This window comes from Cibotium barometz, chromosome 65 (assembly GCF_041138505.1).
Source record: "Cibotium barometz isolate CiBa-2024 chromosome 65, ASM4113850v1, whole genome shotgun sequence".
In the NCBI taxonomy this organism is placed as follows: Eukaryota; Viridiplantae; Streptophyta; class Polypodiopsida; order Cyatheales; family Cibotiaceae; genus Cibotium; species Cibotium barometz.
In genome coordinates, this window is record NC_141110.1 from 17,005,460 (window position 1) to 17,077,548 (window position 72,089).

The window sequence follows — 72,089 nt, forward strand, 5'->3', positions numbered from 1 at the left end:
TATATTTTTGTACTTTGCCCCATTCAAGTTGTTGTAGAAAGTGGAAATTGATTAGTTTAGAATGCTTTAAACCAATTGGGATAATTTTTAAGTAACTTGAGAATGAAAAAATTTGAAAAATGGTCAGCCATACAAAGGAGGCTACGGTAAAATTTTCTTAAATTTTGTGACAAGTTTTATCTTTTATCAGATAGATGGATGGATGTGATAAGAATAGAAGTGATGAGAATGAAAGGTAAATAGGTGTGATGATATGTGATGCGAATCAGATAAATGTGAATGAATAGATGAGATGTGATGTCATGTGAATCAGGATGTAAATGAATGATATAGGATGTGAATGAATGTGATAACATGTGAATTGGGATGTGAATGAACGATAAAGGACGTGAATGAATGTGTTACCATGTGAATCAAGATGTGAATGTGTTAGCATGTGAATCAGGATGTGAATGAATGAGATGTGATGTGAAATGGATGTGATAAGATGCAATGTAAACTGGATAAATGTTAATGTATGTAAAGTGATGATATGTGTGGGTAGATGCAAGTAGATGTGATCTGATGAGGATAAATGAGGAAATAAGTGATGAGATAGAAAAAGATATGATTAGATAGAAAAAGATATGATTAATAGGGGGTATGAATTGAATATTCACCCAAGTGTGGAAGCCACGTGCAAAAGGCCTAGGACAGTAACCTCTTGCAGCTCATCCAAGAGTGAGGGGGACACAAGTGAAGATCGATCAAGTGAGTCTGAATCGGATATAAACAAAAATCAGAAACTAGGTAAGAAGAAGATGAGACATAAGCGACAATGCTATCGAGCTAATGTACGAGCTAGGATAAACAAAGAGAGATCCACTATACAGAATGGCTTAGTTATGTAGGAGCATATGACGCTCATCGTGGATAATTGGGGAGAAGACCTCCAAAGTGTCATGTGGTGTAGTCCACAACCTCATGACATCGCCCAATTAGAAATCGAAGAGAAGCCGAAACTAAGTCGTACTGCAAGAAGGCATCAAAACCGAGAGTTAGCTCAGCAATAAAAGGAAGCAGAATTTAAAGAAAAAAGCACGGCACAACAAGAACGGGTAGACTTACACCCCGCACCCAAGCATTTCAAATCTTTTACCATGGGGGAACGTAAAGTCGTCTACACAAAAGCCCAAAGAATGCCTACCAATGGGAGTAGCGGTGTCACGATGGCCCGGCGGTAGTTAAGGAGATAGAACTAGCAGATCCAAGTGAGGACTCTAAACCAGTTTTTATTGCTCAAGACCTCACCAAGACGAAAGAAGCTACACTGAAGATGCTTCTTAAAGAATTCAAGGACATATTTGATTGGACATACCATGATATGAAGGGTGTTCCACCCAATGTGGTGCAACACACAATTCCAATGCTTAGCACTGCTAAACCAGTCCAACAACGTCCCTACCCAATGAATCCTAAGTATGCAAAGATTGTACAAGAGGAAATTGAAAAGCTTATAAAATGTGGATTCATATACCCTATTGAGCACTCAAAATGGGTTTCTCCGATAGTCATTATACCAAAGAAGAATGGGAAACTCAGAGTGTGCGTTGATCTCAAAAAGGTTAACGCAGCCACCAAAAGAGATAATTACCCCTTGCCGTATTCGGAACATGTGCTTGAAAGAGTTGCAGGCAAGGAGGCTTATAGCTTTTTAGACGGGTACTCTGGTTATAATCAGATCACAATTGTAGTAGAGGACAAAGCTAGAACAGCTTTTATAACAGAGTTTGGAGTGTTTGCCTTTCGCGTCATTGCCTTTGGCTTAACAAATGCACCTGCAACATTCCAACGATTGATAAACACAGCCTTTAAGGAATATCTAAGGGACCTTTGTGAAGCCTTCTTGGATGATCTTTGTGTTCATTCCTCTTGGGACGAGCGCTTGATGTGTTTACAAAAAGTATTTGAAAGGTGTAGATTATATCGCATCTCATTGAATCCTTTCAAATGCCAATTCTGGGTTAAACACAGAGTTATTCTAGGGCATATAGTGTCCAAAAATGGGATTTCCTCTAACAAAAGTAAAATCAAGGTCATTCTAGAATTGCCCCCACCCACCAACTATAAGGGAGTCCAGCGTTTTATGGGCCATGTTGGTTATTATCGAAGGTTTATTTTATTCTTCACCGCTGAGATAGCTCGACCATTGTATAAGCTTCTCATTGAGTTTATTTGGACCGAAGATTGTGACCGTGCATATGAGTTATTAAAGAAGGCCCTGGCAAGTGCTCCAATCTTGCAAATGCCTAACTGGGATTTTATCTTCCATGTGCATATTGATGCATCAAACTTTGCTATTGGGTGTGTACTAACTCAACCTGGAGATCATAAACTAGACTACCCCATTAGCTTTGCCAGTCTTGCTAGTTGAACGATGCTAAAATGAATTACACCACTACGGAGCGAGAAGGGTTGGCAATGATATATGCAGTAAAGAAATTTCGTTATTACCTTCTTGCCACCAAGTTTGTTTTCTATGTGGATCATCAAGTGTTGTTGTATATCTGGTGAATAAACCATGCTCCACATGAAGAATCACATGATGGTTGTTGATTCTTCTTGAGTTTGATTTCACTGTTGTTGTGAGACCTGGCTATATCTGGTGAATAAACCATGCTCCACATGAAGAATCACATGATGGTTGTTGATTCTTCTTGAGTTTGATTTCACTGTTGTTGTGAGACCTGGCAAAAAACTTGTCATGGCTGATCATTTGTCTCGCATACCTAATGGTGGTGAAGCTTCTACGGGAGTTGATGTGATGACTTACCTGACACTTCCTTGTTCATGGTGGAGACAATGCCTGAATGGAGTGAGAAGATTGTTAACTTCTTGGTTAATGGTTTTCCACCCAAAGAGCTTCGTAAAGATCTAGCTCGAAAGCTGATCAAGGAATGTGAACCCTATTGCCTAATGGCTGGGACTCTTTATAAAAGAGGAAAGGATGACGTTCTTAGGCGTTGTGGCTGAGAGGATGGGTATCTATATATTTTGCAAGAGGCACATATGGGCGTAGCCAGTGGTTACTGTTCAGGAGACTTAACTGTGATATTGCAATCAGGGTATTGGTGGCCCACTATGTTCCAAGATGCATCACTTTTTGTGAAGGGTTGTGATGAATGCCAATGTTACAAGAAACCCCAGCGGAAAGATCAGATGCCCCTACATCCAATTAAAGTAAACCAACCGTTTGAAAAGTGGGGTTTAGACTTTGTAGGTCCAATTAGCCTAGCGGCCCGTAACACACAATCTGGCTATATTATTGTGGCCACTGACTATGTGACCAAATGGGCTGAAGCGAAAGCGACACGTAAGGCAGATACGAGGACAATAGCCAATTTCCTCTTTGAAAATATAATCACACGCTTCAATTGTCCTTTTGAACTTGTGAGCGACAATGGTACGCATTTTATAAATGAAGTGATTAAGGAGCTCACAACAAATTTTATGATATCCCATTATAAATCTCCTCCTTATTATTCACAAGCAAATGGCCAAGCCGAGAGTACCAACAAGACCTTAATCTCTCTCTATTCTGACAAAGACAGTTGAGGTTCATCGCACGGATTGGGATCTAAAGCTTACGTCAGCTTTATGGGCCTATCGTACTGCGTACAAAGTGGCTATTAATTGCACACCATTCAAGATGGTATATGGCCAAGAAGCAGTCATGCTATGGGAAATTCATCATTCCTAGTCTTCGTGTTGCTACTCAAGAGGGTTGGGATGGTAATCCCTTAGTAGAGCGTTTGTATATCCTTGAGTAGTTTGACGGCGACGATGAAGAAAGACAATTGGCGGTGTACAATGCCCTTGTAGAGAAGGATAGAAGGAAGAAATGGTTTGATCGCCACACCTGCAAAACAAGGACATCAAAGTTGGGGATAAAGTCCTGATGTATGGAGTGCGTAATGAAAAGAAGAAGCTAAAATATGCTGGTAAGGGACCGTACAGAGTATGTGAAATTACCCCACAAGGTACCATCCGAGTGGAGACTCTCGACAGAGTTGAAACTGTTGGATTCCTCAATGGGAGTAAATTCAAAAGATACTATGACCCCATAAGCCAAGAGGAATTACATGCAATCCATCAGAAGAAGGCAGCTAAAGAGCAGGCTGAGCTTAAGAAGATACAAGCGAGAGTTGAGGCTAAAGAACGTCAACAATGTGTTAGGCGCCAATGAGAGGCCAACTTGGAGATTATGCAAGCATTTTTCGAGGAGGCAGAGGAGGATTCACTAGAATCTGACCCGCCTCTACGATACCCAATTGAGCTACAGAATCCTTACGGGAAGGTGCTATATAATGTGTTATTAGATACTGGACCTCAACACAATTTGCTGTCATATGGAGTGTGGTGTCAACTTGGAAAACCACCCTTATCCAAGAGTACTGTGACACAAAGTTGGGGTTTTGACTTCGGTTACTTCTTAGAATCAAAACACACTTGTATGAAACCTCACAGCCTTCTCACCTCCCTTTCTCTCCCTAGGTTAAGATAAAGATAAACACATCAAAGATGAGATCGTAATTCATGGAAGGAAAGAAGAAAGGCTCAGGAGAAGTAAGAATTTCTGCCAGTCTGGCAGCTCCAAACAAGAGGGCAATTCTTTGTTGGTGGAAGAAAATCTTCCGACTCAGAATTATGTGAACGGAAACATACGAGGAATGTTAGTAAGGTTCATCCATTTTCAAATTGGGCGATTTGGACAAAACACATTAAAGTAAAAGAATATAGCAATCACTTACAAGAGGATAAGACACATGGGATTTGCTTTTGATAAGAGATTAAGAGAGGAATTAATCATTATTAAGAAGAAATAATGGCCAAAATTCTATAAAAATAGAGATACACAGAGAATTACAGTTTTAAATCCATATAGACTGTACAAAAGAGGATAACATAGGTGCGTAGAGCTTGAAGAGAGCTTTGCGTCTATATAAAAACTTTCAAAAACGGGCAACCGAGCGGAAAGTTATGAGCATTTTACTACAAGACTATAAAACTGCCAAAATTCGCCTAAAAGTTAGCAACTTTGGGAGAAATTCTGATCATCAATGAAGTAAAGGATTAAGAAATTAGTTATATGAGTGGAAAGAGAATATAAAGATTTTCCTAGCCATATGATCAATTTTAGAAACTAATACCCGAGTGATGACGGTTGAAATTTGGGTATTATTGGACTACAAAAACTGCACTTCCCTCTCTTTGCATGAAACCTCAATTTTTACATAGCCTCTTGCCTCTCATCTCCTTCATGATTCAAGTTAGAGGGCAAGGGTTAACATTGCTTAGCGGACAATTGTAAAGATTTACCTATGGTCCCCAAAGTCTTTCCACATGCTCATTACCGCTAAAACCATTGGTACCTCCAAAGGAGGGTGGCAATAAGGCAAGGGCTACCTTGAGAAGTCACAGGCCCACCAAGATAATAACTCCTTATCCCACTTATCATGAATCATCAAAGAGGTCCAAAATTGGGTTAAGCATGAGGAGCTAATGCTAAATGAGACATTCATATGTAAAGAGAGTGTTTGAATAAGGGTTTGAAGATAAGAGAATGGCAATGACACAAAATGCTCAATTGAGGAGGCTTCATTCATTGATTTGAAAGGGAGAGGAGGGCTCCTTTTATAGGTGGAGAATCACCCTCCCTTCCATTGTTACAAATTACAACATAAAACTCTTCAACCCTTCAGTGACATAAGGGTAGATGTCACCATCAATTGTCCTCTTAGGCTAAGTCTTCTATTGATTATTAAATTGAAGACTTTTTGACTTTGAAAGTGTGATGAGATAATAGCCAAGTATAAGTGGCATGTAGGTGGAGATCCCACTTACACATGGCGGAATTCTCCTCTTCCATGTAGGCATTCTAGAAGAATCTTTCCCAATTATGCACCTACACACACTCCTCCACATGCTCAATTGAGGAGGCTTCATTCATTGATTTGAAAGGGAGAGGAGGGCTCCTTTTATAGGTGGAGAATCACCCTCTCTTCCATTGTTACAAATTACAACATAAAAATCTTCAACCCTTTAGTGACGTAAGGATAGATGTCACCATCAATTGTCCTCTTAGGCTAAGTCTTCTATTGATTATTAAATTGAAGACTTTTTGACTTTGAAAGTGTGATGAGATAATAGCCAAGTATAAGTGCATGTAGGTGGAGATCCCACTTTCACATGGCAGAATTCTCCTCTTCCATGTAGGCATTCTAGAAGAATCTTTCGCAATTATGCACCTACACACACTCCTTCACATGCCTTCCACACTCCCTAACTTGTAGCCTTATGGTGAATACTATATTACTAATACAATTAAAATCCATGTGAGCATGAAGGCCCACTTTTATTTCCACATCACTAGCCTATCCTATCATACCAAAGTATTTATCAAGCATACTTGTTGCATTTACAATGTGTGCGCCCTAAATCAAGTAAAACCATTATATTTGAAGATAGAATGCTGTTATCAGGGTAGTCGCCAAGCCACCGTATCACCACGCCATTATTCCATTGTGGGCACCGCAATCTTCTTGGACAAGCTTCCACCTTATTACCATTGAGAAACCTTCAAAATATGCACAAAATTGAAAATGAAAGATATCAAATTTTCATGTCACATCTTCCCCCCCCAGCAGATCCTCCATGCTTGTCTTGGGGATCTGCTGGCCATGGTCTTCGAGGATAAAATATCTTTAGCCCGGTATGCATCGGCACATCCGGGAACCTTTAGCATGTCGTCAATAGGCATTTAATCAAGTGGATGGACAAGTGACTAAATGGGGGGGGGGGGGGGGGGCAATTGTAGAGCGTGATGGATCATGTCCTCTGTGATGAGAACTTGTTCTATTGTGCCATCAAGTTTCGTGATGGTACCCCTCTTTGTGAGGTCCCTCTCCCCACCTCGCAATGAATTCAGGGATGCTAGCAGCGGAAGTAGCACTTCTTGCGTGGGCAGGGTCCCACACTCGGGGCCCGCCCACCACGGATACCCGAGTGTGGGCAGGGTCCCACACTCGGGGCCTCGCCCACCACGGATATCTGGACAAAAGACTAATCCATCGGTTCTTCCAAAACAAAACCCGGAAAAACTTCCCTTGCCCGAAAAGCACGGGCGATTCCTCCAGGATAACTTTTCTCTAACGTAGTCAAAAGCCTTAACTAACTGAACTGATATGATCGAACCCGTAAGTCCCATAGTCAGATCAGGGAAAAGATTGTACTTGGATCATAGAAACCAATTATTTTTTCCTCATTGAGAGGCACATCCATTGATTCTTTTCCATAGAACAATTTTTGTCCAGGATTTACTTCATCTATCGAACCAGAACAGAATTGAGTCTCAATTTAGAGATCCATTAGTCCAGCCTAACCCCATCCCTTCCCGTGGGTTAGCCAACCACCCAACCACTGTAGTGATGGGATCCAATTAAGAATTTGGTTAGGTTTTGTCCTGGGTACCAGGGAAAAGAGTTCTTAGGCCCTCTAGCCGGATATTCATGCAAACTTAAAACTAGTTACACCACTTACACACCCAATATGAAATTGCCTTTTTCTCAGCATCAGCTATCTTTAAAACAATCTTTTAATGAAACCATTGTGTCATTTATCAGCTATCTTTTTCTCAGCATCAGCTATCTTTAAAACAATCTTTTAATGAAACCATTGTGTCATTGATCAGCTATCTTTAAAACAATCTTTTAATGAAACCATTGTGTCATTGATCAGCTATCTTTAAAACAATCTTTTAATGAAACCATTGTGTCATTGATCACAATCCTCAAAATCTCCGGTTGAATCCTTATTTCCAATCATTCCTTCATCGGTGTACCTATGGCATCATTGGCAACCAGAATGCTTACCACCTGTTCACTCGGGGACCATTTCGATAGTTCCTAGCTCATAGTAACCGGTAATATATTCACATATCAAAATAGAATCTCTGTTGAAGATCAGCAAGATCAACCAACGGATCCATATAAAAGAGCCATAGACTCATCCGTTGAGATGAGGACCAGCAAGGTCAACCAACCAGATCCATGCCCGAATTCAGAAAACAACTCTTACTCCTTGTTCCAATATCTTCCTTGACGTACGTGTGGGTATCTTCTTCGGCAACCCAGAGCCTGAGCACCGTATGGTCAGCACCCTCTAGGATCCTTCATAGGTCACCTAGCGCTTCACTCAAAAGCCGCTTCCTTGGTCCCTCATCCACTATACTGGAAGCTCACCATTTAAATCAAACCAAGGCTGGTCAAGACCTTGGCCGACCTTGCTATGCAAGACGTCCTTCGTTGACTCTCCGTCAGCAGTTGCAACTTAAACAAAGGTCTCCACGACCGTCTTGTGAATGAGGTCTCTACGACCTCATTCACAAGACGGTCAAAATGCTTCCCCAGCATTCTTGATATAAAACAGTCATTTAAAAATAGATCACATAAAAATATAGTTCCAACAATATTTCCATTTTTTCTCATCACTCCACATCCTTTCACATTAGTCCCCATCTTTTCTCATCTTCCCACAATTTTTTTTCTTCATCGATCCCTATCACATCACATCATTCCCACATCAAATCACATCCAATTGCATCATCCACACATCAATCCACATCATCCATACATCCATCCACATCATCCACACCCATCCACACCAATCCACATCATCCATACATCCATCCACATCCATCCACATTATCCACACATCCATACACATCTTCCATACATCCATCCACATCAATCCACACGTTAATCCACATCATCCATATCAATCCACATTATCCACACATCAATCCACATCATCCATACATCCATTCACGTCAATCCACATTACTCACACATCAATCCATATCATCCATACATCCATCCACATCATCCACATCAATCCACATTATCCACTCATCCATCCACAACATCAATCCACATTATCCACACATCCATCCACATCTTCCATACATCCATTCACGTAAATCCACATTACCCACACATCAATCCACATCATTCATACATCCATTCACATTAATCCACATTACTCACACATCAATCCATATCCATCCACATCATCCACATCAATCCACATTATCCACTCATCCATCCACATCAATCCACATTATCCACACATCCATCCACATTATCCACACATCCATCCACATCTTCCATACATCCATTCACGTCAATCCACATCATCCATACATCCATCCACATCAATCCACATTCATTTCATAAGTATTCCCATTCTCATCTAATCACATCTTTTTCTATCTCATCACTTATTTCCTCATTTATCCTCATCAGATCACATCTACTTGCATCTGCCCATACATCTCATCACTTATTTCCTCATTTATTCTCATCAGATTACATCTACTTGCATCTACCCATACATCTCATCACTTCATATACATTAACATCTCCAGTTTACATCGCATCTTATCACATCCATTTCACATCACATCTCATTCATTCACATCCCGATTCACATGCTAACACATTCATTTACATCCCGATTCACATGCTAACACATTCATTCATGTCCCTTATCGTTCATTCACATCCTGATTTTCATGCTAACACATTCATTCACATCCCGATTTTCATGTTATCACATTCATTCAGGTCTCTTATCATTCATTCACATCCCGATTCACATGTTATCACATTCATTCACATCCTATATCATTCATTTACATCCTGATTCACATGACATCACATCTCATCTATTCACTCACATTTATCTAATTTGCATCACATATCATCACATCTATTTACCTTTCATTCTCATCACTTCTATTCTCATCACATCCATCCATCCATTCTTTCCCATCTATTTGATTTGCATTACATCTCATCACATCTATTCACCTCACATTCTCGCCACTTCTATTCTCATCGCATCCATCCATCCATTCATTCCCATCTATTTGATTCGCATCACATATCATCACATCTATTTACCTCTCATTCTCATCACTTCTATTCTCATCACATCCATCCATTAATTCTTTCCCATCTATCTGATTTGCATCCCATATCATCACATCTATTTATCTTTCATTCTCATCACTTCTATTCTCATCACATCCATCCTCTATTCATTCTCATCTATCTGATTCATATCACATCTATTTACCTCTCATTCTCGTCACTTCTATTCTCATCACATCTATCCATCCATTCTTTCCCATCTATTTGATTCACATCACATATCATCACATCTATTTATAGAATGTAAGAGAATTCTTATTTTTGATATAAAGATTCTTTACGCATCTATTTATGCACAAGAACAACTTCACTGAGAAATAACACTTTTATAAAAATCTGTTTATGTATCTATTTATGCATAAATTCAATTTTAAGGAGAATAACACTTTCGAAATAAAAATAAATCTTTTATGCATCTTTCTATGCATAAAATCAAAATTGATGAGAATAACTCTTTTGAAATAAAAATGAATTTCTTTATGCATCTTTCTATGCATAAAATCAAAATTGATGAGAATAACTCTTTTGAAATAAAAATAAATTTCTTTATGCATCTTTCTATGCATAAAATCAAAATTGATGAGAATAACTCTTTTGAATTAAAGATAAATTTCTTTATGCATCTTTCTATGCATCAAATCAAAATTTGATGAAAGTAACGCTTTTATAAAAAAAATTCTTTTATGCATCTATTTATGCATAAATTCAATTTTAATGAAAGTAATACTTTTATAAAAAAAATTCTTTTATGCATCTATTTATGCATAAAAATCAATTTTGATGAAAGCAACACTTTTATAATCAAAATATTCCCAATATGCATCTTTCTATGGATAGAAATTAATTCTAATGAAAATAACACTTTTATTATAAAAATATTTTTAATATGCATTTTTCTATGCATAGAATAAAAATAACACTTTTAGAATACACAAGCGGTGGGGATTACTCTTTTTGAATAATAAATGATAAAACTTATTTCACAAAATTTAAGAAAATTTTGCCATAACCTGCTTTGTATGGCTGACCATTTTTTAATTTTTTCCATTCTCAAGTTACTTACAAATTATCCGAAATGGTTTAAAGCATTCTAAACTCTAAACTAATTGAATTTCACTTTTTAAAGAGAAACAATATAAAAAGTTTAATTCTAACAATTTGATTACATATCTAGGATAAAGAAAGGCTGAATTCAAGAATGATGAGAGGGGGAAAGCCTTTCCAACAAGGCATAGCATCATTTTTTATTTTATAGAAAATAAAAATTAGAAAATCATTAAATAGAATAAAGAAAAAGTAGGATCTCTAGCTTACATGAATTTTTGTGAGCTTTCCTTTGGCTTGATGGTTTGAGGGATCTACTCTTGTTTGCACAACAAGAGTGGCCACTAATTCTTTTGAAGAGAAAATGGTCAAAAACTAATGAATTATTAATAAATTCACTGTTTTTGGCTCTGGGGAGGAGTAGAGTAGCAGTGCATAAAACACTATTAACCATTTACAAAGGTGGAGGCTTCATTTATAGGAAAAAGTGAGCCTCTAACCAAGCAAAATAATTCTAGAATTTTCTAAATCAGTTTGGTCAATTTTTGACCATTTTTAGGTCAATTTAGCTTACTTTTTGGATCTAGTTGAAGCAAGAGAGAGGAGAGATGAAAATATCTCATTATTTGTGAGTTTAAAACTCAACCACACATGTGAAATAGGTGCCTCCTTCATGAGGAAAATTCCCCCACACCGAGGTGTCAAAAATACATCATTTCTTCTAAATATCTCTGCTTTTTTAACTAATAACCTTGTCCTTAGTCAACTCTTCATCTTATGTGAGTATTTACTCATTTTTGGGGGATTTATTTTTATTCTTCAATTTATCTCCTTCCTACATTTGGATTAATCTAATTGGTCCATAGGAATCTTAATTCAAAAATTTCAGAAAATAAGCAAACTGATTCTAGAATTTTCCAGATCAGTTTGGTCAATTTTTGACCATTTTTAGGTCAATTTAGCTTATTTTTTGGATCTTGTTGAAAATATCTCATTATTTGTGAGTTTAAAACCCAACCACACATGTGAAATAGGTGCTTCCTTCATGAGGGGAATTCCCCCACACTGAGGTGTCAAAAATGCATCATTTCTTCTAAATATCTCTTCTTTTTTTAACTAATAACCTTGTCCTTAGTCAACTCTTCATCTTATGTGAGTATTTACTCATTTTTGGGGGATTTTCTTTTATTCTTCAATTTATCTCCTCCGTACATTTGGATTAATCTAATTGGTCCATAGGAACCTTAATTCAAAAATTTCAAAAAATCTGGACCCTTAGGCTAAGGTCTTTTTTACCTGATTTCAATTTATTTCAATTGCACATTGGAAATTTCTTTTTGAATATCTGTTTCCAGGGGAAACCATTTTAGACATTAGGAGGATTTTTATATCCAAAAATATCTCAATTTTGAATTACTTCCCTCTAGATATTTTCTCTCTCTAGGCCAAAACAGGGTAAAACAAGATCTTTCTTTTATTTTAGAGAGGGGAATAATTATAAGAACAGACGGGGAGGTTTTTACACCTGCACACCTCAGAAAGCCGAAGGGAGGAATCTTACACTCTTAGTATTTCTATTGTAGGACTTGAGGAACTCCGCACATAATGATGGGTTTACGGTGTGGGGGAGGACCTTGGCCATCTTACCAAGTCCCACCTTCTCTAGCTTTTTCTTTACATCCATCTCTTCCAAGGTCTTCAGGCACTCAGGGCTATGATATTGGAAAATGATTCCCCCCCCCTCCCCGATTCATTTGTTTATCGGATTGGATCATTGTGCCCTATAACTCTTGTGCATATGGCCCTAAATAGGTAAGCTTGGGGACCCATTGTGCTCTCTTCTTCTTCTTGGCCAGTGATCCTGTCGTCGTCACACTAGCTAGAGTCACCATCGGGTTTCCCTCAAACTCTGGGTCTGAGGTTCCTGATGATGCCATTTGTAACATTAGCATCAAGGTGTCAGTTATCGTTGACTGGTAAGAGCTCGTGGCATCGCATGGGCTTATGGTCAAAAACTACAGAGAAAACATTGGTTTGACCATAACCTAAAATACAAAGAACTGGAAACGGGGGACCTTATCCTCATGTACGGTGTGAGATACACCCCTGACCCCAAGAAATGCTCACACAAGAGCATCTTCTAAAATAGAAAAAAGAGCTAGTCAAGGAAAAGATCAGACAATCTCAAGAGGAAGCCAAAGCAAAACAAAGACACCAAGGGAGAATGCTACACGTGAGCATGGCTTCACTCACCTTGCTTAACAAGGATGATCTAGATATTCAACCTGCGCATGACTCAGTGTAAATGTCTCTATAAAGGGTAGTCACATGACAAGCATCGCATGACTCAGTGTAAATGTCTCTATAAAGGGTAGTCACATGACAAGCATCGCATTGATTGATACAGGGTCAAGTCATACTTGATTTCCTATGAAACATGCATAGGAAATCAAGTCATACTTGATTTCCTATGAAACATGCGTAGCTTTAAACAAACCCCCCTAGAGGCAACTAATGCACAAGTTCGTAGTGTGCATCCATCTGTTACACAAACAATGGGATTTTTTAATATAAACATCTCAATTAGAAATAATCCCTTGGTTGAAAGATATTTGTTATGCCTGCAAGAATCATGGAAGAGGAGATGCTTCTTGGGGACGATCCTGGATTTGCACCAGTAACTGTCATATCCAATGGGAAAAATGAGAAGTACAACTCAATGGTGGCAAAGAACCATCACCTTCCATTATGGAGTCCATTAAACAAGGAAAAACAAGCTATTACATGCGACATGGAGCCACCAATGCCAAGCAAGGCTGAGGACTCAACAAAACAATTGCCCATGTCAAAACATCATCCCCATTCAAGAGAACCACAGAAAAGATAGCAAAGGTATCCAGTTAGACAACAGTGGGTTCCCAAAGCCTAGCTTCAAGCCTAGGGATACTATGATACACGGACAAAACCTCATGGGTATCAAGGCAAGAAAGCCATGCTACTATACAAGAAAAAGATAAGGGAATCAAACCAAGGAGAGAATGCAGCATTCCAAGCAAGCCCACACACAACTTAGCATTCATCAAAAGCGATGGGTCAGAAGACCTACTAGCAGCACATGGCTACTATCAAGGAAATGCAACGGTAGGGTATCAAAAATTGATCCACAACCCAAGGTTGCGTGTACCTCCAAAAGAACCGCAGAAAGCCATAGACACAATCAGGTCCCCACTCAATCAAGTGTTAAGGCAGCACACCAAAATTGGTCTGGAAGAAGAAACCAGTTCAACTAAGTAAAAAAGAGAGTGTGACACCACCAATGTCATCCACCAAGGAGATAAAGCTGAACCAAGTTGTGGACCAAGGCAATAAAGACGTGAATATTTGCATGAACCAATTTGGGCTAGTTCACGTTGTGAACCACTCCGAGCTATTTCACGTCGTGAAACACTTCAAGCTAGTTCACGTCGTGAACCGACTCATGCCAATTCATGCCGTGAAACAATCAAAAAGCCTCCCAAATCGTAGTCGGACACATGGCATACCCAATTAAGATGGCTGGTGTCGACAGCTTGACAATAAATACTTTGTTTTTTCCTTTCATGCATTCTCTTTGTCATTCTCCAAGGTTCTTCTCAAGCTGCTTGATTGCAATCATCGTTGCGCTCTGTTAGTCTAGCACTACACCATCATCGTTTCCCTTTCTTGGTGACCATCGTTTCTCAAGTAGGAGCTCAAAGCACACTTTCGATTGCTTCAATCGTTGGTTATAAATTAGCCGAGTTTCATTGAGTTTCTCTAAGTCAACCAACCTCTCGACTAACACATTTTCTGTGAGCCTTTCGTGTACTGCAATATGCAAGCTTGGAACTAAAAATTCCATAAGCATTACTGCATCAATGCCATAAGCTAGACAAAAGGGAGTGTATCCCACTGCTACCTCTTATATGATGTACAATAGGTCCATAGTGTTGTAGTCAGCTCATGCTCCCAATCAGTGTGACTTGCTTCTAAAGTCTTAGTCAAGATAGCACACACAATCTTGTTTGTGCTCTTTGCTAAGCCATTTTCCTATGGATAATAAGGTGATGATTTGTGATGGGCTACAAGGAATCTTGTAAGTAATTGTTCAATCACCTCATTGATGAAATGTGAACCCCGGTCATTGACTAATTCTAGTGGGTAACCAAATCTGAAAATGATCCATTCATATAAGAACTTGGCTGTAGCTCAAGCATCAGCTCTTTTAGAGGCTCTCACCACCACTGCCCACTTAGTGAAATAATCTGTGGTGGCCACGATCACATAATGTGATTGTGAGACAGATGCGTTGCTGGACTAATAGGTCCAACAAAATCAATACCCCATTTCTCAAAGGGTTGTCTCACAATTACAAGGGTGAGTGGCATATAGTCCTTTTTTTTTGCAGAATAGCAAACCTGCTGACATTCCTCGCATCTTTTCACAAATTATATGGCATCTCCGAATAATGTAGGCCACCACACTCCTGCTTGAAGCACTTTGCGAGCTCTGTAACTTCTCCCGCAAAATGTCCTCCGGCTATTCCCGAGTGTGCTTCTTCTAAAATTGTGATGAACTCGTCTTCTCGCACACATCTTCTGAGGATATCATCCTTGTTGCCTAGCTTATATAGTTCTCCCACAATCAATTGATATGATGTGGCTAGCTTAATAAGCCAACGCATCTTATCTTTGTTCAAAGGTTGATCTTGTGGGAACCCTTGAGCTAGGTATTATGATATATTCTCACTCTACTCAAGCATCATATTAATTTTGAAAAGATATGCATATGGGAGGTCATCATTAATGCTAGTTTTTGCAGGTTCTCCGTTTGGAATTCTAGACATATGGTCTGCTAAAACATGTTGTGTTCCTTTCCTTACGGTGACTCTAAAGTTGAATTACAGGAGAAAAAGCAACCAATGTGTGATTTTCCCTGGTGCAAGGCTTATTCATTAGATGTAATAAGGCATGGTGATCAAAAAAGAATACAAACTTGTTGGGCCAACAAGTAATGTTGGTATTTCTTTACAGAATAAACCATGGTCAACCCTTCACGCTCAATTGTGGTGTAGTTTATCTTTGCATCATTCAGTTGACGTTGGCAAAGAAAATTGGGTAATCTAATTTGAATTTCTTAGGTTGTTGCACCAATACACATCCTATAGCAAAATTCGATGCATCAATGTGCACATGGAGTACAAGATTCCAGTTGGGTGTTCTCAGAATTGGTGCACTAGCTAGTGCTTTCTTCAGCTTATCATATGCATTTTGACATTCCTTGGTCCATTCAAAGGCGATGAGTAGTCTATACAATGGCCTGGAAATTTTAGCATAGAATATGATGAATCATCAAGAGTACCCAACGTGTCCCATAAACCGTTGCATAGCCTTGTAGTTTGTTGGTTGGGCTAATTCCAAGATCAACTTCACTTTGCCCTCGTCAGTTGGAAATACCATTCTTGGACACAATATGCCTTAAGATTACACACCGTGCTTGATCCGAAATTGACACTGTAAAGGGTTTAAGGATATATGATATAATCGACATCTCTCAAAAACCTTCCTTAAGCAAGCCAAGTGGTCAGTCCAGCGTGAGTGTGCATATTATTGTGCTCACTGTCACTAGGGAACCATGACACTGCCATGTGCAAATATCCAAGGATTCAACCTCTAGGACAACTACCAACACACCTAGAGTGCCTCTAGCCTTACTAGCCCTCCCATGCAAACCAATGCGGCTATAGGTAGCCGAATACCTCCTTCTTACCAAGGGGGATGTTTAGAATGCAGGAGATGTCACCATTTTCGCCACCTGTTCTACCACCACCACAGGCTCCATATGCCAAGATCAACCAGGGTTGATCGAGGAACCCTTGGAAGAGGGAGAAATCATGTGCAAGGTGGTAGAAGTCAATAACGACTGCTACGAGGAGCCCACGGAGATCACACCAGAGTTCTATGTCTTACAAAATAGCATGCCAGTACTAGTGTTTCATACCACGGTACAGTGGAAAGGAAAATACATAAACTCATCTATGTGAGAAGGGGACCCATAAATATTTTTCATTGTAATGGACCTCATCGAGTAGTAGAGTGTCCTCTAAAGAATGTGGTTAATTCTTGCCAAACCTAGCCAATCGCACCACACAGACCAACGTCATGCCTACACTTTCATGTGCTAAGTGTGGTGTTAATCATTTGTTCAAGGACTTCCCACATTGTGTCAATGGCTTTGCTTCTACTTCTAACCATGCCACCATTAGGACTATAAGTGTGCAGCCTCGTAACATCATGCCATTGAATGTCCTAACACACGCCCAAGAAAAACAAGTATACAAAGGGAAAACCCCAGGAGGTGTTACAATCTCGAAGACTGGAAGAAGGAGAAGAGTGAAAAAGGTGGACAAGGGTGATACCATGGTCATAATTCAAGATGGATCTGAGGAAGATACCATTGACACCGGATCCACCCAATCAAAGGGAGGAGATGACCAGATGAGCAACCAAAAGTGGGACCAACAACCCCCAAAGGTGTTGGAGAATACCCTAATATTGAAGAAGAGATAAGGAGGCTGAGGAAGCTAAGGTCCTTGTTGAGGAATGTCAACATGGCCATGAAGCCAAATTAAGGGCTAATAAGGTTAGGGATATAGTGTATCCATGAAATGAGCTCTTTAGAGAAAGGAAATTGGATGTTCCTACTCCAATTCTAGAAGAGTCCAAAGAAGGGACTCATAGTGACCTCATGGCAAGAATGCTTGAGGAGGCAGATCAAGATTTGTCAATCCATTCATTCCCTAGGTTGAATATGCGACAAACATGTGGAAGCTAGAGAACCTAAAGACATAGGTAGTCTCGCAACCATACTATCCACAATTGTCAAATGCTGTTGGGACCACATTGCTACACGTAAACACACCGGAATTGTGGGAAGATGTCAAGGACTGGGTAGAAGGAAGAATGAACCCAATGTCCAATATAGAAGAGAGTCAATCACCTCTAGCAATAGAAAAGAGCCTAGTTCCTGAGGAAGGGGGAGCACACAGATTCATCAAAATACCTATCAACCAATTGGGCCGGTATTATGAGAGTGATGACATGAATGCCACAATCCCAATCCACCATAACGAGTACCAAGCACTTGCTATCCTGGATGGAGGTGCGGGTGTGAGCATCATCACCAAGAGATATTGGGAGAACTGGGGAAAACCAGAATATCATCAAGATTGCGGATGGACATCTTCAAGACCTATGGGGCTATTGAAAAACGTTTGGCTTAAAGTCTTTTCATTCCGTTATCATACATTTGTTATAATGGACTATTTGCACCAGCCATATTCTCACAATATTATCTTAGGCGGCAGACCCTTCATGAGGGAAGCTAAGGTGGTGCCCAATTGGGAATTAGAATAAGTGTATATTTAAAGGGATTTTCAAATCCTGAAAATTGATCTCTATACGTGGAAGGCACACCCCATGGAAGGGCAATTGTTTTGGAGATGATTCGGTCACCACCATAGAATGAACGACATCCTTGCAAGTCTGTCACAACTAGTTTGGGAGAAGGAGAATTCATGGGAAGAGGAAGAGGTCGAAATGTACGCATCACTTCCACCTCCGGACTTTGGATGCATGTACTAGCCACCATAGATGTATTTCCCCCCCAGAGGAACCAAATACATTGAGTCGGAAACCATTCCCGCCACCATAGTGTGCATGGTAGATGTGCAATCAACAGAAGAGGAAACAAAGGAAGAAACATCTAGCATAGAAGGGTCTAGACTGCAAGGTTACAACAACAGCACCCAACACCTCAGGAAGTGATGAAAACAAAAAGAGGTATATCGCTCGATGAAATGCCCTCTTACGTAGTAAACCCACAGATGCTCAGTGGCTAAGATATCTCAAAGCCACTAAGGGGCACGAGGAGTTTTCTAAGAACTAGGATGAGAAATTGAGTAAGATAATCTTGGCAGGAAAACAAGAGGAGAAAGCCACGCCTCAAGAGATGAATATGCCAAAACTCTCTAAGGCAGGACAAACAAAACAAAATAAGACTCTAGCTAAAGCCGAGAAAGAGGCAAAGAAGGCAATGGCTAGGACAGAAGATGATGAGGATGACAAGCCAGGCCTGCTCTCAGTGTGCCAGACCATTTCAAAACCTATACCATTGATGAATGAAAAGTGGTCCAATTGACAACCAAAAGAGTGAAGGAAAATGGCCAATCCACATCCTATGATGGTCCAATGGATGTTAAGGAAGTAGACATACAAAAAGTGCTTATATCTAGCCTCTAAGACCGATGATGTACCAAAGCTAGAAATTCACCCCTCTTGTCTCTATAAAAAGTGATGTAATCAGCCTTTGAGGCCATATGATGCACTCAAGCTGAAATTCAGCCAAAGTAGCTATAATGCTAGAGTAGCCTAGCATAAGGGGAGAGAGAGGAAGAGTGAAAGCCTAAAAATTGTACCCAATCTACCATCACGGGGGGAAGCGCCAAAGTTGCACATGAGCCAAAGTTGCTCACAGCACATAGGGGAATATAGAAGTAAAAAGTCAAAACAAGACTTTGTAACTGACATCCAACCACCTTGAGTAGCCCAAAGATCTCTACTCATTCACAAATGGAAGAAGCAATAGACAATAACTATCGTTGGGTACTTACCAATGCTTTGAGCTCACGTCCCTTGAGGATCTCCAAGCTCGCTTTGGGGGAAGCTCCACTCCTCTCTCCTCCAATCTCCAACTCCACGCTGCACCACGGAGTCGCTCACACCACAATGCAAGGCAATCTTCTTCTCACTCCAATACACATGCATATAGAAGAGGAACATACACTAGAGTACACACACTCTTTCTCTTTCACAAGACAAAGCAAGAGATCTTATAGCACAAAGGGGGATGGTCTCCTTTTATTATGAGAAATTGCCTTGAATACATCTAGCCCTTATTAACACTTGGGTGCCCAAAATTTACTGACTAAGGCCTTGGGTGGCTAGTATCCCAAAATGTACAACTTTTATTGTGCCTTTACATAACACTTATTAATGTCCTCAATTGGAGGAGAATCTTTGTTAATCCAAAATGGGATTAACATTGATGATGAAGACAATGCATAATCCTTAATGAGGATGGCATGTCATTATGTCACCCTTATGAGAAAAATGCATGGCATTATGTTACATGGGGCATAAATCAAAGAAGAGGTTGATGAGGATAATGTCACATGGGGCATTATGTTACATGGGGCATAAATTAAAGACGAGGTTGATAAGGATAATGTCACATGGGGCATACATTAAAGAAGAGGTTGATGAGGATAATGTCACGTGGGGCATACATTAAAGAAGAGGTTGATGAGGATAATGTCACATGGGGCATACATTAAAGAAGAGGTTGATGAGGATAATGTCACCCTTGACAAGGACTTTTTCTCAAGATTTATGTGATAACATCGATGAAAAGATACAGAGGGGAAGAGGGCTTGAGCTCTTGCAAGCACACACACACTCACAAAACCCTAAAAGAGAACACACAAGGTGAGAGGCTGAAAATCTTCTTCTTCTTCACACAACACTCAACACACCATATACAAAGATAAGAGTACACACAATATGAAAGGTACTTAACCAAATACATACTAGGGTTCTCTATAGTGTGAACCCAACTAAATGAGCTCGCATTATAACTATGCCAGTCTCTAGAATGGCTGTCACATAGCCTGTCATCCCACTGGCCGCATATCACCCATGATCTCACCAACCATGCCAGTGGTGTAAGTGTGGGGCCTATCCCCCAGGCAGGTCATCAGTGTCCACCGCCTCACTAGATGAGCTCGATATCTTAACACTCCCCCTCGAGCTCAATTCCATCTCATGTACACCAAGCGAAGCCCTAAATCTGCAGAGCTTCTCTGTACCCAATGCTTTGGTGAAGATGTCAGCGACCTGATCCTATGTGCTGACATAAACAAGGTCAACGTCTCCTGCCAAAACCTTCTCTCTGACAAAATGATAGTGGATCTCTATATGCTTTGTGCGAGCATAAAAAAATGGGTTCCTTGCCAACTGTATACTGCTAATGTTGTCACAGAAAATGACAACTTGTCTATCCACTGATAGACCCAAATCTGCAAGTAGCTTTCTCAACCAAGCTACCTCACATGCTGCCATAGCAGCACCTCTGTACTCAGCCTCTCTACTCGATAGAGCAACTATAGGCTACTTCTTGCTGCTCCAAGTCACAGCAGTACTCCCCAAAGAAAACATGAAGCCACTAGTAAATCTTCTATCTGAGATACTACCAGCCCAATTAGCATATGTATACTCATGTACACATATCTCTATCCCAGTTTCATAAAATAGTCCACAATGCAAAGTAGACCTCACATACCTCAATATGCATCTCAATGCATCCAGATGTGGCTTCCAACAAGGAACCTGCATAAACTAACTCACCAACCCAACAACATAGCTCAAATCTAGCTTGGTGATCATCATGTAGATCAAGCTTCCTACTATGCTCCTATACATAGTAGGATCCTCCAAAATCTCTCCTAAATCTGCACTCAACTTGCCATTCTAATCCAATGGCACTAAGAGAGATAGACTTACAGCTTGTCATACCATACTTGGACAACATGTCTAAGCCATACTGTCTCTGCAGCAGTAATCCAATACCATGTGGTGACCTAATCACCTCAATGCCCAAGAAATATCTGAGCTCCCCCAGATCCTTCATCTCAAACTTCTGTCTAAGCAAGATCTTTACATCAAAGATCTCTGCATCATGGTCCCCCATAATGATCAGGTCATCTACATAGATGACAACAAGCACAACCCCTCCATCACTATGTCTCACATACAGCAAGAAATCTGCATTAGCTACATGAAAGCCAATAGTGACAAGATATTCAAAAATCTTGTTAGACCATGCTCTTGGTGCCTGTTTTAAGCCATGCAAGGCTTTCTTCAACCTACAAACATGCTCGGGGTGACTCACATCCTCATAACCAGGTGGTTGCAACATATACACCTCTTCCTGCAAAAAATCCCCATGCAAGAATGCATTCTTTACATCCATCTCACTGTTGCCATCTTGGCAACTGGGTTGAAAGTTTCCTCATAATCAATGCCATATGTCTGCACATATCCTTTGGCTACCAATCTAGCCTTGTACCTACTTATGCTTCCATCACTATTATGTTTTACTTTGTACACCCACTTGCATCCACCAATGGCTTTCTTGCCTTCAGGCAATTGCACTAAATCCCAAGTCTCATTTCCATATAGTGCATCCATCTCCTCATCCATAGCTTTCTCCCAACACACATTTCTAACAGCCTCATCAATGCATGTGGGCTCTACAACATGTATAACTTTTACCATGTATGCATAGTGATGTGCCACATAACCATCATAGGTAAACCTTTGCATAGGATTCTTCACTCTCCCAAATCTTTGCAGCTTTGCATTCATCGCTTCCATATCCTTCTTTACACTAGGTGTTCTCATAGCTAGTATCCCAAGATCCTCATTAAGGCTCATCTCTAAGCCACTAGACTCTCCATCAACATGAGAATGCCCTGCAGAAATGTCAGGCATACTAAGGAGATCAACCACTTTCTCTTTGCCTTTATGTGATCTACTAATCACATTTGTAGGACTGGTATTATGACGCAGCCTGCCACTCCATGGTCTATCAATTGAACCACTAGATGAGGACTCTCCTGGTCCACTCAAAGACTGTGATTGCTGACTTGCATTCTATGCAACCACACTTCCACTCACATCAGCCCCAACAGCTTCTTTTTCAGTAGCATACCAGCTGCTCATCTCATAAAAAACAACATCCTTGCTTACCCTCAACTCATGTGTAGCAGGGTTATAACACGTGTAGCAGGGTTATAACACCTGTATCCCTTTTGCTCAAGGGAATATCCAATAAACACACATTTTTCAGCTTTTGGATCTAGCTTAGTTCTCAGCTCATCTAGCACATGCACATATGCAATGTATCCAAAAACTTTCAAATGAGACAAATCAGGTTTTTTGCCAGTAAACCTCTCCTCTGGAGTTACATCATGTATGGTTGTAGTTGGAGTCCTGTTCATGATGTAAACTGCTGTAGAAACAGCCTCAGCCCAATAGCTATGCAGCATATTCTTCTCTCCCATCAATGCTTGCGCAATCTCAGCAATGTGCCTATTTTTTCGCTCAGCAACTCCATTTTGCTGCGGAGTGTATCTGCATGTAAATTGTCTCCGAATACCATTCTTCTTCAAAAATTCAGAGAACTCATTGGAGAAGTACTCTCCCTCTCCATCTGACCTTAGGCACTTTACATATTTCCATGTTTGCTTTTCAACCATAACTCTGAAATTTTGAAAATGAGTGAACACCTCACCCTTCTCCTTCATGAAGTATACCCACACTTTCCTTGTGTGGTCATCAATAAATGTCACATATACCTGCAGCCTCCCATAGACATGGTTTTCATAGGACCCCATACATCTGAATGCACAACATCTAGTGCATTTCTACTCACATTTCTATCACGTGGAAATACATGCTTTGTTTGCTTTCCAAATTGGCATGCTTCATATATTTTCTGCATACCTTCAACTTTAAACTTTGGCAGCCTTGTCACAATTCCTTTAGTCTGCATAGACTTCACATGTCTGTGTCTTTTATGCCAAATGTCTGTGTCTGCAACAATTCCTGAACCATTTGCAAACATCACAGCACTCACTTCAGGCATGTTTACATTCAATGTAAACATTCTGCCCACTCTGTTGCCTTTTGCAACCAACCTGCACTTGTCTTTAAAGTCTTCAACATAACAACCATCAGGGGTAAACCGCACCTGCAAACCTTGCTCAATCATCTGGCCAACTGAAAGCAGATTCTTTGTTATGTTTGAAACATGAAGTACATCTACAAGGTACTTCACTTTGCCATCCTGCATAGACAATGGCACATCTCCAACATGGGCAATTGGATGAGCAGTGTCATCCCCTGTTTCCACAAAACCTAGTCTTTCAAAGTTTTTCATCTCCTTGAACCACTCCCCATGACTTGTCATGTGGTTTGAAGCACCTGAATCAACATACCATACATCATCTTTATGTGCTGCTTCAACATTTTCAGACATGGCATTATGACATGCTGCTTAACAAACAACCTTTCATTATCCTCATTGTTTCTGCTCGAGGATGCATAGTTGTTTTGCTGCAATTTTCCAATTTGCATGTCAGCCTGCTTCTTATAACAATCTGCCTGCACATGTCTAGGCTTACTGTAATAAAAGCATCCACGTGTATCATTATACTGCCTTTGCCAATTTCCACGACCTCTTTGACTCCCCCTGCCTCTGAATTGGCCTCTTCCACCTACGTGTTGTTGTTGTTGTTGTTGTTGTGAATTCTGGGACTGTTGTTGTTGCTGCTGCTTTGGCCATAATTCTGATTACCTATTTGGCCACCTCCTTGGCCGCATCCACGGCCTCCTCTACCTTGTCCTCTTCCTGAACTTGTGTAGAAAGCCTATTTCTCTGAACTGTTTTTGTTTTGTGAAGGCTGTTGGTCTTCACCCAAGCTCTTCTCTTCTATAATCAACATAGATACCAAATCTGTGAAATTGGGAATGTTTTCCCGAGTCTGAATAGACATCTTGAACGCCTTGTATTGTGGCCCAAGACCACATAGACAGACTTCCACCTTATCATCATCATCTACTGAAACGCCAATAGATGCAAGGGATTCCACAATACCCTTGATCTTCAATGCATAGTCATTCACAGACATACTCTTTTTCTCCACAGTATGAAGTTCATTCTTCAACTATATCTTTCGTGCCTTGGTATTCGTTTCATAGAGTTTTACCAAGGTGTCCCACGCCTCCTTGGGGGACTTGCCATCCTGTATGTGCCCAATCATGGTGTCCTATATACTGATAGAGAGCCAATACATAACTTTTTTGGCTCCTTGGTTCCAATCCTTGAACTCTTTCACATCTGTAGCAGTCAGATTGATCTTCGGTATCTTCGGTGCCTCTTCATGCTCACCTTCTATGTAGTCCTAATAACCCTTTCCCATCAAGAAATTTGTCAACCTGAACCTCCAAGCATGGAAGTTGTTCTTATCAAGCTTCTTAGCAACAATCTGGTTTATGCCATTATTTGACATCTTGCCAAACACAAAAATTTACCAAAAATAACACTCTGGTTTGTCCTGCACAAACTGCTGTATTTTCTACAGCGGTACTGTACTACACTCAAATGTCACAACCAGTGACCTCAATGTGCATACATACACCCAATGACAACTATTTAACCTCCTTGCAGCACACACAATGTCTGCACAACCAATCTGTCTTCCTGCAATTCTTAAATAGAGTTCTGCATAGAATCGATGACTTACCCGCAGTGCTCGAAATCGCCTGCTTTCCGAAAAATGGAGGTCCTAACGCGCCTGAAACGCGTTTCTGGCCCAAAAAAATTTGACGATAGGACAATATAGTTGCCCTATAGCTTTACTCCCACAAAGAAAGCTCCTCAATCAGAGATCGTTTGTCAGTGCCTCCCGTAAAGCTCCCGACAAGGGTGTAGTCTCGCCAACACAAATAGGGAAGAGTAGATGAAGCTCTTACCCTCGTACCGCTTCCTGTGCTTCTCTTGCTTGCAGCTCAGCCCTTAGCATGAACCAAGCTCTGATACCATGAAAAGATGCAAGGGGGAAGAGGGCTTGAGCTCTTGCAAGCACACACACACTCACAAAACCCTAAAAGAGAACACACAAGGTGAGAGGCTGAAAATCTTCTTGTTCTTCACACAACACTCAACACACCATATATAAAGATAAGAGTACACACATTATGAAAGGTACTCAACCAAATACATACTAGGGTTCTCTATAGTGTGAACCCAACTAAATGAGCTAGTGCTATAACTATGCCAGTCTCTAGAATGGCTGTCACATAGCCTGTCATCCCACTGGCCGCATATCACCCATGATCTCACCAACCATGCTAGTGGTGTAAGTGTGGGGCCTATCCCCCAGGCGGGTCATTAGTGTCCACCGCCTCACTAGATGAGCTCGATATCTCAACAATAGATAATGATATAAGATGATTATACATTAAGTCTCTAGTTAGTATAGTAAACCATGATTATACATTATGGCTCTAGTTAGTATGGTAAACCATAATACCCACTTATCAACCTATTGATAAGTGGTAAACCATAATACCCACTTATCAACCTATTGATGTTGACGAGAGGGTGTAGGTGGAATTGAAGAGGAGAGACACCTTGCAATAGTGATGTTGGTAGTTATTTTACACTTTGGTCAATGTGAGGTAGTTGTTAGTTGATATGCAAGGTAGCTATGTGCCAGGTTTTTTAGGCAATGAGGTTGGGTTTAGGTGGGACTAAATATCCAACTCATGGCATTCAAGGAAAGCCACCTTGCAGTAATGATGTTGGTAGTTGGTTTACCCTTTGGTTAGTGTGAGGCATTTATTAGTTGATGTTGCTGTGAGGCTAGCCATGTGTTGGTTTACAATTTGGTCAGTGTGAGGTAGTTGTTAGTTGATGTGAGGCTAGCCCTATACCGGACTTGTCAGACAGAGAGGCTAGGGCTAGGTGGGACTAAATCTCCAACTCACTTCTTATGCATTATCTCCAACTCATCAATTTTCTTGTTTTCTATTCTTTCTTTAAGCTCCAATAGTTCACAGCAACTACATACAAACAAAGGGCTGATGTTTATAGCCCAAAAAATCCTCTCACAGGTTGTCACTTCTATGGAGGAGTATGAGAGGAAGACTCGGAGCACAATCAATAACATGTGTGCCCTGAATCATAAACAACATGGAATGCCAGTAAACACAACAACTGAAGCCAAAGACTTAGAAAGCAAAATGCAGATGACGACACAACAAAACAAGGAGATGCAGAAGAAGATATCAATGGTGGAAAGATAGCTGAGTGAGGGAAAGATCAGAGCCCTCATCAGCGAAGCACCTGCTCCAAGCTCAGGTGGAAGGGCTCCGTGAAGAATTAGCTGAAGCAAGGAAGCTAGCAAAGGTGTGGACCGACACCATACAAGGACTAAAGGATGAAGTACTGGACTCATCTACATCTTCATCGGCAGTACATCATGAGCTTGAGAGGGGCTGTTGAGATTCAAGCTCGATGTCAGTGTGAGCCAGCTATGCTATGTGCTGGCAGATTAGGTAGAAACATGTGTGAGACATAAATGAACGCGTGTCCAGCTGGTCATAGTGTGTGGACATTAGCTAGGGTTAGTAGAGTGTGGACACAACTCATTGTGTGTTGTGTGGATTATGGATTAGTGCATTATGCTTTGTGTGAGAGTGGACATGGCTTCCCTCTATGGTTAGGGTTTGCAATATACATTAGGGTTTGCTCCTGTGTGTATGTCTCCTCCTCCTCTACCGTTCTTTCAACTTGGTATCAGAGCCTTGTGCTGTTTATTAGGGTTTATGAGTGAGTGAAGTGAAGAGGGAGAAGAAGCTGTGAAGAGAAGCTGTGAAGCTTGCCATTGGAGCTGTGAAGCTTGGAGCACACCAAATACTATCAGATCTGAGAGCTTGGCCTACCGGGTAAGGTCCTCTAAACATCCTTGAGCGGATTGCACGTGAAACAGGCAAAAGCAAAGCAAAATAGAGCAAATCAAAGCAAAGAAAAATTCTGGTTTTTGAAGCTTTCCATTAAAGCTTGGCAACATTGATGTATGGTGGAAATACATGTAAATCTGGCAAAGCAAACATGTATTTGACAAAGAGGGATGTATTAGCAACCCATGTGCAAGCCTTGAACAATTTTTGGAGCAATTTACATGCATTTGATTGAGTGAAATTACTGGTTTTTTGAGCTCTCACAAAACAGAGAAGAGGAAGCCCAAAATTGATGCATTTGGAGTGAGATTTTGGCAAAAATTGAACCATTGGTGGATTACACATATGCCTAGGTGTGTTGGGCACTCAAATACATCATCAAATAGCAAGTTAATCACTCCCAAAGCCCTCATTTGCAGGCGGCGCAGCCAGACAGGAGAAAACAGAGCAGTTTTTGGTCATTTTGACTACGAGGAGGTCAATTTCTCATTGGGTGCTTGGTTTCTTCCACAACTTCCTTAGCAATTGGTTGCTTTACACCTTGGAGAAGAGGGTTATGTGATTTGTTTGGTCAATGATGCCTAATTGAGCTGGGAATGAGCTGATTAAAACAGGCTATCCACTGGTTGCAGAGAAACAGAGCATTTTAATTGAGCAAATTAATCTTTGGTGTTTTACAATTGGACAAATTCCTCTTACATGGAGTTGATGGACACTATTGCTAAGCCAATGAATGCCTGGTTGCTCAATTTGGTGAAATATTGAAGAAATTAGAGCCAAATCATTACTGGTTTTTCTGGTTTTTCCAAAAACAGAAAAAGGGGTTTTCAAAAATTGATATGTACATATGTCAGATGGTGTTGATACTCAACATTGAGGTTCATTAGGTGTCAATGCAAGTTGCCCATACTTGATTGCACCATTACATTGTGATTTGGAGCCTTGGAAGGCGTGTCAATACAGGGTATCTCGCACTGAGTGAGTCAGTTCATCTCGGATGATTACAGGTTGATTTCCTACATCAAATTTGGAGTTTGTTGGCTACCTTGGAGTATCTAGAACATTCATTGGAGTGTGGTTGAGCTGAGGAAGGCTCATTTACAGATTTGAAGTGTGCGGAAGGTGTATGCATTGAGCAACATGTCGGACAATCCAGTTCAGATTGTTGGTGAGAAGCTGGATAGGAAGAACTTCCAGGCATGGAAGTACAGGATAAAGAGTTTCTTGAAAGGGAAAGGATTTTGGAATCTCATTACAGGTGCTGAGCCTGAGCCTGAGCTACCTCGGCAACCTACACAGCAGTAGCTTATTGCTCATAAGCAATGGTCAGAGAGAGCATTCAAAGTGCTGCATTATTTGTCTATATGCATTTCTGATGCTATGCTCATACACATTCAGGATGCTGAGAATCCCAAAGATGCATGGGATACTTTGGTCAAGATGTTTGATACAGATACGAGTGCTCGCAAGTCTCAATTGCGAGCAGATACACAATGTGAAAAGGAATAAAAGGAGCATACATGATTATGTGCAAGAAATCAAGAAGTTTGCAGATGCATTGGCCACAATAAATGCCCCCATGCCTGATGATGATTTGGTGGATATTACCTTGCGTGGTCTTGGCAAGGAATACAGATCCTTTGATACATCTATCTCAGTGAGGAGTACAGGTCTACCCGACTTCGATGAGTTGGTTTCACTCTTGTTGGTTGAGGAAATCAAGCTCAGTGATTCTTTTCTGGATGCATCTACTAGCCATGATGATGGCAGAAATCAGGCTTTCTACTCGCAGAGAGGCTTTAGAGACAGGGGGAGATTTGCATCACGTGGACGTGGTGGTAATGGTCGTGGATGGCACGATAGACCTCCACAACAGAATTTTCAGCCTTTATATGGTGCTCGAGGTGGTCGTGGATATGCACCTCAGCGAGGCAGAGGTAACCCCCATGGTCGAGGACGTTGGCAAGGCCAACAAAATTCTATGCAAGATGTGGAATGCCATTATTATTGTGGCAAATATGGTCATATGGCGAGAGATTGTTTCCGCAAACAGAATGATTTGAGAGGGGGAAGAGCACAACGTGGTGGTCATTATGGTGGAAACTATGCACAACATGGTGGTAACTATGCATCAAGTAGCAATGATGGAACTGCAAATCATTTGTTTGCCATGAAGCATGTTGTGGGTTCTATGACAACAAATGCTGAGAATGATGACACATGGTATATGGACTCAGGAGCATCAAACCATATGACATGTCATGGTGAATGGTTTGAGCATATGAAGCCAATGGATGTCAAAGGCTATGTGGAAACAGGTGATGATACCCAGCATGTCATTACACATGTTGGGAGTGTACCATTGGTCATGCATAATGGTCAGACAAAGTCTATGTCAGATGTGCTGTATGTGCCTTCGATCACTAAAAGCTTGGCCTCAGTTGGTCAAATGGTAGAACAGGGATTACAGGTTAGATTCAATGAGCATGGATGCTTCGTTGAAGACTTCAAACATGGATGTAGAGTGATTGCTAAAGGCAAGAAAGAAGGAAGACTGTTTAAGCTGGATGCTGGAATTCCTGAGCTAAAATCAGCCATGTTCTCAAAGAGCAAGAATGTGGTACAGGACATTGATATGTGGCATAAGAGGATTGGCCATGTAAATATACAGAGATTAAAGAACATGCAAACAAGAGGCATTGTCAATGGATTGCCTAGGTTCAAATATGATGGACATATGCATGTTTGTGAAGCCTGTCAGTTTGGGAAGCAGGCAAGATTGAGATTTCCTAGAGAAGGAAATATGAGTAACAGGCCACTTGAGATAGTACATAGTGATGTATGGGGTCCTGCACAAAACCCATCTATCAAAGGCAGTTTATACTATGTTACATTCATAGATGATTTCAGCAGGATGACATGGATATACTTTTTGAAAGAGAAGAGTGAAGTGTTGGAAAAATTCATGGATTTCAAAGCTTTTGCAGAAAAGCAGTATGGCTGTTGGATTAAATGTCTGAGGACAGATGGAGGTGGTGAATACACCTCAAAGGCTTTTGAGCATTTCTTGAGGAAGCATGGAATAAGAAGACAATTGACTTGCAGGTATACACCTCAGCAGAATGGTGTGGCTGAAAGAAAGAATAGAGTCATATGTGAAGTGGCAAGGGCAATGCTCAATGAAAAGAGCATGCCAGATTACTATTGGGCAGAAGCATGTGCTACTGCAGTGTATATACTGAACAAAACACCTACAGCAGCCATTCATGGAAGCACGCCAGAGATGCGGCTTACAGGTTACAGGCCAGACATTGGACATCTTAAAGTTTTTGGATGCATAGCTTATGTGCATGTGCCTGATGAAAGAAGAAGGAAGTTGGATCCTAAGGCAGAGAAATGTATATTTGTTGGATATGCACAGGATCGAAAGGCCTACAAGTGTTATAATCCACAAACTAGACAAGTGGTCATCTCACGTGATGTGGTGTTTGATGAGCTTGCTAGTTGGTATAAAGCAAAAGATGAGGGTGTTATTGAGTCACTTGAGGCTTATGTACATGTGAACTTGCCATCACAAGCAAGTTCTAGTTCTACTACTATGTCTGGGCCAGCAGTAGGCAGAAGCTGAGAGTAGCAGTGTACGTCCATGGTCAGGACGTTTGAGGCATGAGAGTGTAAGCACTGGGAGTAGTGCTATGGACAAAGGCAAAAAGAAACTCGAAGGAATTGGAATCACAGGTTATGAGTCATCTAGTTCTGAGAGTTTGGATGAGGAGCTTGGCATACCTGTTTTACGCACACCTCTGGTGCGAGGCAGGACAGATATGTGCCACCACATGCTAGAGTTACAGGTGTACAGAGTGACCCGCAGGCATTGCGGAGATCCCAGAGAGTCAGATATCCTGTTGAATATAGAGATTTTGCTATGCATTATGCATATATGACATCTATGGTGAAGCATGTGGAACCTACATGCTATACAGAGGCTATTGGAGAGCATGTATGGGAAAAAGCAATGGATGTGGAGATGGACGCATTGGTCCATAATGATACATGGGACTTGGTTGCATTACCAAAGGATAAGAATGTTATTGGATGTAAATGGGTTTGGATGTAAATGGGTTTACAAAGTGAAGTGCAAATCTGATGGTTCTATTGAGAGACATAAAGCTAGATTGGTAGCAAAGGGTTATGCACAGACCCAAGGTTTGGATTATGATGAGACGTTTAGTCCAGTGGCTAAGATGGGCGCAGTGAGAGCAGTCATTGCTATGGCTGCAGCTAATGGCTGGGAAATGCATCAGATGGATGTTAAGAATGCATTTCTGAATGGAGATCTACAAGAGGAAGTGTACATGGCACAGCCAGAAGGGTATGTACACCCTAGATATCCCACTCACGTATGCAGGTTGAAAAAGGCATTGTATGGTCTAAAGCAAGCACCTCGTGCTTGGAGTGATAAGATGAGCAGATATCTTATCTCACTTGGTTTCCAGATTTCTACAGCAGATTCTTCAATGTATGTGAAGAAGACACAGCATGGGATTGTTTTACTAGTCATCTATGTGGATGATTTGATTATCACAGGTGATCATGGTGCAGATGTGATGTATGTCAAGAAAGCTTTGAGTGGGCAATTTGACATGAAAGATCTTGGTGAGTTGAGATATTTCCTTGGCATTGAAGTGGTGAAAGATCATGCAGGTACTTGGTTAGTACAGCGCCAATATGTTGGCAAAGTATGGCATGACAGGGTGTAAGCCTATGAGTACACCATTGGAGCAAAATGTGAAGTTACGGGCTGATTATGGCAAGGAATTGGATGATCCTTCTATGTACAGGAAGATGGTTGGTAGTCTCATATATATGACTATCACATGCCCGGATTTGAGTTATGCTGTGGGGCTAGTCAGCCAGTTTATGCAGAGCCCCAGGAAACCACATTTGGATGCAGTGAGACGCATCATGAGATATGTGAAAACCACAGCACATTATGGTTTATTTTATGAGAGTGGTAAAAGCTTGGACATACATGGCTACACAGATGCTGATTGGGCAGGTAGCGCATATGACAGGAGGTCTACTAGTGGATATGCTTTTACACTTGGAAGTGCCGTGGTGAGTTGGAGTAGCAAAAAGCAACCTACAGTTGCTTTATCCAGTACAGAGGCTGAGTACAGGGGTGCAGCCATTGCTACTTGTGAGGCTATATGTTTAAAGAGTCTCTTGGCAGATTTATGTGAGCCTCTTGATGGCAAAGTTGTCATTCATTGTGACAACATGAGCAGTATACAGTTGGCAAAGAATCCAATGTTTCATGCGAGGACCAAACACATAGAGGTCCATTATCACTTTGTCAGAGAAAAGGTGCTGGATGGTACAGTTGATCTTCAGTATGTGAAGACTAATGAGCAGGTGGCAGACATCTTTACGAAGCCACTTAGCAGGGAGAAGTTTGAGTACTTCCGGACTATGTTGGGAGTACATGGGATGAGCTTGAGGGGGAGTGTTGAGAGTCTTGATATCCCAAGCTCATCTACATCTTCATCGGCAGTACATCATGAGCTTGAGAGGGCCTGTTGAGATTCAAGCTCGATGTCAGTGTGAGCCAGCTATGCTATGTGCTGGCAGATTAGGTAGAAACATGTGTGAGACATAAATGACCGCGTGTCCAGCTGGTCATAGTGTGTGGACATTAGCTAGGGTTAGTAGAGTGTGGACACAACTCATTGTGTGTTGTGTGGATTATGGATTAGTGCATTATGCTTTGTGTGAGAGTGGACATGGCTTCCCTCTATGGTTAGGGTTTGCAATATACATTAGGGTTTTCTCCTGTGTGTGTGTCTCCTCCTCCTCTACCGTTCTTTCAACTAAACCAAGAAGAAGAAGAAGTTATGTGCCTACCACTAGATGCCAAAGTAGCAGTAGTGATAAAAATTACAAAGGACATACTTAACAAGGTGTGGGATTGGGCATTGCAAGCCCTGATAGAGATTTATGAACATCTTGCAAGCCGCAATAGGTCATCCATGACCTAGATAAAGATGATGATGTAGACAGGGTGTAGCAACAACAGCTAGTAGGCTAGGAGTTCCCCAAGACAAGTACTTCTAGTGGAAAGGGTAAGAAAATGGAAAATGAAGACCAGAATCTGGCACAAGCACTGAAGGCTACCACTTGGAAGGTAGATATATTGAGAGAGGCTCTCCAAGACAGAGACAAGGCCAAAGAGAAGGCAGAATAGTACAAACAAAAGCTTGAGAGGAGCACTAAATTTAAAATGGATGCCATCAATGAGCTGAACGCACTGGAATTAGAAATGTAGAACTGCATGGATAATGAGAATCAGCTCATAAATAACGGACCTGGAGATTGGGAAAACTACAGAGCTGCCCTCCACATGCAAATAGAGGAAGCAAAGCAAGTGGCAAAAAGGGTGGAGCAGACCCATAAGATAAGGCTACAATGGAAGTTAGAGCTAAAGGAAGCAAAGGAATAAGTGGCCAAACGATTTCCTTGCCACTTATTGTGGATATTGTCTTCAAGTTCTAGCGCACAGGTTGCATTACTGTAGTGCTCAACATATATATAGAAGCGATTTCCTTGTGCCACCTGCTACTATGGAATATCTTATGTCTATTCTCATTGGGAGGATGTCCATAGTTGCAAGGATGTGGATTGAATTTTTTGAGTCTTCCGACTCTAGAAGTGAGGCAAACTCCGAGCTTTCACGTTTCTCTCCCAATTCTTTATGAAAAGTTTGGCACATGTTTAGCTCAATGGTGGTATTTTTGTGGTTATAGAGTCTTTGGCAAAAGTTCCACTGCATATAGGATAAGTTTTCAATGTTCGGTTCACTTTGAGGGTTTCATTCCTTTTCCAAAACATAGATGTGGTCTATGTTCCAATCATTCGGGTCTCTCTCATGAAGGGTCATCCTAGGATGTAATCATAGGATTAGGTTGCTGGGAGAAGTTCATCACCACAAAAGAGTGGTGGAAACTAAGGCCAAAAGTTTTAACTCTTAGGTTTTTCAATAGCCCCATGGTTTTTGATGTGGCTCCATCAACAAGCTTGACTAATTATGCCGGTAGTGTGTCAAGTGGTGATGGTTTGCCCCCACTTTTCCCAGCACAGTGAGATTGGTAATGATGTTAATCCTAGCCCCTCCATCTAAGATGGTGGTGACCTGGCTGTCCTTGTATTTTATAGGAAGGATGGCATTCATGTCATCACTTTCAAAGTAGTGGACTAGCTTATTCACCAGTACCTTCAGAAAGGCTTGGTGAATTGTCTCTCCCTTAGCAGAGTGTTCATCATCCTCTGACTCATCTAGAGTCTTGAATTGGTTGTTCTTTGGATGGAGAAGAATGTTACTTAACGAAGGTTTTCCATGATAGAATGTTTGTTGTTGCCCAGTAGGATTGCTAGGTGTTTCTCGTTGATTTCCCTCTTAGTAGAATGGCAAGATAGTAGCCTGTTTGGTGACAGACCAGTCAGGCAATGCCATGGGAGATGTGTAGTCACCCACCAGAGTTTTTGGGTAAGAACACCAACTTCAGAATGGTCATGGTAGGGGACACATAGAGTACCATTCTACTGAACAAACCTTCACTCACTCCCTTTGTTCTCACTTTGCATCACACCACTAACTGTCTCCCTCACTCTCTCGCACATAGAAAACATGTTCAGTAAAATAGAGACACTATAGACTTCATCCACATAGTGTAGAGAGAAATACAAAACAATAATGAAATGGCAAGCTTGCTCTTAGTTATGTTCCAGAAGTATTGCACATTAATACAGAGCAATTACCCAACAAAGACCACCATTATCTGAGTGTCTATCAGTATAACAACCTTCAAAAAACAACTATCAAATATCAAATGAGAGCATACAATGACTTCACACTTCATACATTACTTCTATCTAAGCATCTATCTCTATTCCTGTCTATCATCGTATTATCCCCCCGTCACTATCTGCAGTGTGACCAGTTTCCCTTTTACATTGAGGCTTTTTTGTTCTTGGCAAAACGACCTCTGGTGGTTACAGTTTTCCACCTCCACACATGTGATATCGAGGTGGTGTTTGAAAAGATGCAAGGGAGAAGCGAACTTGAGCTCTTGCAAACACACACACACTCACACAAACCCTAGAAGGGAACACACAAGGTGAGAGGTTGAAAATTATTCTTCTTCCTCACACAACAAAAGAGGTCTACAAAGAAGATAAAGTGACTAACACACATAATAAAGTGTATACAAGTGGTCCATAATGTGAACACGCTAAGTGGAGTGGATAGGTGTGGACTAGTTGATGTAGTCCAGCTGTAGAAGCTTTGGCAAAGATATGTCGGTGTCAGCTCTACCAAACCCGCCAGTGATGTAAATGTCGAACGGTCATGCAGGCGCCTCGTGAGTGTCAGCTCATGTTGAGCTTGACATCTCAATACTCTCCCTCAAGCTCAACCCCAGCTCATGAACTCCAAGCATATTTGAAAATCTACAGAGCTTCTCATGTAGGCCAAGTCGATGTTGCCTGCCGCCCAAGACTCTCTCCCTTATAAAGTGGTAAGGTACCTCAATGTGTTTTGTCCACGCATGGGAAACTGGGTTCCTACTTTATACTGCTAAGATTGTCATAGTATATGACAACCTTTCTCTCCACAAGTAACCCCAAATCAAGTAGCTTACATAACCAAGCTACCTCACATGCTACCAGTGCAGCTTCTCTGTACTTTGCCTCTGTACTCGACAAGGCAATTGTGGGCTGCTTCTTGCTGCTCTAGGTCACAACAACACTCCCTAATGAAAACATAAATCCACTGGTAGATCTCTTGTCTAAGGTGCTACCTGCCCAATCTGCATCTGTGTACATATATAGCTCCAATGTTACATGTGCTACATAAAACAATGCATAATTAACAATGGCCCTCAAATACGGAAGTATGCGTCGCACACTATCAAGATGTGGTTTGCACAGAACCTACATAAACTAGCTCTCTAAGACAACAGTGTAACTCAAATCTGGCCTGCTGATTGTGACATAGATCAAACTCCCCACAATCTTCTTGTAACATAGTGGGATCCTCCAACACATAACCTGCATTCTCACTAAGCTTGCCATTCTGATCTAATGGCACTGAGATTGACTTACAATCAGCCATTCCATATTTGGACAACATGTCTAATACATACTGTCTCTGTGAGACAGCCAAATACCATCAGGTGTGCGAATGACCTCAATTCCCAAAAAGTAGCGTAGATCTCCCAAATCCTTCATCTCAAACTTCTTTTTGAGAAGACTTTTCACATGCTCAATCTCATCCAAGTTGTCATCCCCAACAATAAAATCATCTACATAGATGGTGATGATCACAATGCCCTTATCACTCTTGCCCACATACAAAGAGTGATCTGCATCTACCATATGAAAACCAATAGTGACAAGATACTCAGCAATCTTGTCATGCCATGCTCGTGGAGCTTGCTTTAGCCCATACAAAGCCTTACAAAGCTTACATACATACTTCGGGTGACCTATATCCTCAAAACCAGGTGGCTGATCCATATAGACTTCTTGCAAGTCACCATGCAAGAACGCATTTTTTACATCCATCTGATGTAAAAACTAGCCTTTAGCTACAGCCACTGCAATCACAACTCTCGTAGTTGCCATCTTTAAAATTGGTGCAAATGTCTCCTCATAATCAATCCCATGTGTCTGCGCATATCCTTTGGCTACCAATCTAGCCTTTTACCTGCTTATGCTACCATCACTGTTATGTTTCACCTTATATACCCACTCACAACCAATAGCTTTCTTGCCTTCAAGCAATGGCACCAAGTCCCAAGTCTCATTTCCATACAATGCATCCATCTCCTCATCCATAGCTTTCTTCTAACACACATTTCCAATAGCCTCATCAAAACATGTGGGTTCTACAACAACCTGCACAACTTTTGCCATATAAGCATAGTGATGTGCCACATAACCATCATAAGACAACCTCTGCACAGGGTTTTTGACTCTTCCAGATCTTTATAACTTTGCATTCATGGCTTCCATAGCCTTCTTCACACCAGGTGTCCTGATTGCTAGAATCCCAAGTTCCACTAGACTCTTCATCAACAAGAGAATGCCTTGCAAAAATATCAGGCATACTAAGGGGCTCAACCACTTTCTCTTTGCCTTTATGTGATGTACGAACTACAATTCCAAGACTAGTATTATGACGCAGCTGTGCCACTCCATGGTCTATCAACAGAACCACTAGATGAGGACTCTCTTGGTCCACTCAATGATTATGATTGCTTTCTTACATTATGTGCAACCCCATTTCAACTTACATCAGCCCCAACAATATCTTTTTCAGTAGCATACCAACTACTCATCTCATCAAATACAACTTCCCTGCTTACCCTCAATTCATGTGTAGTAGGATTATAGCATCTATATCCCTTTTGCTCAAGGGAATACCCAATAAACACACATTTTTCTATCTTTGGATCTAGCTTAGTACGCAACTCATTTGGCACATCATGCACATATGCAATACATCCAAAAACTTTCAAGTGAGATACATCAAGTTTCTTGCCAGTAAACTTCTCCTCTGGTGTTACATCATGTATTGCTATAGTAGTAGGAGTCATGTTCATGATATAAACTGTTATAGACACAGTCTTAGCCCAATATCTATGTGGCATATTCTTCTATGTTATCAATGCTCATGCTATCTCTACAATGTGCCTATTTTTTTGCTTAGTAACTCCATTTTTCTACGAAGTGTATCTACATGTAAATTTTCTCTGAATGTCATTCTTTCGTAAGAATTAAGAGAACTCATTGGAGAAGTATTCTCCACCTCCATCTGACCTTAGGCACTTCACATGCTTTCTTGTCTGTTTTTCAGCCATCACTCTAAAATTCTGAAAATGAGTGAACACTTCACTCTTCTCCTTCATGAAATATACCCACACTTTCCTTGTGTGGTCATCAATAAATGTTATATAGTATTTGCAGCCACCCATAGACATAGTCTTCACAAGACCCCATACATCTGAATGCACAACATCTAGTACATTCTTGCTCACATTTGACCTCTTCCACCTGTGTGTTGTTGTTGTGAATCCTAGGATTGTTTGCTGCTACTACTGTGACCATAATTTTGATTACCTATTTGGCCACCACCTTTGCCACGTCCACCATGATCTCTACCTTTGCCACGTCCACCGTGACCTCTACCTCTTCCTTTACCTACACTTGTGTAGAAGGCCTAGTGCTTTAAATTGTTTTTGTTTTGTGAATACTATTGATCTTCACCCAAATTCTTCTCTTCAATGATTAGCATTAACACCAAAACTGTGAAGTTGAAAATGTTCTCTCGAGTCTGAATAGATGTCTTGAACGCCTTGTATTGTGGCCCGAGACCACGTAGAGACACTTCCACGTTATCATCATCATCAATAGAAACACCAATTGATGTAAGGGATTCCATAATGCCCTTAATCTTCAAGGCATAATTATTCACAAACATATTTTTCTTCTCCATAGTAAGGTGACTTGACATCCTATATATGCCCAATCATGGTGTCCTATATACTAAGAGAAAGCCAATACATGACTTTTCTTGCTCCTTGATTCCAATCCTTGAAATCTTTTACATCTGCAGCAGTTGGATTAATCTGTCTCATAACCAGTGACCTCAATTTATATACATACGCCCAATGGCAACTTCAAGACCTCTTTGCAGTACACACACTGTTTGCACAACCAATCGGCAGTTCTAAAAACATAGCTCTACAGAGAATCAAAACTTACCTGCAGTGCCCGTGGGGGTGAACGCCTTGTGAACTGAAAAACGGAGATCTAGACGCGCCCGAAACACGTTTTCGGCCTAAATTTTTTTTATCCAATAGACATAATTTGTTGCCCTGTAGCTCTGCTCCCGCGAAGAAAACTCCTCAATCGGATTTCGTTTGTCGGTGCCTCCGGAAGAGCTCCCAATAAAGGGTGTAGTAGCCAGCACAAAGGGGAAGAGTAGATGAAGCTCTTACCCTCGTACCACTTCCTGTGCTTCTCTTGGCTGCTGCTACTGCTCAGCCCTGAGTATGAACCAGGCTTTGATACCATGAAAAGATGTAGGAGAGAAGACAGCTTGAGCTCTTGCAACACACACACACACACACACACTCACATAAACCCTAGAAGAGAACACACAACAAAAGAGGTGAGAGGCTGAAAATTCTTCTTCTTCCTCACACAACAAAAGAGGTCTACAAAGAAGATAAAGTGACTAACACACATAATAACGTATATAAAAGAGGTCCATAATGTGAACACGCTAAGTGGAGTTGATAGGTGTGGACTAGTCGATGTAATCTAGTTGTAGAATCTTTAGCGAAGATATGTTGGTGCCAACTACCAAACCCGCCAGTGATGTAAATGTCGAACGGTCATGCAAGTGCCTCATGAGTGTCAGCTCATGTTGAGCATGACATCTCAATAGTGTTCACAATGTGGGGAGTGGGTTGCTTGTGCCTTCTACCACCAATGAGCTGCTGGGTGCAACAACAACATAGGTGAAGCATTTTGCCATCTCACTACCACAGAGGCCAGCACCGCATATGCCCCCACGCATATGCCCCCATTGGCATCCTGGTGTTATACCATTGTATCTAGAAGTAGCTATAGCTGATATGCACCATCAAATGAAATCTCTTTAACAAGATCCATGTGGCTTAACCCTATACATCCATGTGGCTTAACCCTATACATCCATGACAAATAATATAGAGAGGCCTTGGAGTTTTATTAGTCCATAAAGCCAACACTTGAGGTCAAGAATGAGGAAGAGGACACCAGTGACACTACTAAGGACCAAGACGATGATGATGCATCTGGTAACAAATACCTATCCACTCAAGGGAGCCCCCCCAGTAGAAACAAGAAGTGGTCCTAGCTTACCTTCCCACATGGCCCTTCACCCCATCAAGAGGAAGGCCTCCTAGTAGGAACAACAAGTGGTCCTAGCTTACCTTCCCACATGGCCCTTCACCATCAGAGGGCCCCTCTCCCTCTACACCCCTCTCTTTGCCTTCACTTCACCACTTGCCTCTCCAACTCTGCCATCACCCTCCTCATCTCCCAAGCCGACCCGACCACCACCGATTTCTCTGGAGGACGTCCTCAATGGACTTACCAAGGCCTCAACCTCACAAGATACCCCTTTCTCCCACCACAGGTCTTGGAAGAAGGTGAGATCCTCGAAGCCCCTACTGTCAAAGAACAATAACAACAAATGCACCCACCTAACTTCCCATTAAACTAGCAAGATCCTCTCAAAGAGAAAGATATTGATGGAGCACATAGAATATTGGACTAGTGTGAACAATACGTGGAACCTTCCTCTGATACTAAAAAAATCATTGATTACCTCTATATAAGCCTTATCAAGTTTTATATAGAGTAGAAGTTCCATTAATGGTGGTCACAATCTCATCACAAGAGGGATAGGGGGGTATAAAAGGCCATAGGAGGCCAAGTGTTAGAAAGAGTACTATTATGCCCCGTGATATCTCACGATTAGCCCTCTTTACTTTTTGATAGAATGTAGATGGGACTAGGACCTTTTCAAGTAGGAGCTAGAGAAAAACCCGAAGCTATAGTTCAACTTCCCATGGATACCTCCACCTCCATCATGACTACCCCTCATCCTACATGAAGAATGGATGCTTTGCACCATGCACAAGCTGATCCAAAATTACGACATTATGCCAAACCTAGATATGGTCACCACCATCTGATTTTTATAGGCTTATCATTGTCCTTTTGGTGGAATTTCTAGACTAGTGCATTTGATGAAGGTCAACAGGGCATGGCCTTTGACTTTGACAAGGGTCCCTCACTTTTCGAAATACTCAACTAAGCAAGTACATCAAATATAAGGCTACCATATGCTCACTTTCAAAGACATGTTCGAAACCACCTTCTGGACATTCCACAAAAGCTTCCATCACACCACCCAGTACACAAACTCCCACTTTGACTTTGACTAGAACTTCAATGGCTTTTACCCCACTAGCCTCCCATGGAGCTTCACTGCCAATTCCAAGGAAGGAAACATGATTAGGGTGGGGGTATGTTAACCATAGGGGGGCTAACAAATAGTATTAAGGTCCAAAAGAGAAGAGACAATGAGGAAATATAGATTAAGGACACATACAAGTAGTTTGAATGGGTATTAATGCACCCTAACATCAAGGGTTTTTTCAAGTTAAAACAAATGAAAAAGGGGATTGGATAAAGCATTGGAAAGTGAGAATAATAGACTTTAGAAGTAGAAATATTAGTGGAATTACAACAATAGAGGTATTAATCCAACATGTGTATATGCACAAAGAAATCTCCCTACATCCTAATAATCAAATTACAATGCACAAGCCTAATGGTAAGAATATGACTTTTTGATTAGTTAGCACATTGCTTTTGTATTTAAATTTTGGAGATAAAAATATAGCATGTCTGGTATATCTTTCAACATTATATCCATCAACAGCTGGAGAATGGCAATCTATAAAGTGCTTAAGTGTAAAGCTAAATGTTTTTCATGCTAAAATTGAAACTTTGTTATACGAGGAAGAAAATGCTAGCTTCTTAGCAGCACAACATGTCTTTTTCTATGATTCCTTGTATGTTATGCCATTAAGGATTATTAAGTATGGTAGTTTCTTGTAGACCATGTCACTCCCATCACTGTTAGGTCTGAAATAGCCACAACCTACTATGAATATGATTGAAGCTTGCAACATAAAGCTTATTAATAGTGTGTAAGCTTCAATGAAACCAAATAGAGGCTCAAAAGACATTCACCTAGTTTATTCTCTTCAGTTATTTCGTTCATTTATTTATCTAACTTGTGAAGAAATGAAGAGAATTAAGATTATATATAATTACAAAAGTTTAACTAAAGATTGGATGAAACATCTCACGTGAGAAACAAGATACAAAGAGAATCTATCAAAGAGGATGTGTAATGAGAACAAGGACTGTTTTCAGGACACCTAGCAGTGATCCAGTTGTACATAGGTCTACGAGTGTTAGGTATCCTGTTGATAGGTTGAGATATGATGGATGTACAGCCCATCATTATGCTTACATAGTGAAAGCAATACATGAATTTTAGCCCATTGTTTTGAGCAAGTACTTGGAAATAAGAAATGGGAAGATGCCATGAATAAGGAGATGGCAGTACTGGATACAAATGCAATATGGGAGTTAGTGCCTTTGCCTAAGGAAAAGAAGGCAATTGGATGTAAGTGGGTGTATAAAGTCAAGCATAACGCTGATGGTTCTGTGAGGAGGTATAAGGCAAGATTGGTGGCCAAAGGTTATGTTACAGGTATATATTTTATCATATTTTTGATGAATTAATAATTGTATAAAAATATGTTTAATTTAATTTGTGCAGGATTCGGCTTAATGAAATGTGCAAGTGAGTATACGATTAATATATATGCAAATGTGTACAAAGTTATTTTATGTAACAAGGCCCAATAGCAATTATATTTGGTAAAGGGTTTTTTATGTACAAACCTTAGGGATTTTGGTATGATTAAAAATATGTAAGCAATACTCCAAAAGTGGGAAAAGCAAGCCCAATTTGTACGCTCATCTATTCTTAGCTCCTTGGGCTATTTTTATGAATAAAATTCTCTAGATACTCATGTTGTGGAAGTGGAGCTACATGGCATGGGGGGGGGGGGGGGGGGAGGGACGGAGGGAGGGAATTGCACCCAATCTTGTCTTGATGGTGATGTTATTTTATTTTCCTTTCTTTGTGTTATGCTATGTTATTTGATTTCAATTTAATTCAAGTTTTTGTTTTAATTTTTGATGTATTTTATGAGTTTTAAATTATTTCTTCAAGAAGTACAAAAAGGGTCTAGTGAGAGTGGTATCAGAGATTTGGTTTAATTTAAAGACTTGTGGACAGAGAGGTGAAAAAGACAAAGACAGAGGTGATTTTGGTAATTTTTTGAATCTAAATTGAAGAAGAACACATTTATGGAAATTGAAGAAGAACACATTTATGGATGTATGCTTATGTATGGTTGAAAGAAGGCTTGTTTTTAACCATTGAATAACGGATCTCCATCAATCTATTGCCCAAAGGGTAAAACTAAGTGGAAAACCATTCAGTGGGTTTCCCAAAACCACAAAACCACCTTCCTCGATACTAATCCTCTTCATAATTTGTTCGTATGGATTGAATTAGCAAGGAGAGGAGCATGTAGAGCCATAGCCCAGATTGCTAAACCACTACGACAATAGGAAATCCATCATGGAGGGATGAGGGTTGTGCAGAGAATTTGTTTTTCAAAATTACTTTTGGGATTTTATTTTTCTCCTCCTCAGTTGAGTGCTGGGCACAAATATCTTTACCCAAGTTTGAGGGTAAGCTAGAAAAAAAATAAAATAAAATTATATATATATATATATATATATATATATATATATATATATATATATATATATATATATTATTTCTCTCCACCCATTCTCCTTTGACGGCGGCTAACGGCAGCGTAGTGCAGAGTTGAATTTTTCTCTCTCTTTCCTCACGCGGGCGGACATTTCCTTCCCTCTGGCTGTGATACGCGGGTTTCACAAAGACGAGAAATTTTAATTATTTCAATTCAAAGCTTTGTTGATAAAGCTTCAACAAATCTTTTAAAGATAAAGATTTGTAAAGCTTTATAAAATATCTTCTTTTGGCGCATTCCTACAGTATTATGAAGCAATTTGATATATCTATATATATATCTATATATATATATATATATATATATATATATATAGATTTAAAGCCTTAAAAGTTTATGAAAATAAGCTTTAAAGCTTATGCCTCCCATAATATTTAAATTTCTAAAAACTTCAAAAAGAAAATTTAAAAAAAAAAGCTTCATGCTTTAAACATTGGCTGTCTCGGCGCATGAGTATGGAGGGGGGACTGACTATGATAAGCCTACTTCAAAGCTTTACTAAGCTTTTACTAAAGCTTAATTATAAAGCTTTCAAAAGCTCTAGATTAAGGTCCAATTTAGGCTTTATATCTGCTTTATTTTTGTCTACTCTTAGTGTTTTCATTTTGACCAAAGCAAGTTATTTTAGCTGAGAGCTAATAATATGGATATTTCTAGATATCAAATCAATTCTTCTAGAGTTATAAGTTTAAAAAGATTTGTTTATTTAACCATCTCAAAAAGCTTTTAATCGTTTTCAAATTCAAACCTTATGCACTAAAACTTTAAATGGCCTAAATCCTTGAGCATAAATTTTATGCAAGGGTTTTGAAAGCTTATGTATAGGTATACCCTTATTTCCTTTGCAAAAAGCATGAATCAAAACCTTCTATAAACCAGGAGATCGAAGAAACGATTAGCAAAGACTTCTATCTTGTGACCTTAAGGCAAAAAGAAAAAGAAAACCTCAAAAAGCTTTAACTTTTGGGAGTAAGACCTTCTTTCAAGGCTTAGAAGAGACCCTAAATTCTTTGTTCCAGTCTAATTATTTTTGTGATGCAAAGATTACAATATTTTTAGGATATTTACAATAATGTGCGAAACTTCAAGAGTTTTCATATTTTTATTATTGTGATATATTAGAACACCACTTTTATTGTTTTATTCTCAACTCATCACACCTTGAGGTATTTTTTCTTATTTGTGAATATTAACTGCATCACTCATATCTACATGTGTTTATCTAACACTTTACCATGTAGATGTAATTCCCCAACATCATATGAGTACGTATTCAATCCATTCATTAATTGCATTATGTGCTTAAAATTGATAATAATTAATTCAAGATATATGAATCGTGGAACTACTTTTAAATTGTCTGGTACCATGTAGCTTGTGTAATAATATTTCTCTTTCAGAATGATTCCACCACTCCCAACAAAGCTATTCGACACTTGCAAGTAAGTTGTTATCCTTCATAACTTAGTGAATAATTCTTTTAATATATTTTTTTGGTATGCTTTATCTTCCAAACAGTCATTCGAAGACCTTCCAAGTAAGTTTCTCATCTCTATTCTTACCATAATGATTATGCTTAAATAATTATGCATAGAATTTCAATTCATACTACTCTAAGTTCTATTTCTTATCAAGTCATAATTTAATATAATCCTAATTATATTTGAAAGAATAATTATGTTTCAATCCGTTCACATTGTTTCTCATTTTTCTCATCGTAGAGCATCATTGCAATTACATATATATATATATATATATATATATATATATATATATATATATATATATATATATATATATAAGGTACGACTCTCTTATGCTTCGATTTCATGTTTATTATTTCAACTACAAATGTAAATTAATCTTTCATCATCTAGAGTTATTCATTTAATCAAACTGTTTAGAACCATTACTTGTCATTCATATTTTATCAAATTTATCCATTCTTCATTTATAATCTCACATCCTCTCAAACAACCTTTCCAACTCAAGGTTAGTATTTTCCTATCCTTATAACCATAACCAATTTTACTTTTATTCTTATAATGTTAAGTTTTTCATGAGATTTTGTTTAATAACTTTATATACCCTATCCATAGAAGTAATAATAACTTACATCCCTTTCGAGTGTTAATATTATTTTTGACAAATTATTTCTATGATACGAGGTATGTCTATACATACACTTCTTTTTACTTTTTCATAAATATTTCTATAATATTTTTACAACCTAAGAACCTAATTAATAAACCATAGATTCAACATTAATATTAGTTCAAGTTTAGTAACTTAAATAAAATTTCTAAATAGAGAAAATTTGTGTCGAAATTTAAGTTTCAGAGGGAGCTGGCTACTCCGCCCCTCAAACTTCTATTATGAAGGAAGTGATGTATGGAATTAATCTGGTGGTATGGGACATTAGATTGGTTTCATATACTTACTCCAGACACATTTATGTCTTCTATCTTTTTACCATCCTATGTGTGTATGTACAACGCGCCTATGTGGTATGGGACACTTCAACTGGTCTTACATACATTCACTTGATTGGTTCATTGCATATGCATTATGTGTAGATCTAGTCTTCTACACCAATCATGAATATATCCTCTCATGCATGTATGTAACTGTATATCGGGGACACCTGTATATGTCATGCTTTTGAAACTCCATTGTTTGTTTCAGTTGGTTCATAATGGAGGGGTGATTCCCGGGGTACTTACACCTGCTGGCAAATATGTGTGTGGCTACCTCCACTATTTGTTTCAATTGGTTCGTATATGGAGGGGTGATTCCTGGGGTACTTATGCTTGGCAAACATGTGTGTGGCTGTTATTTGATTATTTATGGGTTGTCTATATCTTAAGATGAATTTGGGATTAATTGATGTGTTCAATTAATTATTTAACTAACGTGGATAGTGTCTGAGTATAGCAACGAAAAGTGCAAGGGTACCAATTGAGGTGTCGCACTGCATGAGATGTGCGAGAGTACCGATTGAGGTGTTGCACTATACGAGGGTACCGATTGAGGTGTCGTATAGCTGGTGGATTGAGAGGTGGTGTGAAGATGATGATCATGTTTCTTTTATATTAAACTTTTTGTACATGTTTTTTATGACGATCACCAATTTTGGTGTCGCATGAGTTTTCTTGATTGGTATTCCATGTCCATAAGAAACTCTGAGCCATGCCTTTGTGCCTCTGAGCCATGTTCGGACCTCTCAGTTTACTTTGCAGGTTATGACATCAACAATCTTGTTCTCTCGGCATTTTTCTTACACAATTGAGGACAATTTCTTCCTCAAATGGGAGGACTGTTACAGGTATATATTTTTTATTATATTTTTGATGAATTAACAATCGTATAAAAATATGTTTAATTTAATTTGTGCAAGATTCGACTTAATGAAATGTGCAAGTGAGCACAAGATTAATATATGTGCAAATGTGTAAAAAGTTATTTTATGTAATAAGGCCCAATAGCAATTATATTTGGGTAAAGGGTTTTAGGTTTTATATGTACAAATCTTAAGGATTTTGGTATGATTAAAAATATGTAAAGAAATACCCCAAAAGTGAAAAAAGCAAGCCCAATTTATACGCTCATCTATTCTTAGCTCCTTAGGATATTTTTAGGAATACAATTCTCTAAATACTCATGTCGTGGAAGTGGAGCTACACGGCATGGGGGGAGAGATTGCACCCAATCTTGTCTTGATGGTGATGTTATTTTATTTCCCTTTCTTTGTGTTATGCTATGTTATTTGATTTCAATTTAATTAAAGTCTTTGTTTTAATTTTTGATGTATTTTATGAGTTTTAAATTATTTATTCAAGATATTTATTCAAGAAGTACAAAAAGGGTCCCGTGTGAGAGGCTATGCGCAGACTTATGGCATTGACTATGAAGAGACATTTAGCCCAGTTATAAAGAATGGCAACCGTGAGAGCTGTCATTGCTATGACTGTAGCAAAGGGTTGGTCTTTACATCAGATGGATGTAAAGAATTTCTTCTTGCATGGTGATTTGCAAAGAAGAAGTTTACATGATGTAGCCACCAGGTTATGAGAGTGATGCACACCACCCAGATTTTTTGTGTAGGTTATGCAAAGCCTTGTATGGCTTGAAGCAGGCACCTAGAGAATGGTCAAACAAGATCGAGGAGTATCTTGTTACCATTGGATTTTAGATATCCAATGTAGATTTGTCACTTTATGTGAAAAAGACAGATAGAGGGATCATGCTATTAGTCATCTATGTAAATGACTTGATTATCACTGGTGATAGTGATGTTGACATACATAATGTCAGGAGCCTTTTGAAGTAAAAGTTTGAGATGAAGGATTTGGGTGAGCTTTTGGGTGAGCTGTGATATTTTTTGGACATAGAGATGGTGAGATCACCTCATGGCATTTTGTAATTGTATAGGCAATATGGCTTGGACATGTTGTCCAAGTATGGTATGACAAGCTGTAAGCCTATTTCAGTGCCACTGGAGCAGAACACAAAGATTTTCATAGATACAGGTGAGCTTTTTGAGGACCCCACTACATATAGGTGCATAGTGGGTAGCTTGATCTATATGATCATTACTAGGCCAGACTTGAGTTATGTTGTTAGACTTGTGAGTCAGTTTATGTAGGCCCTTAGGAAGCCACTCTTGGATGCAGCTAGACTGATTCTCAGGTACATAAAGTCCACAGTTGATCATGGACTTTTCTATGAGACTGGTATATAGATACAACTACATGGATACACAGATGCTGATTGTTGGGCTCGTAGTGTTGCAGAGACAAGAGATCTACAAGTGGATTTATGTTCTCATTTGGGAGTGCTGCTATGAGTTGGAGTAGTAAGAAGCATCCAACAGTTGCCTTGTCTCGAGTACAGAAGTAAAGTACAGGGGTGCTAACGAGACGACAGCTTGTGAGGTAGCTTGGTTTCAGATGCTACTTGGTGACATGCATGAGCCCGTGGATAGGGTAGTTGTCATTTATTGTGACAACATGAGTAGCATACAATTGTCTAGTAACCCAATACACCATGCTAGAACAAAGCACATTGAGGTGTACTATCACTTTGTGAGGGAGAAGGTTCTAGCAAGTGATGTAGATCTGGTATATGTCAGCACAACCGATCAGGTAACTAACATCTTCACGAAGGCATTGGGCACAGAGAATCTCCACGGGTTTAGGAGCTTACTTGGAGTGAAGTGTGTGGAGTTGAGCTCGAGGGGGAGTGTAACTAAGATATAAACCTCAACTCTAGTGCTATGGCAGACATTGATGATGCGCTTTGGAGACAGCTTCCGCACTTATGCCACTGGCATAGTTGGTGAGATTATGGTTGATATGCCACCAGCAGTGAATGACAAGCTGTGTGTGACTTACTAGAGTTATGGCATAGTTATAGCGCCAACTCATATAGACAGGTTCACACTATAGACTGAATACTTTGTATGTTGTTGTAGGAAAGTACTTTCCCTTTATATATGTACTCTTATCTTTTAGTTATATGATTGTAGAGAAGAGAAGAATATAGAAGACAATTCAGCCATCCATCTCTCTTGTGTCTTGCACTCTTTTGTGTGTGTGTGTGTGTGTGTGTGTGTGTGTGTGTGTGTGTGTGTTTGTGTTTGTGTTTTCTCACAAGGAACTCAAGCTCTCTCTCTCTCCCCCACATTCTCTTTATATCATAAGTTATAAGAAAGCAGTTTCATTGAAATACAAACATTGTTTTCAGAAGTCTTGGCAAAAGGGGTTAATACTCCAAGAGCATATGTGACAAGCAAAAATATCTTTACTATGTATAAAACTTGTAGAGAAGCTTTATGTTAGAATCAGATAACATCTACATGTAAATTATTTTAGGAACTGTAATTTTAATAGATTTAAATAGAAAATTTTTCAATAAAACTTAGAAGTCCAAGGTAGAGTTAAAAGTAACTATTGATATTGGAGCAAGGGAATCTCACCTTTAATAGATGATTTGTTTGCTACAAAATGAAATGTGAAAATTGTTATAATATAAAGTGTAAAACATTTTATATTCCTTTAAGAACATGTGTAGGATTTGAGATGAATATCTTGTCAAGTGTAAGTGATATTTAAGATAATCTAAGTAAGAAAAGTCTTCATCGATCCAGTGTTGAGTCATCTTTGATGATGTATCCTCATGTGATTTCATGTTATTCCATGAGTCAACAAAAACGAATGTTTAGAGTAAAAACTTGAGTGTTGCCACCAATAGGAATCATGACAAAACACTCTTCGTAATCTCGCATCCAGATTTTGACCATTCATCCTCCGATTTATTATTGAAGATCCGTAGCAATGTTTAGAATAAATTTAAATTTGGTTCTAATACAGAAGCTAGTTAGAGACACTCTGACATAAGTCATAGCAAATGGGGATGCTCGACAGATTAATAGGAGTAGTATCTAGAGGAGTAGAGCATCAGAGGGATGAGCTACCCCAATTCGGGACATGTCAGTGCAATGCAAATAAGGCCCTTTACACAAACAAACGAGTCATGAAAAATGTTAGCGAGTCATGAGTTGTCGTTTGCAATAGGCTATCTTGATTTTTCACTAGTCCTATATATTGATCAATTTTACAATCTTTTGGAGACATTAAAGAGAACAGTTTTTATAGCTTTTGCAAAATAAGCATAGTTTCAAATTTCTTTTAAAAAATGTACATATTGCTAATTTAAAGGTGAATTTTTTTTCACTTTTCATGCCAAATAAGAAAATGGAAAAAACAAGGTCAATGACAAGATCTAATATTCTTTAAAACTACTAATAATTCATGCATCTCTATGTAATCTACAATACATTCTTTACTTAGAATTACAAAAATCTGATTTTTCTTCTACAAGAATTTAACTAACTTTATTCCAATCATTACACTTTATCCCAATCATTGAACTAGAGCATATATTTGATGTATAAAGATAAGTAGGTATATGGAGTCCATGGCCATAGAAGAGGCTTATTGAAAGAAAATATTTCTATAGATTCCGATAGAAAACCAACGATCCAAACGATCAAATTCTAAATGATAGTAAGTACTACAATTTATCAGTTTACTTTATTTTGATCTAACGGTTCAATTTAGAGTTATAGACTTTGCAAGAACATAGTTTTTAGTTTATAACAGTTAGATTTTGAGCCATGAAAAAGATAACAGTTGTCGTTTTGAAAAATTGATGAAAATTTGGAATAGACTAACATTTCTGACGAAGTGTAATTTTAGTCTGAAAAAAGAAAAATTTCAATCCATAAATAGACATAAATTTCAAATTTGTTGAACAAAAATTTCAGTTTAGCAATAATGGACATAAATTTCCATCAATGAAAAAAAATATTCGTCGATGGACTGAAATTTCTATCGATGGAAAGTTCGGTCCTTTGATGATAGAAATTCTTTCTGAAGATGAAAATTTAGATTGGGTTGACAGAAAAAATTTCCATTGAAAAATTTTCGTCAATTTTCCTCCACGAAAATTTAAACCCGTCAACAAAATTTTCGTTAATTTTTGTCCATGGAAATTACAATCCATCAACGAAAATTTCAATCCGTCCGATAAAAATTTGGATTCCAGAATCCAATTGGATTATGGAATCTAAATTCTCCTGACAGAAATTTTTTCTTTCCACGGAAATTTTTGTGTCTTGACGGACTAAAATTTTCATCCAGTAAAAGTGAAATTTTCATTCATTATGGATCAAAAATTTTCTTTTTTCCTACATAAATTAAACGATCATGATAGAAATGTCAGTCTGTCTCATGGAATTTTGGACTCCATAATCCACTTTGTCATTCTAGAATCCAAATTTTCATCAAATTTTTAAAACAACTATTGTCATTTTCATGGCTTAAAATCTAAAAACTATGTTTTTGCAAAGGCTATAACTCTAAATCGAATTGTTAGATCAAAATAAAGTAAACTGATAAATTGTAGTACTCACTACCGTTTAAAATTTGACCATTTGGATCGTTGTATTTCTATCTAAATCTAGAGACATCTTTGCTTTCAATAAACCTCTTCTATGGCCATGGACTCCATATACCTACCTGTCTTAATATCAAAATATGCTTAAATTCAACCATGGGATCAACTTTGTATATAGAGAAAATTTATTTCTTAGACAATGCACTAGCCCCATGTAAGAGAGTTTCATCAAATTATATTGGGTCTAAAAGTAACGTCAATTTTACCACATATCAGTTTGTGGATAGCACGCTGCATACAACATAAATGTAAAATGCACATGCAAAATCAAATCACAACACCTTCAACCTTATTAAATGTTCAATTCCTCTAACTCTTAGCTTTCTTTTTTTGAGAGATTTATAATATCCCTTAGCCTTTCACTCCCCGAACTCTTCCAAAATTTCACCAAACTCATTTAGATGCACTAAACTTATGAGTGTTAATTATGACTTTACTCAAACAATTAATATCTTCACATGGACTAATAATGAAGAAATGGAGGCATCATGTCACACATCATCGTGTAGTAATGCTCTATTTACTTATAAGTAGTGTGTAGTAATACTATATTTTCTTATAAGTATTGTGTATGTACATATGCTTTTGCCTTTAATTTTAACTTCTATATTACCAACTCATGTTTGACTATCGATCCAATTGATCATGGGCTATCTAAGATCAGCTGTTCACTTTGGCGGTAGGTCTTCATGACTCTAGAAGTATGTCTCTTTAAGATAGCTAAATTGAGGTTTATAACTTTTGTTGAGAATCTTGTATTGTTGATTCTATTGTTTTGGTGGCTGTGGTTGTGCAAAGGTAGATATTGTGGTAGTTTTTTGGTGGTGGTGGTAGATAGTGCGATAAATTTTTTTGTGGTGGTGTGGTGATGGTTGTTGAACTGCCAATGTAGAGATTATGTTAGTTTTTTGGGCGATCTTTTTTCGGTCTGTGTTCCTATGGTCAAACATCTAGAATTTTATTTTATAAATTTGGATACTTCTACACTAGCCCTTTTATCTACTTATTTTAAATAATTGGCTACCTCTACACCAACCTTTTTATCTACTGATTTTAAATTTGGGTACCTCTACACCAACCCTTTTGTCTCGCTTACCTCTACCATATAAATGAATGGTCTATGAGTATTATATATGTTAAATGACCCATGAGTTTTGCAACTAGGTTACAAAATAAAGCTAGGTTGTCTAACACTTATTTTCCTCAAAACTAAATGCTCTCTCTCTCTCTCTCTCTCTCTCTCTCAAAGACCAATCATAATTGCATCTCTTGTTAATGTCAAGTCGGGCCTAGCCCTCCACCACTATCAAGGATGTTTATAGATTAAAGACTGTCGTTCAACGAGGGTTCATAGAACTCATAACATAGAACGAGTGTTAATAGGAAACTTGTAATTTTTTTTAACAATGGACTTACAATATTTGTATTTTAACTAGTAAACTTGTTTTCCTCATTTGTTCAAAAATATAATTTTAAAGGCGTTTTAATAAAATATCAGCTCAAAAGTCGACATAGGTGTAAGTTTTATGGGGCTTTTTTCCATCCTTCGGTTGTGTCCCAACATGTGGAGGTAAACTGGGAACATGTTTTGGTTTGCATGCAGAGAAATGTAATTCTCACTTTTTGGGGTTGAAACCTTCAAATTTTTAACTTGGTTGTGAGTTGAGTAGCTAAGCTTGCATTTTATGGAGTTGGCAACCACTCCTTTCTGAGCCACCATATTTCAAACATGCTACTAGAGCTTTAAGTGCTTGTCGTAAACCTACGAGAATAAACGTTGTTAGTTTCATTAGAAACCTATCTGATTTATGTTTCAACTCCAACTTAGAGTTATTCGAAGCATGGAAAGTTTTCAAAGAGGCTTGCCCATGGTTTGTTGGGAAAAACAATTGGTTTAAAAAAAAAGGGGAGGATTTTTAGATTAAACCGCACCCCTTACTTAGGGTCTTTATACATTTGAAGTAGGTGGAATCTATTTTTTGACCAAAAAACATGCAAGTAAGAAGATAGACGGAGGATACTCCCCGTCTCCATGTACTTAGACAGACACGATCTTTAGGAAATGGCAGGATTTTTTACACTTTTCGCCTAGTTTTACATTTCCAACAGAAGTTTGTATTAAACCATAGAACCAAAATCTAACCATCTTGGGCACTCTTCCTCGTGACTATGTGACACACCATATTTCAAGATTTAAGAGAGGCCCACCTCGTCAATAATAAGAGTGTAGCATCCACCATAATATGGATAAGCACGAGGCAAGTCTTCGTCTTGATTTTGAAGGTGGGCATTTTCTGCGAGAATTTTGCGCAAAGCTTAAACAGAAAACGAATCAGCGATTAGCAGTGTAAATAAGCAAGATTATTGTAAGGCTAATCTTCAGATTAAGAGCTTCTCCAACATTCTAGTCCAGTGGAGGTCTTGCATTTGTAGGTTTTGGTGCTGATGTGATTAGGGTCAACAGAAATTTGGGTTCCAATTAGGGTCTAATGTGCTGAAACCCTATTGCAGCATCACGAGAGCTATGGGTTTTAATTAGTTCTAATCAGGGTCTGATGTGGTGAAACCTTCTTAATACTTAGCCGCCGTAAGGGATTTTATGAGGGTTTTAATCAGGGTTTGATGTGATCAGGGTCTGATCTACAGGGTTCTTATGAGGTTCTGAATGTGCTACCAACCTTTTCAAATGCACCTGTGGACTTTGATTAGGGTTTGATGTCCTGAAACCCCTTATCAAGCTTGCTGAGGAGGGCTTGATGTGCTGAAAAGCTTTGTTTCAAGCTTCAAAGGATCGATTGGGTGTCTTATGATCTATCACCATGGATTCTAGCATCTGGACCAGGCTTCCTGACCACATCCTGGATGTGATCCTGCCACGCTTGCCCGCCCAAAGCTTGCTTCGCTTCCGGTGTGTTTGCAGAAGATGGAAGAACCTCATGGATTCGGCGGCCTTTCTCGATGTGCACAGCCATGTTTGCTCCAGCAGCACTCCTTGGCTTCTGATGTTCAAGCGACAGGACCGCAGCTTCTGCAGAGCCTATGACAGTTTCATGAACAAGTGGCGCACTTTGTCGCTCTCATTCCTGCCCACAAACCGCGTCTTGGAAGTCGCGGCGGCATGTGGCGGCCTTCTGTGCTTGCGCCGCACAGGCCTCTCTGGTCCATTGGTGGTGTGCAATCCTATTACAAGGATGTGGAAGGAGCTGCCTCCTTTAGATCATTATTACAGGAGGTCACCCATTGCCATGGTTGTGGAGCCCAACTCAAATTCATTCAAGGTTCTCATTGCTGGTACTGATGAGGATAGCTTCTCCACTTACACATTTTTGTATGATTCCCTTGCAAATTGCTGGAAGAGGATTGCAAATCTACCTTTCAAAAGAGAGCTCAGATTTGAAACTCCTTATTGTGATGGGGTCTTCTACTTCACCACATCAGAGCCCATTGCCATTCTGGCATACAATGTAAAACAGGATGTGTGGACAGAGTTAGCAGCACCTTTACCCAAATCCCTCACATATGCACGCCTAGTCATTAGTCAGGATTTGGTTTTTCTGGTGGCAGGACTCGGTATCCATGGAATCACAAGGAGCCTATGTGTTCTGCAGCTCCAGAAGAAGAACATGGAGTGGAGAGAAGTACAATGGACGCCAGAAATGATGTGCAGGAGGTTTTTGTCGATGTGCTACCACACATACGATCTCATATGCTGCATCGGGCATGCGGATTACATATGCTTGTTCTGCTCCACAGCACCAGAAGTACTTGTTTACAAGATCTCTCGGAGGACATGGCATTGGCTTCCACAGTGTCCCTTTCTTCCTGATAAGAAAAGTGGTGGCTTCAGTTGGTTTTCCTTCAAGCCTGATTTGCAGCCTGTACCTTAAACCATTAACAGCTCATTATTTATGACCTGGGCAGGTGTTTTCCATGTACCATCCTAAATATGATGTCATTTTTCTTTGGTATGAAGCTTGATGAACCTTTTGAGAATCAGGGAATGGTTTCGTATTGTAGTCAAGTGTTAACTTTTTTTTTTATGTTACATAAATGTGAAATCAATATATTTTTATCTGGTGCTTTTGAGAAATTATTACCGACTTTATTACCTACCGAAGGTAATGCCATGTGTGAAACATGAGATGAAGCAATGAAGATATTGACTACTATAGACATGGATTGTAATTTAATCCATATGAGAAGTCATGATAGTGCCACCACATCCAAGCACAACCCAAGCCATTGAGACGATTCAACATTGTACCATTAGGAGGCGACCACCACGAGTATGACGAGGCAACCCTCACATGTGGGATAATTGTAGCCATTCATATGGTAGTGATCTGTGGATGTACGCTAATGTTAACCACTCCATCAGTTAACATGGTTTCGCTTATCCGATTTACCATTAGGCTTTTCACCATCTTACTCATTCAAACGGGCATTTAATTTTGTAAGACAAACATATGAAGTAGTCTTATCATGTGCCTTACCATGCACTTAATGTGATTTGACCATCTTTTGGAAATGGCAACCTTGCTTGCTTCCCAATCCTACATGCTTCACATATATTATTACTACCATCATATTTAAACCTAGACAAAGCACCACTATGTTTGGCATAACCCCTTGACTTCTTGAAAACATGGCAGACTTCAACTCTGGAATGCTTGTATCAACTTGAAAAATCTACCTTCTTTCTTTTCTCTTGCAATTAACTTGCAACCATTTTTTAAGTCCTCGACAAAACAGCCATGTTGATTGAACCTGACTTGCATTCCTTGATCCACCATTTGACCAACCGATGCAAGACTCTTTGTAATTGTTGGCACATACAATATATCTGACATGGTTTTTACTCTGCCATCATGCATACGCAATGGCACACTACCAATATGTGTAATAGGATGTTGAGTATCATCCCCAGTAGCAACATAGTCGTGATGTGTAGGTGTCATCTTGTCAAACCACTCACCATGGCATGTCATGTGATTTGATGCTCCAGAATCCATATACCAAATATCATCACTCTCCTTTTGTGACGTCATAGTGCCTATTACATGTTTCATGGCAAACAAGCGCTCCTTATGTTCTGTATTACTAGATGATGCATAATTGTCATGCTACACTCTTCCACCCATGGAAGTCATTCTTCTTTTTATAGCAGTCTCTAGCCATATGTCCTATTTTACCACAATAGCGACACTCAATGCTACTAGCATTCTGTTGCGGTGTTTGCCATCTCCCCCTGCCTCTGGATACAGATCTTCCTCTAGCATGAGGGTGAAAACCACGACCACCTCTAGCACCGAATGATGGCTTAAAATTCTCTTGAGACTGTGGTGATTGATCCTGCCAAAAACGACCACGTGCACATCCTCTTGGACTGAATCTCCCCCTCCCTTTAGCACCACGATAAGTGTAAAATGCTTGATCCCTTGAATTTTCATTTGTGCTAGATGAGGCACCTATTCCAAGTTTCATCTCTTCCAGAATAAGCAATGAAATCAGCTCATCAAAGTCTCGGGGATTTCCACCTCTAACCCTGATAGAGGTTGCAAATGCCTTGTACTCTTTATCCAAGACATTCAATGTAATGGCTACCAAGTCATCATCATCCATAGGAGCACCAATAGATGCTAGTGCATCAGCACATTCTTTGATCTCTTGCACATAATCATTTACACTTTTATTGCTTTGAGTCACACCATGAATCTTCTGCTTCAATTGTATCTTCTTTGGTGCTGTAGTCGTATCATACAACTTTACCAAAGTATCCCATGCATCCTTGGGATTTTGTGTGTCGTCCTGTATATGGCATAACATGGTGTTTGTAACACATATTGAGAAGTACTGCAACACTTTGAAGGCTCTCTCTATCCAATTTCGATGTGCTGTAAGCTGGGTAGGTATTGCATTCGTTTGGGGAACCCTTGGCTCCGCCTCATTGCATGTCACCAAGTTCCATAGGCCTTTGCCTTTGAGAAAATTTTTCATACGATACTTCTCCAAATGCGGAAGTTGTGCCTGTCAAGCTTCTCAAACAATTTTATCAGGACTATCACTCATTTTGTCTACCACAATGTTCACTGAGGATTTCCAATAATCAACTCAGACATGCACATACACACATAAACCTTGACACCAATGCTGTCCACACAGTCCAAAAAAATTTTTGGCGATAATTTCTTAGACTCAAAAACATTGTTTGCAAATGCTGAAAACAACCTGGCGCCGCTCACAAATTCTAAGAAATGCGTCCAAAGCAGTCCTCCACTTTTCAGAAACCTTTAATTTGCTTGTATTATGCATACAAGACCATCCACATAGCATTATGCATACAAGATCATCCACATAGCATTTGAGCTTAACCTTGTACAAACAGTCCACTTTGCCTTGTTGTGAGGGGTTTTTTCGAGCCTTCCAATCTTTCAAAACACTGGGAAATAAATCAAGTGTGGATGATATGCATTAACATCCATACATCCTCCATGTAGCATATAAACATCATCCGAGCTCACAAATTGCCAAGTACATGCCAAAAATAGCTCTCTGTTTTGGTCGAAAACCTATAAACTATTAATTACCGACACTAATCCACTTCTAATTCACTCGATATGCATCCGAATCTTAGGCCCAAGCATTCATTAGCTTTGTATCAATGTGCTCTAACTCCGTTAGCGAGTAATTAGTCCAATTTTACAAGAGGAGAGAGTAATTGCTAATTTAGTAAAGCTCTCTTTACTAATCTCAATTAACAACTCTACTAAACCTATTTAATCTAGTTTTTTTTGCATCATTGCATCCAAATTAGTTCTTGTGGGTTCTATCAAAATATACATACATATGTAGGGTCCAATTGAAAAGCTCATTATGCATGATGTGCATCCATTTGGGCTTGCTTCAATTTTTCTTCTCCACAATAGATTTCTGCACTGATTTCTGGCCCCTTTGTTGTTGGTTTACTCCGCAATGACTGGTTGTGTGTGGCAAGCATATGGGATGAGATATGGGACCTTGCGCTATACCCTAATCACACCAATGTGCATAGGTTGACCCTCCAATGGCTCCAATTTCTTGCATACATCCTCTATTCTTGTGTAGCTCAAAAACCAGAATTTGACCTCTTTAATATCACATAGATTTGCTCCAAAATCAAGCAAGGGATTGCATATGCATTGCTATTCCATTCATTAATGCTAGATACACATGCCCTTCAACTAATACATGCATTTGCCTCTTCCAATCAAGCTCTCAAGCTTTCCATTAAAGCTTGCAAAAAACTAAAATTTTCACTTGCTTTGGGCAGCTCAAATCCTGCTTTGCTTGTGTCAAATCACCTACAATCCGCTCCTACAATCCGCTCAAGGGTGTTTAGCTTTGCTTACCCGTGGTCCTTAGATTTCAGATCTATTGAGTAGGGGTGTGCTTCCAGCTTCTCTCTTCTCCAAGCTCCAATGGATAGCTCCAAAACAGAATTTTTTCCTCTTCTTTACTCACTCACAAAACCCTAATAGAGAGCACCAGGCTTTGATACCATGATAAAGAGAGAGCACACACACTAGAGAGCAAACCCTAATCCATTAGTGTAACCCTAACCAAAGAGGGAAGCCATATCCAAAATCATACAATGCATAATAGAAGAGAGCTACATAAATGTGCTATGTTCACACACCAAATAACCCTATCTAATGTCCACACACTGTGGCTAGCCGGACACGGCCATTTATTGTCACACGCATGCTGCTATCTACCATGCCAGCACATATCGTGCCTAGCTCTAGGTGTCTCATCGAGCTTGTAATCTCAACGTTTAAGATGAAGGATTTGGGTGAGCTGCGGTATTTCTTGGGCATAGAGGTGGTGAGATCCCCTCATGGAATTTTGTTATTATAGAGAAAGTATAGCTTGAATATGTTATTTAAGTACGGTATGATAGGCTATAAGCCTATTTCAGTGCCATTCGAGCAGAACACAAAGCTTTCCACAAATACAGGCAACTTTTGGAGGACCCCACTATATACAGGCACATAGTAGGTAGCTTGATCTACATGACCATTACTAGCCAGACTTGAGCTATGTTGTTGGACTTATGAGTCAGCTTATGCACACCCCTACGAAGCCACACTTGGATGGATGTCACTAGACAGATTCTCAGGTACGGAATTTTTTATGAGGCTGGTGCTGCAAAGATACAGCTACATGGGATACATATGCGGATTGGGGCTGGTAGTGTCATAGATAGGAGGTCTACCAATGGCTTTATGCTTTTGTTTAGGAGTGTTTCCTGTGAGTTGGTGCAGTAAGAAACAACTAATAGTTGCTTTTTCAAGTATAGAGGCAAATTATAGGGGTGTTGCTATGGTAGCTTATGAGGTAGCTTGGTTTCAGAAGCTACTTAGTGATATGGGTGAGCCCATGGATAGAGTAGTTTTTATTTATTGTGACAACATGAGTAGCATATAGTTGGCCAATAACCCAGTATACCATGCTAGAATGAAGCACATTGAGATGCATTAGTACTTTGTGAGGAAGAAGGTTCTAACAAGTGATGTAGATCTGGTATATGTCAGCACAGAGGATCAAGTGGTTGACATCTTCGCGAAGGCATTGAGCACAAAGAGTCTCCACAGGTTTAGGAGCTTACTTGGAGTGCAATGTGTGGAGTTAAGCTTGAGGGGGAGTGTTGAGATATCAAGCTCAACTAGTGTTATGGACATTGATGACCCGCTTGGGTGATAGATTCTCTACACTTATGCAACTGGCATGGTTGGTGAGATTATGGTTGATATGATGTCAGTGGTGGATGATAGGCTGTGTGACAGCCACTTTGGAGTACTAGAGTTGTGGCATAGTTATAACGTGAGCTCATATAGTTGAGTTCACACTAAGGATCGACCATTGTATGTTATTGTAGGAGAGTACTTTCCCTTATAGTATATACTCTTATCTTTTTAGTTATATGGTTGTAGAGAAGAGAAGAAGATAGAAGAAAATTCAGCCACCCATCTCTCTCTTGTGTCTTGCTCTCTATTATGTGTGTGTGTTTACTTTGCAAGGAACTCAAGCTCTCCCTCTCCCCCGCATTCTCTTCAAGCTTGATTGTGAGAGGTCTTCTAGCTCTAGAAATTGCTCCAAAAGCACACAAGGGTGGAGGGGATAGTAGTAGAAGAGGCAGTAGGCATTAAGAGAAAAGATTAACTATGACAAAAAGCAAATCCCATGGAGTAGAAAACTAGGTGCATTTTTCGACATGGCGATAGGAAAGAGAAGTCTCTTGATAACCCAAATATAATAGCAATATGGTGGTGTTGCGTGACGAGTGGTGATCAATGCAAGGATGCAACACAAAGATGGAAGCAGGAAAACAAGAGACTTGACATTCTTATTTAGGGCTCTTGTAAAGAGTTCCAAGTTGTAGGTGAGTGTGGGAGTGGGCTTGAGAATAATCCCACATGGGAAGTTTTGGGAGTTTTAGGAGTTTTAGTATAAAAAGTGGCTCATTTGAGAGCTTATGGACACATTGGGCTAAACTCATGCTTGAGCTCTCTTGAGACTAGCTCTCCCTCTTGTTCATAGAGGTGCAAGCTCTTCTCTCTCTCCATCTACACTATTGTATGAGCAATGCTCTTCTAATTCTATGCAATGAGATGATGTTTTTCTCTCTTCTCATCTCTATTCTCTAGTGTGCATGCTTCTTTGTTGATGCTTGTGGATTCTCTATTAGGCTTTGTGTGGTAGTGGATTCAAGCTTAAGCTTCTCCATAGCTTGTAGCTTATCCATGGGCAAGGCATTGCTTGAGTAGTGATTGAGAATGCATGTTTATTTCAAGTTCCATTAAGCTTCAAGGTTTATTTCAAGTTCCATTGAGTAGTGATTGAGAATGCATGTTTATTTCAAGTTCCATTAAGCTTCAAGGTTTGTGTGCATGCTAGGGAAGTAAGAGCTTGAGAATGAAGTATGCTTTGAGCTTGTGTATGCATTAGCTTAGCTTTCTTCTTGTATTGGATGCATGAATGAGTGGGATGATGAGTGAATGAGTTATGGCAAGATTGAGCTTGTGTGTGTAAAGTCTATGTCAAGGTAGTGGTGTTCATAGCATTTTCTCCATTCATGGATAAGCTTTTGTGCACCGGTACGGGTTGAATCCCTAGCTCCGAAAGGGATGCAAATCCCATTGGATTGAGCTACACACGGTCATAATACTCATGCTACAAGTGAGAGAGTCTTCCGTCTCTCCAGGTGGGTATGGTCACACATGGAAAGGTGATGGTGAGAGGGGAAGCATCCTGCCCTTTCTAAAGAGGACACTTTGGCAAGTAATCTCCTTGAGCACATTTCCTAAGTAGGCTCCTTATTAATAAGGTCTAATTAACTAAGATTACAATCTACACACACCTAGGTGTCTAAATGGTCACTTACACTCAACCAAAATTTCACCTTTCGTAAAAATCACGAAAAATAATATCTAAATTTTAAAAATAATCTTTTACTTTTCTTGGATTTCTTGCTAATGTACCATGCCCAACTTGAGATCAAGATTTATTAGCATAACTCTCAATAATGGATAGCTTAAGAAATTTTTTAACTCTTTAATCAATAAAAAAAACTAATATTTACTACACCATTGCTCTCTAAAATTTATAAAATATCTATTATTATCTCTCTCTAAGTCTCGAATATAAAAGTAATATTATCTCTCTTTATAATGGCTAGCTTAAGAATTTTCCTAGCTTACTACTGAGGTAAAATTTACTAGTTCAATTTTTTCACAACATAGAAGCGTCGTAAAAGAAATAACTGAGGTCAATAGTTTCAAAAGGAGAGGGACATTACATCCTTCCCCCTTAAAAAGAACAATATGTCCTAAGCTCAAAAAATAGAAATAAGTGTAATGAAGATTATGAGCCTTTTCCTCCCAAGTAGCATCTTCTAGAGGCAAGTGTTTGTAGCATTATATGGTAGTGATGTGTGCAAACACACTTAGGATCGTCGGGGCACTTTTTTCCTCACTAGGAGGTTTTTTCCCCCGTGCGTATGTACACCCTCTTATTTACTCATTTTGGGGTGTGTACTTATCTTTTGTATCTTGCACACATATGTTCATTCTAATCTAGTGAGTTTGTGGACTCTCAAGCTTCTCTATCTTGTGTGTGTGCATTGTTGCAACCCTAACCCTAATTCCAACAATTGGTATCAGAGCTAGGTTTCTTGACACTTGATCTAGTAGTCTGCCTCCCTCCTCACGACCCTGTTTTTCTATCTTTGATTGAGATACCCTCTTGGGAGAAGAAGGTATATACTAAAGTATGTTATATACGAAGTATACAAAATTTTCAAGGTCCGCGGCGGGCGGTACGATTCAGGTGCATTTTGGGCACCGCAAAGGTTTCTCTAGACATTCTGGAGAGGCGTTATTTTGGATTGGTTCTACTCGATTTTGGGTGTTTAGACTGTGCAATGGCAAAGATTTGGTGTGCAGCAGCATTAAGTGTCTTCAACAACATTGACCATCATACTTTCTCCAGTACAACACTCTATTCTCTACTCTGTGTTATTTTTCATACATTTTGTAGGTGATTCAATCAGTTGGCAGCCATCTGGGGTTACATTCTGAGTACTTGCAATGTGTTGAAAGATTTTGCATTTGGTAGACAATCATGGCTGGCAGTAGTCATGTATTCAACATGTTGTGTGCTAAGGACAAAGTTGATGGAACTAACTACCCACTATGGTCCTATATAATGAGGCATGTACTGGTTGTTAAAGGCCTTTGGAATGTGGTCAATGGTAGTGAAACTCATCCTGTTTCACAACCCAGTGCAACCAGGTGCTACAATTACATCTGAAGTAGAATTTGATACAGATGTGGCTCCTCCACTAGTGGTGCATGTGGCTCCTCCCCACACGCACCACTAGTACCTCCCACTACTGCTCAAACGAGATGGGATGGAAGAGATACACAGGCACATGCATTGCTTGCACTTTCTGTGAAGCGAAGCATTATTCCTCATATTCGATCATGTAAGACTTCAAAATAGGCATGGGATGCACTTGTTGCATTATACTAGGTGCGTAATAAAGCACGTGTTGCATATCTCCGCAAACAGTTGGAGTTTGAGCACATAAATAAGGGAGACTCAATGGACAACTTCTTGACCAAGATTAAATATTTTAAGGAGCAGCTTGCTATTGTGGATGAGATATATCATCCTGATAGTACATTGGTCCCACAGTTCTCAATGCATTGTTAGATTCTTATCAAAGTTTTTCCTCTACCCTTAGACTCATGATGAAGGGAAATCCAAATTCCCTTACATTTGATGAGCTGGTTTTAGTACTCTTGCAAGAAGAGCAGTCTAGGCAAAACAGATCTGTTATGCAAATTGGTGACCAAGCTTTTGTTGCTAGTCAGAAAGGAAAAGGTAAAGCTTCTTCGCATGGTGTCTATAAGCCAAAATCAGAATCCTCAGGTAAGGATGCATAGAAAGAAGGTGATAAGCCTAAAAACAAGGGCAAGTATCACTATTGCAGGAAACCAAGGCACTACATAAATGAGCGCAAGTAGGCTAGAGAAGGAGAAAAAGAAAGAATCGGGCATAGCTGTGGTTGATGCATCTGCACCAAGTGTAGAGATGATGGTTATTCTATCATTACCTTAGGTACCTTGTTTCGTGCCCTATATAAGATGGATGTATTTGAGAAGTTGCAGCATGATGCTTGCTCAGTCCTGCAACTTGTGGTATGAGTGATGCAAAATTATGGTTGATGCATCTGCACCAAGTGTAGAGATGATGGTTATTCTATCATTACCTTAGGTACCTTGTTTCATGCCCTATATAAGATGGATGTATTTGAGAAGTTGCAGCATGATGCTTGCTCAGTCCTGCAACTTGTGGTATGAGTGATGCAGAATTATGGCATGCACGATTTGGCCATCTGAATTATGTTGTTACGCCTTCAAAGGCATGATATGGTGTCTGAGTTGCCAACTCTTGAGACCCCTGCTAGACATGTATGTGAGGGGTGTATTCTTGGTAAAATGCATCGGGCATCATTTCCAAAGGATGGATCTGTGAGAGATGTTAAGAAATTAGAGCTTATACATAGTGATGTATGTGGAATTATGAGGACACCATCTATTGGGGGATATCTCTACTTCGTCACTTTTATTGATGGCTACTCTAGATATAGTTGGGTGTATCCATTAAAGCAGAAATCAGATGTTTTTATGTGCTTTAGGCACTTTGTATCCATGGGTAAAAATGCATGTGAATTTAAAGTTGGCACCCTTCATTTAGATCGAGGGGGGAGTATATGTCCAAGGAATTTTATGCATATATGGCTAAAAAAGACATAAGGCATCAATGTATAGTGCCATACACCTCTCATCAAAATGGTGTGGCTGAGAGGAAGAACATGTCTCTCATAGAGATGACATGATGTATGGTGAAAGCCCAAGATTTATCTCATGGTTTTTGGTTAGAGGCAACTATGTGCTCAAACTATGTGTTAAAAAAATGCCCTACCAAGGCCTTGCAGTCTGAAACTCCTTATGAAGCTTGGCATGGCAGGAAGCCTTCTGTGGCTCATTTGCATTTTTTTTTTGTCTTGCTTATGCTCTTGTGCTTGAGCAGCAATGCAGGAACAAGGACAAGAAAACTTAAACATTGTATAACAAATCTTCGTAGTGAAACGTGAAGCTACACTTCCATTCCCTCAAGCCTTCCTTGTAAAAATCCAAGATTGAGCCTAGAGAGATTCTCCTAATTACCAAAACATACCTTTGTGAGGAGATCAATCGTATGAGCTTCGGATCACAAAAATTAGTGGTGTCAGTCAAACTACTAGTCCTCTATACGAAGATAATGAGAGTGAGGTTGCCTCACATGCTCCCAGGCAGGTAGTAGGATAGGAATTCGGCAATTGCTAACCCCACATCTCCTCAAAAAGCCTTTCTTTGACCTTGATAGTTTATCATCAACAAGTGAGGATTTCATAGAACCTCCAACGGCGGTGGCTACGCACTGGCCCTATTGATGATTTCTACTTAGAGATGTTGTTTTTGTCGAAAACTCAGTTCAGCCCATGCTTTCATGCAAAAAATAGTAGAATGTATGCTCATAGGACATGTTTGATTTGCTTCTGCCTTTGTTTAATGGAGGGCAACCATATATAGAGCAATTGAATGCTCAACCAAGTGCTGAAATTAAGCCTTTGCACGTACAAAAGCAACCTGTAAATCAGCCTGTTGATGAGGCAATTATTGAGAATGTAGTGGATGAGGAGAGAGCAGCCATAGACAAATCTAGGCGTATGTTTGATTTGCTTCTGCCTTTGTTTAATGGAGGGCAACCATTATATAGAGCAATTGAATGCTCAACCAAGTGCTGAAATTAAGCCTTTGCAGGTACAAAAGCAACCTGTAAATCAGCCTATTGATGAGGCAATTATTGAGAATGTAGTGGATGAGGAGAGAGCAGCCATAGACAAATCTAGGCGTATGCCAAAATGGCTTGTCTAGACATTGAGAGGGATAGCAAGTTGGCATCTCCTTTACCTTGTAGAACTCATGCAGGTTCTCATCATGTAGATTATTCTCATGTGGATCATGTTCTCATTTCTACTTTACGTAATGAGGAGGAACCTATTTCCTTTGAGGAAGCACAGGATGATGATCATTGGATGCATGCTATGCAGGATGAGTATAACTCTATACTTAAGAATGACACCTGGTATTTGACAGATCTACCTCATGGCAAGAAGGCCATTGGTACTAAGTGGGTTTACAAGTTAAAATGCAAAGTAGATGGTAGCATTGATCGCTATAAGGCCAGACTTGCCCACCAACAAAAGGGCATTGATGATGATGAGACCTTTGCACCCACATCTCGTATGACTACCATTAGATGTGTCATTGCTTTGGCAACACATCACGGGTGGAATGTACATCAGTTGGACATTAAGACTGCATTCTTAAATGGTGATTTACATGAGGAGGTGTATGTATTGCAGCCTCCTGGTGTTGCTATGAAAGGAGAAGAGTCTAAAGTATGCAAGTTGAAAAAGGCTCTTTATGGCCTTAAGCAGGCTCCTAGAGCATGGTATGAGAAGATTCATGCATACTTGGTTGCAAATGATTTTTACAACAATCCAACAGAGAGTACCAGCTATGTGAAGAGAAGAATAAGGACACATTTTTGGTCATTGTTCTATACATTGATGAAATGTTGCTCACACGAGACCTGATATAGATCAGATTTCAGCCTTTAAGGCTGATTTGCAGTCATCGTTTGAGATGTCAGATTTGGGGCCTTTGCATTACGATTTGGGGATAACACCATATTCGTGAGTTTGGGAATCTCCCAAGTCCCATTTTTGTAATACTAAAAAGGTGGGACCCGATTAACATGTCTATAAGTTTCTCAAAACCCTATCATGTGACCTATCATTGGAAAGCGCTTGAAAAGAGGGATCTATTAAGCTTTAAAGCGCACAATTTGGAGTAATGGTGTTCAAGTTATGGCAAATCCAAAGTTTTGACCACGTGTCCCAAACTTATGGGAAATTCCCATATTCCCCAATATGGTGTTGGATTCAGTTTATGCAACGCATTGATGGCATTGTTATGATACAGTCTGAATATATACATAAGATATTGAAGGGGTTTAATCTTGAAGACTGTAAACCTATCTATGGAGACAGGTACTCGACTTAGTCTTCAAGATGTAGGAGACTCTTTTGATGCTAGTTTGTATTAGCAAGCTATTGGTTACCTTCTTTATGTGTGCAAAACGAGGCCAGATATACATTATGCGGTCTCATAGTTGAGCAGATTTATGCAAAGCCCAGGTACGAAGCATTGGTAGGCTATTAAGCGGGTTTTTTTGTTATTTACAAGGCACTCGGTGTTTTGGATTATTTTATCCAAAGGGGGGTGAGTCACAGCTGCATGCTTTCAGTGATTCAGATTGGGTTGGATGTTATGACACATGAGTGTCCACCACTAGTGGGTTTTGCTTTCACCTTGGTGATTCATGTATATCATGGCTCAGCAAGAAGTAGCCCTACAGTGGCCACTTCTAATTGTGAAACTGAGTATAGGGTAACTTTTACAGCTATAGTTGAGTGTGCATGGCTCAGACGTCTTATGGTTGATTTGGGTGTTGGTGGACAGTCGCTTTGCACTACGATTTTCACTGACAACCAAAGCATATTAGCAGTTGTGAGGAACCTAGTGTTTCATGCTCACACTAAGCACATTGAGGTGCATTACCTTTATGTCAGGGAAAGACTCTCTGCAGTAGCAGAGATTAGCTTGGTCTATGTGCCTACACATGACAACATGGCATATTTATTCACGAAGGCTCTTCCTCGTGAAAAGTTCAAAGCTTTTCGTAAAGCTTTGGGCTTACTACCTTTTCAAGACTGATCGGCCATACCCTGTACATTTTCACATCATCACTCTAGTGGGGATTTGTAGCATTATATGGTAGTGATGTGTGTGAACACACTTAGGATCGTCAGGGCACTTTTTCCCTCACTAGGAGGTTTTTTCCCCGTATGTATGTACACCCTTTTATCTACTCATTTTGGGGTGTGTACTTATCTTTTGTATCTGCCACACATTTGTTCATTCTAATCTAGTGAGTTTGTGTGCTCTCAAGCTTCTTTATCTTGTGTGTGTGCATTATTGCAACCCTAACCCTAATTCCAACAGTGTTTCCACTTTTCCTAAGTAGCATCTTCTAGAGGCAAATGTTTCCACTTACTGAAATCTCTTAGAGAAGTCTATTTGAAAAGTCTTCTCTCGAAGGTCTAATATATGTTATGGCTCTATTTTAAATTCCCCTTTCTTAGGGATGATCACTCAGGCATCATCTAATACATAGGAGTTGTCTCACTAACAGTCTACCTTGTGATCACATAGGGATCATAATACCCAGAATTTTTGACTTTTTTCCAAGGATAGAGAAATCTTCTTTAGTTTAACTCCGAGAAATGCCATGTCTCCTTGAATAGGCTCTTAGATCTCTTTAGGTTTGTATAACTCTTCTTTTTATTCTGAGTGACCTTGATATCTTGTCAAATTAGCTTGACTTAATGATCGATCTTGTCCATTAGGGGCCTCCACTCTAATCAGAGGACCTGATTAGATTCAAAGGGGTGTAATGCATTTTGCCCATACAAGGCCTTAAAAGGAGACATTCCTAAGCTTCTATGATAAGAGATATTATAAGAAAATTCTACCAAATGTAAAAATTAAAATCATTTCTTAAGTTCTTGATTGTAATAAGCCTTAAGCATATCTCTAATAACATGATTTGCCCTTTTCTTAGTTTTTCCATCTGTCTCTATAGATGATAGGCCATACTCATATTTAAGTGAGTACCCATGGTCTCAAATAAAGTAATCCAAAAACCGCTGAGAAGTTAACTTAATGTCCCTATCACGATGATATGGTGAGGCAATCCATGAAGTCTTTCTCTTACAAAAATATGGGCAATGTCAACCCCATTGAAAAAGTCTTTCTAACTGGTAGCAAATGGGCTACCTTAGTTAATCAGTCTACCACAACCATGATGAAATCATATCCACCTTTCACAGTCAGAAGCCCAGTAATTAAATCCATACTAATGTATTCCTTAATCTGTAAAATTTCTGAGGGATGAAGCTTCACTATTTTCGCTTTGATCTTTTGACAAGAAAGGCATTGCTTTACATAATTCAATACATCCCTCTTTAAACCCGGCCAAAAGAGTCATTTTTGGAAGAGCTTATGCCAATGGCAGGCGATGGAACCTTATGCAAAAATGTGGCCAGAGAGAGAAAGCTTGCAACCCACATTAGGGGACTTGGGAGGTCATTTTTGGGCCATTTCATTTTAGAGAGAGAAAGGTCCTAGAACAATACGAGAAAGGCATCCGTTAACAGAAGTTCCTTATTTATCTCTTATTATTTCTTAGTATAAAAGTATAATATATAAATATCATAAAATATCTCAATGGTACTTCCGAATATGACATTGATTGAAAACAAGTACATTCAGTACCATCTCCTTCTTTGTCTTCTATTACCTTTCTTCCTTATCTTCTATTATATATGTATCTCTTATCTGTATGTATATCATTTTCTAATATAATATTACAAACAATTTTATGTTCTTATCACCCTTCTCCATTGATTACTTCTATTTCTATATTCAATACACTAAATGAAGCTAACAACTAGATGCCCATAACGATTGGAAAAGAAAGTTGGGCTTTCTATAAAAACTTAAGTTCGGAAGATCAAGTTTGAAAGAGTTTATCTCATCATCAAAGGGAAGGGTAAAAGATTTTAGACTTGGAAAAAATAAAAATTCTATCAAAGAAGTTCTTGTACACATGTTTAAAGAACTTCACTTGCCAAAAAGACATAGAGAACTTCCTCTCCATTGACCAAATTATACAAATATTTCTTTACTTTTTAATATATTTTGTATAGGTATATCTTTTAATACATACATGAACCTTTTTAGTATTTTTATAGATGTGTATCCTTCAACTCTTATGGATTAGAAACCTATGGAGTCTATTATAGGAATCTTTAATGTTATTCACACATTTATTTGAGAGAAAAAATACAGAGAAAGAAGTCCAAGACCACTTACACAAAGTGGTATATTCTTTTCTATGACTCTTTTTATAATGCACTAAAAAACATTATGCATTTCCTTACACTCTACTAGAGGATGTATCCAAGAAAGACACATTTCCTTGCACTCTACTAGAGGATGCATCCAAGAAAGGCACGTGTCCCATCTTATAATGAATGTCAGCATCATTTTTACTAAGCCAATCCATACCCAAGATGCCATGAAATATTCCCAAAGGAATAACCTTGAAATCTTGAGAGGTAGGGTGGCTATCAAGGAGAAATGGAGTCTCATCTGGCTCTAACTTAGAGAACTCCAAATGTCCAGTGGCCATTTTTGTTAATGATTTTTTAATTTCTCTAGGCTTAATACCAAGCATCTTTAGATGTTGAGGAGAAAATAATAAATGCAAACTACTTGAATCAATTAAAAGACAAAAACTCGTACCTTTGAGGGATGCCCGAATCTCGATGTGACAGAATATTATCTATTTGGCCCTCAAGATTCCATAGCTGTATGAACATAGGCCTCTTCTTCTTCTTGATCTTCCACAGTGACTACATGGGATACACTCTTCCTAGCCCAATTGCTTATGGAGTTGGGGTGAGAGTTGACTAAAGAGGCCGGATGCCAATTTGTCATAGGAGGGGGAGGCAAAGTCAAGGGTCTCCCACATTCACGAGCCTTGTGGCTCTTATCAAAATACTTATTGCATTGGTTCTCCTCCTTAGCCCTTCGAAGAAGTTCAGGAGTAAGATTTGAAAAGGAGAGGGTACTTCACATCTCAATCCAAGGGGCCTTGAAACCTCGGCCACCATCATTGGATTGCCCACTTCTAGGAGGAGGTGGATGTTTTCTATTCAAAGGGTAATACTGGTTCAAGGCCTGACTTGCCCCAACAAGCCTACCTTGGCTCTGTATGGCTTCTTCTTAGGCCTTAGCCTAGAGCACAACATCTGAGATGGAGGTTGATTTCAAGGCTTCTATTTCAAAATTAAGCGGATGTCCCATGCTAGTATGAACTGCCTTAGTCATTGCACCTCCGTCAAGGGAGGTTCATACTTAGAAAGATGGATAAAATCTGAATGGTACACATCCAGAGGTCTCCCTCTTCTTTCACATTCAAGGAAAGCATCCATCTTCTTT

At 39.5% G+C, this 72,089-nt stretch overlaps 1 protein-coding gene and 1 pseudogene across 1 annotated transcript; both read left to right on the forward strand.

The window, feature by feature from the left end:
* The first annotated feature begins 3,688 nt into the window (after window positions 1-3,688).
* Window positions 3,689-27,082, forward strand: LOC147602977 (uncharacterized; annotated as a pseudogene).
* Window positions 27,083-54,513: 27,431 nt separating this feature from the next.
* LOC147602978 (F-box/kelch-repeat protein At5g43190-like) lies at window positions 54,514-56,278 on the forward strand. The gene has a single exon (XM_086797287.1). It carries the CDS (start codon window positions 55,125-55,127, stop codon window positions 56,190-56,192), a length of 1,068 nt encoding a protein of 355 aa, XP_086653413.1. The 5' UTR covers window positions 54,514-55,124; the 3' UTR covers window positions 56,193-56,278.
* The last annotated feature ends 15,811 nt before the right edge of the window (window positions 56,279-72,089 follow it).

Coding starts and splice junctions, on each gene's coding strand:
- LOC147602978 (XM_086797287.1), top strand. CDS start 55,125: ATGGATTCTAGCATCTGGACCAGGCTTCCTGACCACATCCTGGATGTG.